General features: G+C 46.5%; 3 pseudogenes; 1 reads left to right on the top strand and 2 right to left on the bottom strand.

Annotated features, from left to right (window-relative positions):
- Positions 1-5,250: 5,250 nt before the first annotated feature.
- LOC142255529 (U2 spliceosomal RNA) lies at positions 5,251-5,457 on the bottom strand (annotated as a pseudogene).
- A 44,056-nt stretch (positions 5,458-49,513) lies between these two features.
- On the bottom strand, positions 49,514-49,720 carry LOC142255452 (U2 spliceosomal RNA; annotated as a pseudogene).
- A 12,260-nt stretch (positions 49,721-61,980) lies between these two features.
- On the top strand, positions 61,981-62,187 carry LOC142255451 (U2 spliceosomal RNA; annotated as a pseudogene).
- Positions 62,188-72,089: the final 9,902 nt, after the last annotated feature.

Below are 72,089 nucleotides of genomic sequence, written 5' to 3'. Positions count from 1 at the left end.
CTATGGGACCGTTTTGCTGTACTTGGATGATGTGATTGTGTACTCACAGACGTATGAAGCCCACCTGGAGCACCTAGCCGAGGTGTTCGCGTCCCTTGCCAAGTATGGGATGAAGTTGAAGCCCTCAAAGTGTCATCTGCTGAAACCCAGAGTGCAGTACCTAGGACATGTGGTTGGTGCGGAAGGTGTCGCCCCCAACCCCGGCCATTCACTGAGAAGGTGCACGTCTACCAACAACGGGTGAACCTGGATCCGCTGCCCCGACAGGACTGGCAGGAAGCTCAGGACCAGGCACCTGCTGTCCGCCTGGTCAAGACTCTAGTGGAACAGGGTTCTGCTGGGATAGACCCTGCTGCCCCTGCCGAAGCCCAACGTCTGTGGCAAGAACGGACCCGGCTATACCTACACCAGGGGAAGTTGTATCGCGAGCTGATTAATCCAAAGACTCACGAGAAGATCCGCCAGCTGGTGATTCCCCAGGCTAAAGTGCCCACCGTCCTGCAAGCATACCATGATGGTGCAGTGCACTTCGGGTGGAAGAAGCTAGAGATGTTGTTAAGAGAGCGGTTCTATTGGAGTGGAATGCGGGAATCTGTGGAGGCCTGGTGCCGAGAATGTGGCCCTTGCGCATTGAGAAGGAAGGACGAGGCCAGCCAGAAGGCACCCCTACACCCGATCATTACACACCAACCGCTGGAGCTGGTTGCCCTTGACCATGTAAAGCTCACCCCCAGCCGAAGTGGGTACACCTACGCTCTGACCATCGTAGACCACTACTCGAGGTTCCTGGTGGTTGTCCCAGTTAAGGACTTAACCGGCCGCACCGCTGCTAAGGCTTTCCAGGCTTATTTCTGTTGACCGCATTGGTACCCGGAGAGGGTGCTTACCGACCAGGGTCCGGCCTTTGAAGCAGAGGTATTCCAGGAATTCTGCCAGTTGTACGGCTGCAAGAAAATCCGGACCACGCCTTACCACGCCCAAACCAATGGCATTTGTGAAAAGATGAACCACTTGGTCCTGGGCCTCCTCAAGACGTTACCACTGGAAGAGCGGAACCTGTGGCTGGAGAAGCTACCTGACCTGTCAATATGTACAACAACATCCCTTCCAGCTCTACGAAATGCACTCCAGCATACCTGATGAGAGCTCGTCCCGGCCGGCAACCAGTGGATCTGGAAATGGGCTTGGAAGCTTCAGAAGCACTCCTGTCGACAGCTGAATGGGACACTCGGCGGAGGACACAGTACCGACAGGTCCAGGAGTATGTTGAAAAGAACTTGTGCCGGAGTCGGGGACAACAGGAGCAGTGCTTCAACAAGAAGGCGCCTGCCGGTTCCTTCCAACCTGGGGATGTAGTGCTGAAACGGAAAAGAAGGGCCCACAAGCTGGATGATCAATGGGAAAAAACCCCGTATGTAGTCCAGCCCACAGGATGGGAGAATGGGAAGGCCTACCAGATCAGCCGTGACCAGGGGGGGACTTTGGCCACGGTTTCCCGAGACCACCTGAAGAAGTGCCCACCAGCATTGAGAGTAGCGGATGAGGCTCCAGTTCCCAGTCCAGTGGAGAAGGAAAAAGAGGTAATCCACACCATGATGGGTGATTTTCCAGCAGACTGGCCTACACAGAACGGTGCGGTGATCCTTCCAGTGATACTGTTCCCACAACCCGTGGATGAAGAAATGATGGAAACGGTTAACCGCGAGCCAGTGCCCAGGGATGTACCTGTACCCAGCTCCCCTACGCCTCCGCCTGCCCCACATGATAGCAGGGAGGAGGAACTGACTGTTCCCTCTGCCCCACTGCCTGTCACCACTGACACCGGACCCCGAAGGTCCACTCGCTCCAACCTAGGTAGACCCCCACTTAGGTACAGGGAAACTACTCTTTAAAAGGGGGGGGCTTTATGTGTTGAGTGTACCAGTTTGAAAGTTTTAAATGATAAGTAAAGATGATCAACCTCTATAAATCACTTGTAAGGCTACATCTGGAATATGGGAACCAGTTTTGGGCTCCACATTTTAAAAAGGACATTCAGAAGTTAGAGTCAGTTCAAAGGTGGGCAACTAGACTACTACAAGGAATGGAAGGCCTCCCATATGATGACAAGTTGAAAAAGTTATTAAGTGATTATTGGCTGCAATGGGGCTTTCTGGCTGGTGCCAGCCTCTCTTCTTAGCACACAGGAACCACAATCCCTACACCATGCTTCAATGGATTCTCTCATCCCAGCCCAGTAAAACTACATATTTTACACAGTCATAAGCAGCCCATGGGCATTCACCTGCATTCAAACCAATAACAGCTCATAGACCAGACAATCCATCTACCACTGGACCAAAGACAGGAAGTTAAATCCACTGCCTGCGGTAACCAACTTAATCCTATAGGCTACTCACACAACAAACCCAACAGAAAGGAAAAAAACATGGCTTCGATTATCCATCCAATGAAAACGCATAACCATTGTGAGCCATTGGACAATGCAATTGGACACATGGTGACATGGTGCACGGCCCAATGAATCAAGTCTTTACTTCATATTCACGGTTTAAGCCCTTGGGTTCTAATGTGCCCAGAGTACATATCCAGAAAGATTCTCTTTCTTTGAGCTAAACACAAGTCAACAATACATTGTAAGCAGATTCTATTACCAGTCCCACACCATTTTGTGACGCATAATCACACAGTGATCCAATTAAGATTCCAAGTCATCGAACATGTCCAAGCCATACGCAGAGGAGGCAATAGAATTAGGAAGCTCAAAGAAAGGGAATCTTTCTGGATATATACTCTGGGCACATTGGAACCCAAAGGCTTAAACCATGAATATGAAGTACAGACTTGATTCATTGGGCCATGCATGGACATAATGGACATAATTCTAATAGGCAGGACAGGTAATAAGGAGCACAAGGGATATGCTAAAATGTGTTGTGTGACAAGACAGACACAGGAAAGGAGATGATAACAGGTGTAGGGACCAACAAGGTGAGACAAGGGGTATCAGGATAGGGTCAAGTAGGTATGAATGTAGTAATGGGGCAGGCATAGAGAATTGTATGCGAATGTGAATTACAATAAGTCACTAAGGAAAGGAATATGTGAGTGTGTGCCTAATGTAAACTAATATTGTACTGGCAAAATTATAGATGGAAAGGGAGAAGGGGAGAGGGGAGAGAGGAGGCTGTAATTGACTACAAGGGTATGAGTTATGAGTGATCATAGGGATAGTGCTACATAAGTGGAAATACCTATGGAGGACCGGATGTGTAAGCGCATACCTTATACAAACCTATAGAGTGCTGATGGGTGAGAGTGTGATGTTAGATATAAGACATCCTATAGTGAATAGTGAGCCGTAATCAAGTGCAACAGGGATATTTCACGTGACTATGGGAACCTGGAAGGTAAAGAAAGGGGAGAAAAAACTGTTAGACAAGGTAATCAGACAAACATGACAAATAAAAAACAAGGAAGAATGGAACTCCATACATACTGGAACCATATATAGTGTGAACACGAAAAAGAACCGGGCGTTAGAAAAAATGTGCACGGCCCAATGAATCAAGTCGGTTCTTCATATTCATGGTTTAAGCCCTTGGGTTCCAACGTGCCCAGAGTATATATCCAGAAAGATTCCCTTTCTTTGAGCTTCCTAATTCTATCGCCTCCTCTGCGTATGGCTGGGACATGTTCGATGACTTGGAATCTTAATTGGGCCACTGTGCGATTATGCGTCACAAAATGGTGTGGGACTGGTAATAGAATCTGCTTACAACGTATTGTTGACTTGTGCTTAGCACAAAGAAAGGGAATCTTTCTGGATATGTACTCTGGACACATTAGAACCCAAGGGCTTAAACCGTGAATATGAAGTACAGACTTGATTCATTGGGCCGTGCACCATGTCACCATGTGTGCAATTGCATTGTCCAATGGCTCACAATGGTTATGCGTTTTCATTGGATGGATAATCGAAGCCATGTTTTTTTCCTTTCTCTTGGGTTTGTTGTGTGAGTAGACTATAGGATTAAGTTAGTTACCGCAGGCAGTGGATTTAGCTTCCTGTCTTTGGTCCAGTGGTAGATTGATTGTTTGGTCTATGAGCTGTTATGGGTTTTAATCCAGGTGAATGCCCATGGGCTGCTTATAACTGTGTGAAATATGTAGTTTTACTGGGCTGGGATGAGAGAATCCATCGAAGCATGGTGTAGGGATTGTGGTTCCTGTGTGCTAAGAAGAAAGGCTGGCACCAGCCAGAAAGCCCCATTACAGCCAATAATCAACCGCTAGCCGCTGGAACTCGTTGCTCTAGATCATGTCAAACTCACACCAAGCAGGAATAGATACATTAGCCCACCATCCCACCCAAAGAGCAACTTCTGCTGCGCAGCTGGCTTTCTAGGCAGCAGCGCTATCGTGATGTCAGCGGGGGACATTGTGACAAGCCAGTGTTCCGTCACTTCATGTTGTGCACTGTTCAAACGGAAAATACATCAACAGGCAGACTACAGAAAAGCTTACTAACAAAGGTTAGAGAGGGGCTTTCTCAGAGGGCTTTTTACAGTTTGTCTATTCCCAATTAGCCGTTTAAGTATGCTTAATGAAAGTACTAATTCTTTCATAGGCCGCCCATTCTTAGTATTTGACGTTCCTTATATTGCGGTATCAGGCTTCGCAGCAGGTTGCAAAACATTCATCACCCATGACTGTCCCCAATTGGGCTCAGAAGCTAAATGTCTATCATGACCTCTCTTTTTGAAAGTCCAAGAGCAAGCAAACTCTTCCTCCAGGAGAGGGAGCCAACAGATCACTAAAGACATCATCATTGCTCAAAGAAAACACCGAAAAACAATGGAAGCTTTAATTGGAGTGGAATCTGATAGACAGCACCTGATGCCAAGTCTGCATCTTCTAACACCTGCAGTCACTGCAGCAGCTGAATCCAATGTGTCCAAAAGGGATCTATTCTATTCAATTGCAAATGATCTAGATAAGACTGAGAATAAGATACTGCACGGGACATAGCAGAGTTGGTCAAGTTGAGTGGAGATGAGTTTGCTATTTGGCACAGCTTTTGCATCAATAAAGCAAGTAAAAGGTGTGAAAGATAAAAAAAAGGGTGAAAGTGTGAAAAGTGAATTGGCCAAATTGAGGTGCATATAAAGTTTTTGCTTTCTTTCAATTCACTAATGGGGCTCATTTGAATCAGGTGAATTGAGTTCTGCTTTTGGAAACTGGGTTAAGAAGGGGTGCACCGGTCCTGGAGGTACTGCAATACCAGGTCAATGCGTGGAGTGGACAGAGCAAGATTTTTTCCATCTCCTTGTTCTAAAAATCCATTTAATATATGGTCCCCAGAGAGGGGACGTATCAGATATTAAACTGATAAGAACAGATTTAATTGTTTTTTTTTTCTGTTTATCAGTAGGACTTCAAAATAACAAAGGTGATCGCCTCCCGTTGCCTGGGAACCGTCCAGGCACAAGAGGGCTATGTGTCACCAGAAGGCGCACACACTTCCTCAAGGCCGGCAGACGTGCAATCCCAGGCACCTTCCAGTACCGACCAAGGTAGCGTCCTCCGAAACTACACTTGATCTTAGCCAAAAGGCCGAGAAGCTATAACCCGAATTGGTTACGGCCTTGAGTGGCACCCTGGCCTATACCGGACACATCTTAGGGAGAGGGAGACAAACCCACGCCTACAGAAGACATTTTGTCACCCAAGCCAACCCTTGAAAAGGCTGTTTTGCAGAGCAAAAACAAGAAGAATGATGCTTTTTGCAGCCGCCGCCCACTGCAATTAATCTGAATAACTCCTCCTCCTCCAAGCACCTCCCCTCCCCCTTGCAGTCTTTCCAATTCATGATACAAAAAGACGGACGGACAGGACAGGACAGGACAGGCTGCCTGACTTTCCGTCACTGCCACCCTTTGCCATCCTTGCCCGTAGAAAGCCCTTTCATCATCCCCAAACCCTAATCTTTTCCCTTCCCTTCCCAGCTGCGTCTCACTCCCTTTCATTAGGAAGTGAGCGCAGCCTTTTCTCCGTTCTGCACATGCGCGACGTTAAACACAAATGCGCAGGCGTGCGTTCCATTAGCCTCACTGCATTCCACTCCCATACAGGAAGTGGGCGCAGCTATTACTACGGTCGCACATAAAAGAACCCACGGCCACCACTGCACACAGCTGACTCCACCACAGGACACCCACTTCTACACCAACGCAGGTAAGACAGGATCGGCACCTCTATGCTCCCGTTACAATCAGGCTCAGTCACCATGTGATAACGCTCTCAACTCTTTAGTTGCAGGCTCCCCTTGCTTCACCTCCACTGGCTGTGCTGCCATTTCCTCTCCCACCTGGAAGGTATACTTTATTCCACTATTTTCCTGTTTCTCTCTTCCCCCTTTTCCCATAACCTACTTTTATCTGCATTTGTGGGGTATCTATATGCTATTTACATCATAGTTTTATTCATTAATATGGAAGGGAAGAGTGCCCATGAGAGTGTTGAACTGCGGAGAGCAAGAGATTAAGCTGCTCCGATTTGCCACCATTGATAAGCTGTTCTCAGTAGATACACATGCTATCCAAACAGCAGCATCCACCATTGCTTCAGCCCACCCATTCAGTGACAGCTCACCAAGTCAGCCAGAGGAGTGGTGTAAGGAATTACACGTAGGCACTGACTCCACACCTTCACATCACAAGAAGGGGGTCTACAGGCTAGTGCAAGAATACGAGCAAGTCTTCAGCAAACATCCGCTAGACTTTTGAAGAATAAAAGGGGTCAAACACTACATCCCCACAAGTGCACACCCACCCATCAAAGAGAGATATAAGCCAAAACTACCTGCACATTACCAGTGTACCAAGGACATGTTGAGCAACATGAAGGAGGCTGGGGTTATCCGTGACAGTTGTAGCCTCTGGGCAGCTCCGTTGGTCCTGTTAAAGAAGAAGGACAGCACCACTCCCCTGTATTGAGGAATAGCTAGCTGCATTGAGAACTGCAAATTATTTTTCTACCCTTGATCTCACTAGTCGCTATTGGCAAGTGTCCGTTGCTGAGGCAGACCGGGAGAAGACCGCCTTTGCCACCCCGATGGGTCTCTGCGAGTTCAAAAGCATGCCCTTCGAGCTGTGCAATTTGCCAGGAACCTTCCAGAGGCTGATGGAATGCTGCTTGGGACACCGAAACTTTGAAACGGTACTGCTATACCTTTATGATGTTATTGTTTATTCTAAAGCAAACAAGATTTTAGGGTGTATAAAAAGGGAGATTAGATCCGGTGATCCCAACGTATTGTTAACCCTCTATAAATCACTTGTAAGGCCACATCTGGAATATGGGGTAAAGTCCTGAGCAGGTTGATAACCATTGGTTTGAGCATGGTAGGGTGTAGTGCGCATCTTCCTGCATCGGTAAAAGCTGCAGAAGTCCTTGAAGATTTCCGCTTCAAAGGCAGTGCCTTGATCTGTGAGGACTCTCTCTGAGTAGCCATGAGGTCTGCATAAGTGTGCTTGGAAGACCTTCGCTGCAGTATGGGCCATTAGATCTTTGACTTGTACCACAACCATAAATCTCGAGTAGTTGTCTACCATCGTAAGTGCATACGTGAGCTCGCCTCGATATTCTGCAACAAAACTCCCTTTTTCGATTTCAGTTTCAGCAAACACTCCTCTTCCTGTAGAAAATATTTATCATTACCTAAGACAGTCATTCTAATGCATGACAATATTAAGGCAATTTAGTTAAAACTTGTTTTAACTCACCTTTAAGGGGATTGATGTATTTCATGGTCAATCCAGGTTTGTCAGTGATGGCACTGACATAATGTATGGCGTCTTTTTCGGGCGTTATCCTTTGCCTTTTCATTGTGAAAATCCAGTTGCCTATATCAAAGCAAATTCTACTACTTGTAAAGTATGCAGAAAATGAAATGTAGAACATATAACATCAACTGCTTAGGAACGCATCATAGGTTAGTACTTAAAAGGATATTGTCATGTTCTAGTCATAATGCAAGCTGGACATTTTTCATGTTACCCTGTAATCGCCGGCCTGTTCTAATGCTCACAAGCCAAGATATAGGCTCAGCTGCTAAGGCTTCCCTCTGCCTTCTGAATGAAACTTGAATATGTCTGGCTCACTGTGTATATAGCAGGTGCTCAGAAAAAATAAGAGTCAATTCAATAGAAATAGCTCTGGCACACTATAGTGATCAATAACGTAAGAAAAGAACTCTTGGAATGCTGAAAATTCTTTATTTGTGCAAAAGGATAATTCATCCAACGTTTCGACCTTGTTTTTAGGTCTTTATCAAGGATAAAGTTATCTAAGATCATAAAGGGTTACAAAACCATATAAACACGTAATTAGTACATAGTACAACATAACAGTACAATATATTGCTACTTGAGAGTACAATGGGTCAAATAACCATGATGCACATACAAAAAATTTTTCCAAAGCCATAGTGAAAACATTTGTACTGAGGAAAGAAAATTTCCACATGACCTATCTGGAGAAACATTCTGGATCAAACAACCAAAAATAGTCAAGCAGGTAAATACACACCTATATGGATAACAGGATGATATGTGTTCAATTGTATAGCGTCATTGCCATTAAGGTACAAATGGAAAACTTGCAATCCTATATAGTGAAGGAAATGAACACATATCATATCAAAGAACACAGGAACATGGGTGTGAGAAAAACCTCAATGTTTATACTTTGTTCTTTATAATGGTGTGAACATGTATATGTCTCAGTACCTTATGCACTTGAGAATTCTAGTGAGTAGATGATGAAAGCCTATTTCAGAACTGGAATCGGTAAATAATTGTAGGTGGAATCTAAATGAAAAGATGGTACAAGTGTTATCATGACACGTGGGCTATAACACAATGGACCGTGTGACAAAGAAGAAAGGAGAGAAAGAAGAGGAAGAAAATGCAACTACCTGTAACATTACGTGATAGTCACTGGTAAGTATCACTTGACAATTCAAGTGAAAAAGGATTCCTTTATTAAAGGGTTCTCAGTCGCCTCAGGATCATGAAATACTAGGGTAAATGATATGAGAATGGGTAAGAAGCACCACTAAAGGAAATATGAGATGCAGGACATATATCTATAAACCCCTGAACTACATGATAGAAATAAAAAGAAGAAAAAAGAAAAAAAAGAAGAAAGAAGAAGAACACATAGAATGCGGAAAGAGAATGGGTACAACTACCTGAGTTACTGCAGGGAGGCCCCTGGTTGGTATTGTGAGGGTTAGTGGAATTCCTTCACTGAAGGGTTCTCAGTTGCCTCAGGTTCGTGAAAAATGCTATAGACAAATAATGCCCGGAGAAAAGGGGTTCATATACAGCGAATAATGGTAATACAAGGTACATGTGTCACATGTAATAGTATATATATATATATTGTACTAAGATCTACACCAGAAATAGAAAGTAGTCCCTCTGCCTTCTGTCTAGGTGCCCTGAGTTATGTCCTGTAAACTGTCACAGCGACCCAGACACACATGTGTAGTAGGGGAATATCCCTGCTGAGATGCCAGTGCTAGAGCACACGTTTGCTGTGGAGTTGAACGCTATGTGAGCAGTTCTTACCTTCAATGAGCAGAAGTCTCTTTTTTCAGATTTCAATATCTCTGTGGGTATCTGGCAGAAATATGGAATACTCTTTACTGCTAAGACCCTGTACACCACTCCCACTAAAGGGGGCTTTACACGCTGCGACATCGCTAATGCGGAGTCGTTGGGGTCACGGAATTTGTGACGCACATCCGGCCGCATTAGCGATGTTGCTGCGTGTGACACCGATGAGCGATTTTGCATCGTTGCAAAAACGTGCAAAATCGCTCATCGGTGACATGGGTCTCCATTCTCGATTATCGTTACTGCAGCAGTAACGATGTAGTTCGTCGCTCCTGCGGCAGCACACATTGCTCCGTGTGACACCGCAGAAACGAGGAACCTCTCCTTACCTGCCTCAAAGCCGCTATGAGGAAGGAAGGAGGTGGGCGGGATGTTCCGGCCACTCATCTCCGCCCCTCCACTGCTATTGGGCGGTCGCTCAGTGACGTTGCTGTGACGCCGCACGAACCGCCCCCTTAGAAAGGAGGCGGTTCGCCGGTCACAGCGACGTCGCCGGGCAGGTAAGTATGTGTGACTGGTTCTGTTCGGTGTTGTGCAGCATGGGCAGCAATTTGCCCGTGTCGCGCAACAGATGGGGGCGGGTACCCACACTAGCGATATCAGGACCGATATCGCAGTGTGTAAAGTAGCCTTTAGTCACATGACCAAGACTGTATCTGTGTCCCTACAACACACTTGAGACAAATGTGTGTGTGAGCCTGCATTGTGGGGTATATATAATATATTATAGAGCTGGGAAGGATCATTCTAAGCAGTGAGCTGTTCCAGTATTTGTAGGAAAATACCCAGTAGAAGCCTCAAACACAGCACCAATACCTCCCATCAGTATCCCACCACAGTGCCATGTAACCCATGCCCTACACTCCCATCTACACCAATACTATACAGGCACAAACTAGTATATCTGACTAAAAACCCCCAAAATATGAAGAACGGCCTATAGTTGAGTGTGGATATAAAATCTATGTGAGCAGAGCTAGAATAGAAATCACTGATCGCATTGAAGTCATTCTGACCATAAATCACCATGATATCAAGGTGAGGAGTTGTGTGTTACTGCTGGGAGGAAAGGGTTAACAGTGGAATATTAAGGTGCATCTCTGTGTGCAGTGTTACTAGTCAATGTACAAATTGTCTCTCCAGTAAAGGAGACAAACTCTAGCACAGCGCCACCTATTGGAAGTAGCGATCCTAAAAGTCACAAGTGGATTTTCAACAATCCATTGCAATATGACTCAGGATATATAAGCCAGATCAGAATCCCAATTTGCAGACACGGTGTTTCGGGGTGCTTGCCCCTCGTCAGTGCAAAGTATGGGGGTGTCAATGTAGTCATTGTAACAATTCAGTATGAGCTGCTCTTGGTGCCGGGGGAGGGAGATGCTCTCCTGAGCAAGATAGATGGGGAATGAACATGATATCTATATAGTGTAAGGCAGGGGGTCTCAAACTCGGCTGGGTGTATGGGCCGCACAGAGGAAAAAAATAATGTGGGGGGCTGCATTCTTTGCAGGACAAAGTGACATTTTTATTGGTACCATATATATATTTTTTTTTCACACACCTTTGGATGACTGATTTTCAACATTTTTCACTTGTTTATTATAACAAATGTGCACATTCTTTGGTTAAATCTAAAAAAAAAAAATTGATGTTAAAAAAAAGTTATGCCTTATTTTGTTTTTTTTACAGTTTATCCCTTTCTTTTAACTAATAGTGTTACAATTATGACGCTAGCGTTTTGTGAAGGGAATGCTTTGCCTACTTCCGTGACTATGGCCTTCCAGAACTGCTGCATTTTGGCTGACCTCTCCGCCTCGGGAATAAGAGACATAAAGTTCTCCCCTTGTAGCGTGGGTCTAACAGTGTTACCAACCAGTAATGATTGTCGGCCAAGATGTTCTTAACGCGAGGGTCACGAGACAGGCAGCTTACCATAAAGTCATCCATGTGCGCCAGACTCTTAACAGCCATCACTTCAATATCCAGACCAACACGATGACTGAACATGCTGTCCTCCTCCTTCTCCTCCTCCTCCTCCTCATCTACCCTGTCCTCTGGCCAGCCACGCTGAACTGAGCATATGACTGGTATGCATGTCATATCCTCAATTTGGTCGGAGAGTTGCTCCATGTCTTCATCTTCCTCCTCGTCATAGTCCTCCACTGCACGTTGTGATGAGACGAGGCTGGGCTGTGTGTTATCACCCACACCCACTACTGTTTCTTGCTCCAACTCATCGTGTTCCGCCTGCAATGCATCATGTTTGGTTTTGAGCAGAGACCGTTTTAGAAGGCAGAGAAGCGGTATGGTGACGCTAATAATGGCGTCATCGCCGCTCACCATCTTGGTGGAGTCCTCAAAGTTTTGGAGGATGGTACATAGGTCGGACATCCATCTCCACTCCTCAGGTGTTATGTGTGGAGTTTGACCCATTTCCCGATGGCTTAGGTGATGCAGGTACTCAACAACTGCCCTCTTCTGCTCACATATCCTGATCAACATGTGCAGAGTTGAATTCCAATGCGTGGGGACATCACACACCAGTCTGTGAGCCGGAAGATGCAAATGACGCTGAAAGCCGGCAAGGCCGGCTGAAGCAGTAGGTGACTTTCGAAAATGTGCAGACAGGCGGCGAACTTTTACCAGCAGATCAGACAGCTCTGGGTATGAGTTTAGAAACCGCTGAACCACGAGGTTGAGCACATGGGCCACGCATGGAACATGTGTCAGCTGGCCTCGCCTCAAAGCCGCCACCAGGTTCCGGCCATTGTCACACACAACCTTTCCTGGCTTTAGGTTCAGAGGTGTGAGCCAGTGATCTGCATGCTGTTTTAGAGCTGTCCACACCTCTTCTGCATTGTGGGGTTTGTCACCTATGCAGATTAGCTGCAGCACAGCCTGTTGCCGCTTCGCCGAGGCAGTGCTGCAGTGCTTCCAGCTTGGGACTGGTGTGGAGGGTAAAGTGGATGAGGATGCGCAGGAGGAGGAGGAGGCTGAAGAGCATGACATTCCGGAGCTGTAGAGTGTGGGTGAAACCCTGACTGAGGTAGGGCCTGCAAACCTTGGTGTGGGAAGGACTTGTTCCGTTCCTCGCTCAAACTGGGTCCCAGCTGGGCTGGGCTGGGTCCCTACCCGGCTGGGTAGGGCGTTGTGGGGGGTTTGTCTATCTCCGTTTGAGGTGAGTTTGTTTAAGTTAGCCTTTTCTTTGGCGTTTTTTGGAGCCCTGCGGGTTGGGGAGTTGGTATCGCCCAGTAAGGCGTTCCCCGGGGGCTTGGATTGGGGTGACATTATGTCAGTGGAAAACGGAGTTGAATTTTGGATTAGGAAATCGAAAACTGATCAGAGAGGTGTGGGTAGACTAGTCCGTTTGGGGATGGTTGTGGCATCTGATATGTGCCCGTTCAAGTGTCTCGGGAATTTTCAACAGATCCGTCCGAAGGTGGATGGCCCCTTATTACATATATCTTTTTATCGAGATACCAATTTGTGAGTGTTTTTAGGGCATGTTTGAAGTCGTTGGGGTTAGATCCGAAGTCTTTCGGATTGGGGCAGCGACGGAGGCCTCTATATGCGGCCTACCGGAGGAGACAGTTAAGCAGATTGGTAGGTGGAAGTCGCAGCGCTTTAAGTCGTATGTACGTCCCCAGGTGGTTGTTGGCAATTGAGGGGAAAAGGGGGGGGGTATTAGGGTATTAGGGTAGCAATGGGGGGGGTGAGAGTGTGTGTTTTTTGTCAATTTGGTTTGGTGAGGCAATAAAATGGTGTCGTCTGTACATTTTGTATTGCAGAAGCACCCCCCCTTCCTTCCCTGGTCTGGATCCTTGGCCACTCTTATGTGTATTGGGGAGCCCGACGAGCGGACGCGAGATGGAACTGGAGACAGCTAGGTTTTGAGAAGGACCTGGCTCTCGTGCGATGGCTCGGTGTTCGGGGGTTAGGGTGCAGGAGGTGCATAGATACGCCCGGTTGGACAGACCTCCTGACATCTTAGTGTTGCATGCCGGGGGGAATGATTTGGGTGGGCGTCCTTTTCGAATCTTGATAAAGGACATCAAACATGATTTGTTACGGTTATGGGCGTCGTTTCCAGGTCTAACGATAGTCTGGTCAGAGATAGTAGCGAGAAAGAGTTGGCAGAAAGCGCGGTCAGTTGACAGGTTGAACAAGGCGCGGACGAAGGTTAATAGGGCGATCTCGAAGTTTGTTAGTCGGAACGGGGGTATAGCAATACGGCATGTTGAGTTGGAAAGGACGGAAGAGGAATTTTGGTTGGCTGACGGGGTACACCTTAATGCGGTGGGAACTGACTTATGGGCTCTTGGCTTGCAGGGAGGTATTGAGAGGGCCCTTTGCTTGCGGGGGGTCTCAGGCACTTGAAGGGTTTCAAGGTGCCTTCGTTGTGGTGTTGTTTATTGGTGGGTCCTTGAAGTTGGTTTAAAATTGGTTCGGGGATTCATCCGGGTATGGATCCCCTCATTGGCAGAATTGATGGTCCCCTGGTGATTTTGGGGGGGAACCCCGACGGGGTATGTCGGGGCCCCTGGGGGTGTGGTTGGGGTTGACGGAGGATTAACCCTTATAATTTGGTGCTCCTGAGCCAGTGTGGGTAACGGCTGGGAGCAAGTTGAGGTTTTTTATTGCTCGGTTATGGGAATCACCAGGGTTTTGGTAGCTTCAAGGACCTTACCACATTGCAAATTTAATTGGTTATGTATTCTTGTTAATAAAATGGCTGCTATGGCCAAAATTATCCAAAGATAAATTTGTGTCTGTGTAATTACTTTTAAATAAGAAATGGGAATGGAGGTGTGGGGTATGAAAGGAAGACCGGAGTCAACAATTCCAGGGTCAAGCATGTTTATTTGCGTAAGCTTCGTTCCAGGGTAGAAAGGGTAAGAGTGCCTTTCAGAATTCGAAGTGGTCAGACTGTACGGACCACCAAGAACTGCAGGAGAGCTTGAACATCTTCCCATGGATTTGCGACATCCTCCCTCATCAGTTACGTAGGTAAGCAGGTTCTCAGCATTGCAGCCCATTTGTTGTCTTAAGTTAGTTAAGCGGGGTTAACTAACCTGTCAGTTCAGCCTCAGGTCTAAAGCAGAGGCCTGGACTCCACTCCTTACTCCTCACTCCACAACTCTCCTTAAAAACAACTGACTCCTTTTTCCTGCCCCGGGGTCTCCAGACCCCTAGGTGGGCGTTTCCTTCCGTCTGGTCCTGCCCACTGGTGTGCCTGTCTTTCCCTAGGGGAGGTGACTAGGGTTTTCTGGTTGGCTTTGTGTGACTTAGGTGAGGGAAGTTGTTATGCGGGGGCCTATGTGTGACTATCTGCAGTGTCAGGGCGTCACATATGTATGTGTGTATGTCTGCTAAAGGAATCCGCACCGTCATATTTACAAACACAAAATTTTGCAGACACCTCATGTGACTCAGGGAACGTTGTAGACTATGTTTTAACAGGAATATTTAACCTTTACAGTTACTCTCCAAAAAACCTGCCTCCATTAAACTGAATGGAGGTGGGAGCTGCAAGTTATTAATAGCAGCTGTGATTGGTTGCTATAGGAACAAAGGACATTCATAGTATAAGAAGCTTATGTGTGAGATAATATGATGTCAGTGGGGAGACAGATAGAGAGAGACAGACACAGACTGAGAGACAAACAGACAGAGACAGATAGGCATAGACAGACAGGGAAAGAGACAGAGACAAACAGACAGAGGCAGACAGGGAAAGAGACAGACAGAGATAGACAGGGAAAAAAGGCAGACAGACAGAGACAGAGAAAGAGACAGAGGCAGATAGGGAAACAGACAAAGACAAACATACAGAGACAGGCAGGAGAAAAGGCAGACCGACAGGGAAACAGACAGACAGGTGAAGAGACAGACAGAGAGAGACAGACAGATAGAGACAGACAAAGAAATACAGAGATAGACAGGGAAAGAGACAAACGGGGAATGAGTCAGACAGAGAGAGACAAAGAGAGACAGGCAGAGAGAGACAGGGAAAGAGACAGACAGGGGAAGAGACAGACAGAGACAGACAAAGAAATACAGAGACAGACAGGGGAAGAGACAGACAGGGGAAGAGACAGACAGGGGAAGAGACAGACAGACAGGGAAAGAGACAGACCTGGAAAAGAGACAGACCTGGAAAAGAGACAGACAGACATAGAAACAGACAGCCACAAAGAGAGAAAGACAGACAGACACAGAGAGACAGACAGAGATAGAGAGACAGAGAGACATGGATAGAGATAGAGACACACAGAGACAGACAGATGACAGAGACTGGGAGAGAGACAGACAGAAGCATAAATCCCTAACTAAAACTTAACATTTAATGATAGTTTTAAAAGGTAAAAAAACACAAATCATGTAAATAGCATGACTCTCTTCTGTGCATAGAGTCAAAATTTTGTGTTTGTAAATATGACGGTGCGGATTCCTTTAGCAGACATACACACATACATATGTGACGCCCTGACACTGCAGGTAGTCACACATAGGCCCCCGCATAACAACTTCCCTCACCTAAGTCACACAAAGCCAACCAGAAAACCCTAGTCACCTCCCCCAGGGAAAGACAGGCACACCAGTGGGCAGGACCAGACGGAAGGAAACGCCCACCTAAGGGTCTGGAGACCCCGGGGCAGGAAAAAGGAGTCAGTTGTTTTTAAGGAGAGTTGTGGAGTGAGGAGTAAGGAGTGGAGTCCAGGCCTCTGCTTTAGACCTGAGGCTGAACTGACAGGTTAGTTAACCCCGCTTAACTAACTTAAGACAACAAATGGGCTGCAATGCTGAGAACCTGCTTACCTACGTAACTGATGAGGGAGGATGTCGCACATCCATGGGAAGATGTTCAAGCTCTCCTGCAGTTCTTGGTGGTCCGTACAGTCCGACCACTTCGAATTCTGAAAGGCACTCTTACCCTTTCTACCCTGGAACGAAGCTTACGCAAATAAACATGCTTGACCCTGGAATTGTTGACTCCGGTCTTCCTTTCATACCCCACACCTCCATTCCCATTTCTTATTTAAAAGTAATTACACAGACACAAATTTATCTTTGGATAATTTTGGCCATAGCAGCCATTTTATTAACAAGAATACATAACCAATAAAATTTGCAATGTGGTAAGGTCCTTGAAGCTACCAAAACCCTGGTGATTCCCATAACCGAGCAATAAAAAACCTCAACTTGCTCCCAGCCGTTACCCACACTGACTCAGTAGCACCAAATGGTTAGGGTTAATCCTCCGTCAACCCCAACCACACCCCCAGGGGCCCCGACATACCCCGTCGGGGTTCCCCCCCAAAATCACTAGGGGACCATCAATTCTGCCAATGAGGGGATCCATACCCGGATGAATCCCCGAACCAATTTTAAACCAACTTCAAGGACCCACCAATAAACAACACCACAACGAAGGCACCTTGAAACCCTTCAAGTGCCTGAGACCCCCCGCAAGCAAAGGGCCCTCTCAATACCTCCCTGCAAGCCAAGAGCCCATAAGTCAGTTCCCACCGCATTAAGGTGTACCCCGTCAGCCAACCAAAATTCCTCTTCCGTCCTTTCCAACTCAACATGCCGTATTGCTATACCCCCGTTCCGACTAACAAACTTCGAGATCGCCCTATTAACCTTCGCCCGCGCCTTGTTCAACCTGTCAACTGACCGCGCTTTCTGCCAACTCTTTCTCGCTACTATCTCCGACCAGACTATCGTTAGACCTGGAAACGACACCCATAACCGTAACAAATCATGTTTGATGTCCGTTATCAAGATTCGAAAAGGACGCCCACCCAAATCATTCCCCCCGGCATGCAACACTAAGATGTCAGGAGGTCTGTCCAACCGGGCGTATCTATGCACCTCCTGCAACACCCTGTTCCACCCTAACCCCCGAACACCGAGCCATCGCACGAGAGCCAGGTCCTTCTCAAAACCTAGCTGTCTCCCGTTCCATCTCGCGTCCGCTCGTCGGGCTCCCCAATACACATAAGAGTGGCCAAGGATCCAGACCAGGGAAGGAAGGGGGGGTGCTTCTGCAATACAAAATGTACAGACGACACCATTTTATTGCCTCACCAAACCAAATTGACAAAAAACACACACTCTCACCCCCCCCATTGCTACCCTAATACCCCCCCCTTTTCCCCTCAATTGCCAACAACCACCTGGGGACGTACATACGACTTAAAGCGCTGCGACTTCCACCTACCAATCTGCTTAACTGTCTCCTCCGGTAGGCCGCATATAGAGGCCTCCTTCGCTGCCCCAATCCGAAAGACTTCGGATCTAACCCCAACGACTTCAAACATGCCCTAAAAACACTCACAAATTGGTATCTCGATAAAAAGGACCCATCCTCGTGACATAATAAGGGGCCATCCACCTTCGGACGGATCTGTTGAAAATTCCCGAGACACTTGAACGGGCACATATCAGCAATGCGTGGGGACATCACACACCAGTCTGTGAGCCGGAAGATGCAAATGACGCTGAAAGCCGGCAAGGCCGGCTGAAGCAGTAGGTGACTTTCGAAAATGTGCAGACAGGCGGCGAACTTTTACCAGCAGATCAGACAGCTCTGGGTATGAGTTTAGAAACCGCTGAACCACGAGGTTGAGCACATGGGCCACGCATGGAACATGTGTCAGCTGGCCTCGCCTCAAAGCCGCCACCAGGTTCCGGCCATTGTCACACACAACCTTTCCTGGCTTTAGGTTCAGAGGTGTGAGCCAGTGATCTGCATGCTGTTTTAGAGCTGTCCACACCTCTTCTGCATTGTGGGGTTTGTCACCTATGCAGATTAGCTGCAGCACAGCCTGTTGCCGCTTCGCCGAGGCAGTGCTGCAGTGCTTCCAGCTTGGGACTGGTGTGGAGGGTAAAGTACTGATGGGGTGGGTGTCTGTGTGGCCCAATTTTTGGAAAAAAGGGAGACTCCGCTTGGAGTAACCCTTGCTTGCTGTGTTTTTAAAAGAAGCCAAGATGAACAGAGCTGGGATCAGGAAAGACTTTGCTACCTACCCCGGTGTCATCCTGGGGACGGTTAATTATGGCGTATTTTTGAATTTGCTTGATGCAAATCAAAACATCCTGTTTGCAACTAGGGCCCAAGTGCTGCCACTGATGGGGTGGGTGTCTGTGTGGCCCAATTTTTGGAAAAAAGGGAGACTCCGCTTGGAGTAACCCTTGCTTGCTGTGTTTTTAAAATAAGCCAAGATGAACAGAGCTGGGATCAGGAAAGACTTTGCTACCTACCCCGGTGTCATCCTGGGGACGGTTAAGAATAGCGTATTTTTGAATGTGCTTGATGCAAATGTAGCTGTGAAGTGTACAACTGGGGCACAACTGCTGCCACTGAAGGGGTGGGTGTGTGTGGGGCCCAATTTTTGGAAAAAAGGGAGACTCCTCTTGGAGTCACCTTGCGGTGTTTTACATGATTTTAGAATGGCGTGCCATGCCTATATCTGTGTGTCCTCCTCTTTTTCCTTGTCCAGCTGTTTTGTTTTCGCATGAGTATATGTCCTTGTCACTTTCCCATGTGTTTGTGTTGTGTTGTGAGTTGTTTGTCACCTTTTGGACACCTTTGAGGGTGTTTTCTAGGTGTTTTACTGTGTTTGTGATTGCCTGCCATTGTTTCCTATTGGCTCGAGTTCGGTTCGTCGAACGTTCGACGAGCCGAACTCGAACGGGAGCTCCGTTCGGCGAACCGACCTCGAGCCGAACCTGGACCGGTTCGCTCATCTCTACTCCTGGACATACCTACCCCGGTGTCATCCTGGGGACGGTTAAGAATAGCGTATTTTTGAATGTGCTTGATGCAAATGTAGCTGTGAAGTGTACAACTGGGGCACAACTGCTGCCACTGAAGGGGTGGGTGTGTGTGGGGCCCAATTTTTGGAAAAAAGGGAGACTCCGCTTGGAGTAACCCTTGCTTGCTGTGTTTTTAAAAGAAGCCAAGATGAACAGAGCTGGGATCAGGAAAGACTTTGCTACCTACCCCGGTGTCATCCTGGGGACGGTTAATTATGGCGTATTTTTGAATGTGCTTGATGCAAATCAAAACATCCTGTTTGCAACTAGGGCCCAAGTGCTGCCACTGATGGGGTGGGTGTCTGTGTGGCCCAATTTTTGGAAAAAAGGGAGACTCCGCTTGGAGTAACCCTTGCTTGCTGTGTTTTTAAAAGAAGCCAAGATGAACAGAGCTGGGATCAGGAAAGACTTTGCTACCTACCCCGGTGTCATCCTGGGGACGGTTAAGAATAGCGTATTTTTGAATGTGCTTGATGCAAATGTAGCTGTGAAGTGTACAACTGGGGCACAACTGCTGCCACTGAAGGGGTGGGTGTGTGTGGGGCCCAATTTTTGGAAAAAAGGGAGACTCCGCTTGGAGTAACCCTTGCTTGCTGTGTTTTTAAAAGAAGCCAAGATGAACAGAGCTGGGATCAGGAAAGACTTTGCTACCTACCCCGGTGTCATCCTGGGGACGGTTAATTATGGCGTATTTTTGAATGTGCTTGATGCAAATCAAAACATCCTGTTTGCAACTAGGGCCCAAGTGCTGCCACTGATGGGGTGGGTGTCTGTGTGGCCCAATTTTTGGAAAAAAGGGAGACTCCGCTTGGAGTAACCCTTGCTTGCTGTGTTTTTAAAAGAAGCCAAGATGAACAGAGCTGGGATCAGGAAAGACTTTGCTACCTACCCCGGTGTCATCCTGGGGACGGTTAATTATGGCGTATTTTTGAATGTGCTTGATGCAAATCAAAACATCCTGTTTGCAACTAGGGCCCAAGTGCTGCCACTGATGGGGTGGGTGTCTGTGTGGCCCAATTTTTGGAAAAAAGGGAGACTCCGCTTGGAGTAACCCTTGCTTGCTGTGTTTTTAAAAGAAGCCAAGATGAACAGAGCTGGGATCAGGAAAGACTTTGCTACCTACCCCGGTGTCATCCTGGGGACGGTTAAGAATAGCGTATTTTTGAATGTGCTTGATGCAAATGTAGCTGTGAAGTGTACAACTGGGGCACAACTGCTGCCACTGAAGGGGTGGGTGTGTGTGGGGCCCAATTTTTGGAAAAAAGGGAGACTCCGCTTGGAGTAACCCTTGCTTGCTGTGTTTTTAAAAGAAGCCAAGATGAACAGAGCTGGGATCAGGAAAGACTTTGCTACCTACCCCGGTGTCATCCTGGGGACGGTTAATTATGGCGTATTTTTGAATGTGCTTGATGCAAATCAAAACATCCTGTTTGCAACTAGGGCCCAAGTGCTGCCACTGATGGGGTGGGTGTCTGTGTGGCCCAATTTTTGGAAAAAAGGGAGACTCCGCTTGGAGTAACCCTTGCTTGCTGTGTTTTTAAAAGAAGCCAAGATGAACAGAGCTGGGATCAGGAAAGACTTTGCTACCTACCCCGGTGTCATCCTGGGGACGGTTAATTATGGCGTATTTTTGAATGTGCTTGATGCAAATCAAAACATCCTGTTTGCAACTAGGGCCCAAGTGCTGCCACTGATGGGGTGGGTGTCTGTGTGGCCCAATTTTTGGAAAAAAGGGAGACTCCGCTTGGAGTAACCCTTGCTTGCTGTGTTTTTAAAAGAAGCCAAGATGAACAGAGCTGGGATCAGGAAAGACTTTGCTACCTACCCCGGTGTCATCCTGGGGACGGTTAATTATGGCGAATTTTGGAATGTGCTTGATGCAAATCAAAACATCCTGTTTGCAACTAGGGCCCAAGTGCTGCCACTGATGGGGTGGGTGTCTGTGTGGCCCAATTTTTGGAAAAAAGGGAGACTCCGCTTGGAGTAACCCTTGCTTGCTGTGTTTTTAAAAGAAGCCAAGATGAACAAGTCATGGGTCAGCAAAGACTTTATCTACCTACCCCGGTGTCATCCTGGGGACGGATAAGAATGGCGTATTTTTGAATGTGCTTGATGCAAATCAAAACATCCTGTTTGCAACTAGGGCCCAAGTGCTGCCACTGATGGGGTGGGTGTCTGTGTGGCCCAATTTTTGGAAAAAAGGGAGACTCCGCTTGGAGTAACCCTTGCTTGCTGTGTTTTTAAAAGAAGCCAAGATGAACAGAGCTGGGATCAGGAAAGACTTTGCTACCTACCCCGGTGTCATCCTGGGGACGGTTAATTATGGCGTATTTTTGAATGTGCTTGATGCAAATCAAAACATCCTGTTTGCAACTAGGGCCCAAGTGCTGCCACTGATGGGGTGGGTGTCTGTGTGGCCCAATTTTTGGAAAAAAGGGAGACTCCGCTTGGAGTAACCCTTGCTTGCTGTGTTTTTAAAAGAAGCCAAGATGAACAGAGCTGGGATCAGGAAAGACTTTGCTACCTACCCCGGTGTCATCCTGGGGACGGTTAATTATGGCGTATTTTTGAATGTGCTTGATGCAAATCAAAACATCCTGTTTGCAACTAGGGCCCAAGTGCTGCCACTGATGGGGTGGGTGTCTGTGTGGCCCAATTTTTGGAAAAAAGGGAGACTCCGCTTGGAGTAACCCTTGCTTGCTGTGTTTTTAAAAGAAGCCAAGATGAACAAGTCATGGTCAGCAAAAACTTTATCTACCTACCCCGGTGTCATCCTGGGGACGGATAAGAATGGCGTATTTTTGAATGTGCTTGAAGCCAAGATGAACAGAGCTGGGATCAGGAAAGACTTTGCTACCTACCCCGGTGTCATCCTGGGGACGGTTAAGAATAGCGTATTTTTGAATGTGCTTGATGCAAATGTAGCTGTGAAGTGTACAACTGGGGCACAACTGCTGCCACTGAATGGGTGGGTGTGTGTGGGGCCCAATTTTTGGAAAAAAGGGAGACTCCGCTTGGAGTCACCTTGCGGTGTTTTACATGATTTTAGAATGGCGTGCCATGCCTATATCTGTGTGTCCTCCTCTTTTTCCTTGTCCAGCTGTTTTGTTTTCGCATGAGTATATGTCCTTGTCACTTTCCCATGTGTTTGTGTTGTGTTGTGAGTTGTTTGTCACCTTTTGGACACCTTTGAGGGTGTTTTCTAGGTGTTTTACTGTGTTTGTGATTGCCTGCCATTGTTTCCTATTGGCTCGAGTTCGGTTCGTCGAACGTTCGACGAGCCGAACTCGAACGGGAGCTCCGTTCGGCGAACCGACCTCGAGCCGAACCGGGACCGGTTCGCTCATCTCTACTCCTGGACATAGCATTCGAATTACCAGGTCCCTGAAGGCTGAAATGCGTAGTGGCCGGAAATCATGAACAATTACAATGGGCGTATGTGCTGTAGATCCTGCGTCAGTTGTAGCTTGGAACTTTGTCTTTTCACGGATTTGCCCGTCTCTCATGGTGTTGGGCTATTTTCGGATCAAAATGGTGTGTCCCTCCTTGGCCCGTATCATGGGTTATTTCAGGGGCAAATTTAACTCTCTTAGCACTTTTCTCCTTAATTGTGGCCGTTGAATTGTTGGGTCAAGGTCTATCCAACCAGCATATTTGTTGTTTTTCAGACAATTTAGGGCTCGTGCATAGTAATAATAACACAGGTTTCCAAGGGTAAAAATTTTTGAAAGATGTGATTTTTTTCATACTTTTGATCATTGGACTCAGTAAAAATATTGAAAAAATATCATCACGTACAGTTTTTTCACAAACACTGATTCTATAGGTGTTAGGGCCAGGTGGACGGGCAGACCCAGGAGGTGGATCCACTGGGCCGAACACCTTAATGAAGGCAAGGGGTCCGGTAGCCGGAGCACTACGGGTAGCAGGACAGTCCGTGCAAAAGAGTGGAATGGAGAAGTCCCTGGGACCACGGAGTCACTGATGGTAGTCCGGGTGACGGAGCTCAGGTTCGGAGGCCGAGATGTCAGGCAGAGTCCGGAACCGATGGAGCGAGAGGACGGGTCACCACAGGGATCAGAGATGGTACGGACTGACGGGATGGCAGATAGTCAGCGTTCGGGGTTCGGGAATCGGCAGGACCGGATGGCGAGGCAGGAGCGGCTCTAGAAGAGAGATAGGTAAGTATATCACAGAGACACAAGGAGACCTGACTCCTAGCTTAGGAAACACGAAGAACAGGCCCCGCCCACTTGGACATTAAACCCCTTTATACCCTGTACCTGTGTGTTCAATTTCCTGTCAGTGGACGCTGGCCCTTTAAGAGAGGGTCAATGACCGCGCGCGCGCCCTAATGCGCATGCGCGAGGCCCGGGTGCCAGAAGCCAGGGCAGGGAGCGGTGTATAGGAAGCAGGGGAGCCGGCCTGGAGCAGGGCTGCCGACGGGCGCCGGGAGTGGGGACCGGGCCGCCTGGGGACCGCAGGTGGTGGAGGCTGGAGACCGTGGAGCGGGGGATGTCTGCCAGAGGAGCCGGGGAGCGAAGCAGGGAAGCCGGGGAGCGTGGCAGGTGAGCCGGGGGGCAGAGCAGGGGACCCGGAGAGCGTGACAATAGGTTTCCAAAAGGTTAGAATTCTGAAAAGATTCCCTCCATACTTTTCTGAAGATGGTGCTCTAGTGTATTCAAGCGATGTTCCTGTGCTGATGGAAAATGTAACATTAAGTACAATGTGAGCGAGTGGAGACACGTCATTGTTTCATCCAAAAAGTCTGAAAGCTGTGCTACTGCTCAATGGCAGTAAGTATTCTTCAGTGTGTGTAGGGCATGTGTCGCGGGCAGAGGGGCCACGCACGCTACGCTCGGGTTCGGGGACTTCTGCTGCTGCTGCTGCTCGGTGGCTCGAGCGGAGGGCCAGATCCGGGGACTCGAGCAGCGCTCCTCGCCCACGAGTGAAAAGGGGGTGGTTTGTTTGGGGAGATAGTTAGTGACGTCACCCACAGGTCGTGGTGATAATGGGCACCACCACTGCTGGTGACGGGGATCCCGGGAGCGATGGCAGGGAGCAGCTAGGATGTTGGTTCCCCCTCCGTGGGTAGGGGTTGGTGATCCCGGGGCCCGGTGGCGGTACGGGGAGGCTGGATGGCTGGGGTGTACGTACCGAGGGAGCCCGTTTGCCCGCAGGCGCTGGCCCTTGGATCTCTAGCCTATGGCGGTGGCTTTTTATCCTCACGGTGTGGACGGTTGCCTTCTGTCGGGTCTTGGGTGTTAGGGAACCCCTGGGATTCCGGTCACTCTCGGATTTGACCATTGTCGGCGGCTCCTAGCCTGGTCAGGGTCCAATGGCCCTGCCTTTGTGCTTGGTACAGATCCGCTCACCGGTTCAGTTCCCTTCGGGTCACCGCCCGTCCCCGGTCCTACGGTTCAGCTGACTTGTACCACCTCCTGCAGACGGCCACCACCGTCTGCCGACCTTGCTGACAGTGCCTGGGCTCCTACCCAGACACTAACAGTTTCTGTCCTCTCACTTTCCACTACAAAACTAAACTAACTGCTTTTTCCCGCCTCCAGGCCTGTGAACTCCTCGGTGGGTGGGGCCAACCGCCTGGCTCCGCCCCACCTGGTGTGGACATCAGACCCTGGAGGAGGCAACAAGGATTTTGTGTGACTGATGTAGACTATCCAGGGGAGGGGGTGTGTGTGATTTTGTGTTTGTGACTACCTGGCTAGTCCAGGGCGTCACACATGCTATGCACTTGGAAGAAAGCTGTGAGAATTTAGACTTTATTCTCAAGAAACTTAACTACAAGGAGCATGGATGGTCAATATGTGGTGGTCTAAAAATGTTCTCATTGCTTCTTGGGCAGCAAGGAGGATATATTAAATACCCATGCTGTTCTGCCTCATGGCAGCCTGCTAATAGTCATTCATTAAAATTTCTGTTACAACCCCTAGAGGTCATTGTTATTCTTTTGAATTGCTGAGTTTCCCTTTAAGCTAAATGTATTCTGGGTAAGGAATGCCTCCCTGAGCTGAGAAGAAGCCTGCAGCCATTTTCTCTTTGGATTTGTCAGGAAAGGACATGCCGACTTACCTCTCTGTACATTCACCCCTGCCTAGTGTAATCCGGTGAGCAAAGCAAATTACATGTGTTAGTGATAGAATCCTAGATGGAAGAGTGTAGTAAATGCATTGTACATTGTACTTCTACACCTTTAGTGTCATCCCTGTCTTGTTTGTCTAGATAAGATTTCTATGTATTGCAGATGCAGTGACCTTTCACCTACATTCTCGTAAGAACTGCATCTCATGTACTGTTATGCTATGTTAACTCTGTATTAACACTGTACTGACTGTAATCATTTTCTTGTTATAGTTTTTACCCGTATAAAACAGTATCTTGGATATACCGTATTCTGTCTTCAACTGCATCTTGGATATTCCTATATTCACTGTATATTCCATGTATACTGCAATCAAGTTCACGTTACCAGCTAATAAATCAAGGCTATTGAACTCCACAGTCTGTTTATTTGAAATGTGAACTAGGGTTTAGCTGTATGCTAGAGATTCACAGCATTACGTAAAAGAAGGCAGAACACATGCTTTTTGTGTGAATTGGAAAGCCAGGTTAGGACTCTTCACTGGAGCAAAAAAAATTGGCCAACAAGAACATCTTTGTAACCGGGACTCAAGAACATTGTTGCATAAAGCTTAGTTGATCCCACCTAAAGTTCTCTTGCCACCACTCCACTGTAAGCTTGGACTGATGAAGCTGTTTGTGAAAGCGCTACTGAAAGAAGGAGAGATGTTTAAGTACCTGTGTACCAAGTTTCAGGGACTGTCAGAATCAAGTCTGAAGGAAGGTGTGATGCCCTGGCAAAACCAGGTAGTTACAGATAGGCCCCCGCACAACACCTTTCCTCACTTAGGAAACACACAGCCGACCTGAAACCCTAGTCACCTAGGACCCTGAAGCCAGGACCGAAAACAGCGGCCTAGCTAATTAAATGATTGAGGGCAGGATTATAGGTCCTATCCCACCTAAAGTCCCTCAAAGAAGACAACAGCCCACTGATAGGGATAAGGCCACCGCCAGGGCCCTTAGATCCCACGGGCCAGCGCCTGCGGGCACGGCTCCTTAGGCCATATCCAGCCGGGAGCGGACTCCTGAGTTCCAGACCAGGCAGTCCACCATACACAAAAACAAGTGCAGAGTAAAGGACAGCGACCACCAGCCTGGGTGGGGGACCTGAATGCAACCGGCCGGGGCGGCAGGCCACCAGCACCTTTGGTTTACCGAAAGACTCGTGTGATTCATTTACTGTGAGTAACCAAACATCCCCCTGCTTGCTCAGGCGCGCCGGCCCTTGCCATCACCATACCCTGCACAAAGACACTGGGCCCCGGGGCAATCATCCCTACACACGGAGGGGTTAACATCCAGCTGCCACTACATCTCTCCCGGGTATCCCATAACGGCAGCGGTGGTGTCCCACCTCACCACACACCGTTGGTGGCGTCACAAACTTAATACGGCCTAGCCCATACATCTACATTCCTCCTTTTATTCGACATGTCCGCGAGACCCCCGGGTCGAGCCACTCTCTTAGAAGGTCTGGATCCGACCAACGGCGGCTGCTGGCACAGGGGCAGCACAAAAGCATTTTTGTGGGTTCGGATATTCAGAAACCCATGAATGAAGGATGACGTGTTTTAAACAATAATGAAAACTGTTGAAAAAAGGGCTTGGGACTCTTTGAAAGAAGCAATAAATACGTTTCTAGGTAACAACAAAGAATCAAAATTTAAGTCCATCGTGGAGAACATGCTGAAACGTTTCAAAGCCTTGGGTTGTCTAATGAATTTGAAGTTACATTTTTTACATTCCTATTTGGACTACTTGTCTGAAAACCTTGGTGCTGGTGGGAAGAACAAGAAGGTTTTCATCGGAATATCAAGGAGATGGAACGACGATACCAAAGTAAATGAAACGTGAACATGATTGCCGGATGCTTCACAGAGAAGATCCACAGGCCTTCTATAAGAGAAAAGGGGGATCTAGAGAAAAGGAAAAAGTGCAAGAATAAATTTCTAATAAAGTTGCAGAATGACTGTACAATAAATAAATGTATTTTATATATAAAATTGTGAATATTTTTGGTTACAATAAGTATTTTTCTTGTTCATGTCACTTGTATGTAACTTCACACATGGATTGTACAAAATCAATATTTGATGGTTAAAAAAAAATATTTATTTTTTTTTTTAAATCAGGACATTAGAAAACATAATAATCAGTCACTGGATTTGAAGTTTCATAAACCAAAATTTTACATAGCTGTGTAATTTGTCGGGCACCCACCGACAATAGAATAGCGCCAGATTTAGGAAGCTGGCTGAGGTCTGCAAAGTCTGTAGCCAGGTGACAAAATTGTCCAACCTGGGTTTCTTCCTTAAGTAGTCTCTGGTATGATGATATGGTATAATCCTGGCAGCCGGAGTCGAAATCCCTAGATTGCGGTTATGATCTCCAATCGGAATTGGAGCCCCTAGATTGAAGCCATGTAGCCAAGTGATCCTCTAGTTGAAGCCAAAGTCCCTAGACCGAGTCCACAAGGCATCCTGGTTCTGATCCCCTAGCCAGCTCCTAAGAGCTTAGACTAGATCATGCAACATCCATCAACAACCTGGTGACTCCAAGAAGTCCCCTTTTATAGCCATAACCTTCCCTTAGGATATACTGTGCCCTTATCAGATTGGTTGTACAAGGTTGCTTCTCTTATTGGATGGATTTCAAGCTGCATGGATAATGTTCATTTAAATGATGTGGATAGAAAGACTGAAGATATCTACATGTAGTCTGAAATCCATCATGAATCAATACTATTTTACACAGTCATAAGCAGCCCATGGGCATTCACCTGCATTCAAACCAATAACAGCTCATAGACCAGACAATCCATCTACCACTGGACCAAAGACAGGAAGTTAAATCCACTGCCTGCGGTAACCAACTTAATCCTATAGGCTACTCACACAACAAACCCAACAGAAAGGAAAAAAACATGGCTTCGATTATCCATCCAATGAAAACGCATAACCATTGTGAGCCATTGGACAATGCAATTGGACACTTGGTGACATGGTGCACGGCCCAATGAATCAAGTCTTTACTTCATATTCACGGTTTAAGCCCTTGGGTTCTAATATGCCCAGAGTACATATCCAGAAAGATTCTCTTTCTTTGAGCTAAACACAAGTCAACAATACATTGTAAGCAGATTCTATTACCAGTCCCACACCATTTTGTGACGCATAATCACACAGTGATCCAATTAAGATTCCAAGTCATCGAACATGTCCAAGCCATACGCAGAGGAGGCAATAGAATTAGGAAGCTCAAAGAAAGGGAATCTTTCTGGATATATACTCTGGGCACATTGGAACCCAAAGGCTTAAACCATGAATATGAAGTACAGACTTGATTCATTGGGCCATGCATGGACATAATGGACATAATTCTAATAGGCAGGACAGGTAATAAGGAGCACAAGTTATATGCTAAAATGTGTTGTGTGACAAGACAGACACAGGAAAGGACATGATAACAGGTGTAGGGACCAACAAGGTGAGACAAGGGGTATCAGGATAGGGTCAAGTAGGTATGAATGTAGTAATGGGGCAGGCATAGAGAATTGTATGTGAATGTGAATTACAATAAATCACTAAGGAAAGGAATATGTGAGTGTGTGCCTAATGTAAACTAATATTGTACTGGCAAAATTATAGATGGAAAGGGAGAAGGGGAGGGGGGAGAGAGGAGGCTGTAATTGACTACAAGGGTATGAGTTATGAGTGATCATAGGGATAGTGTTACATAAGTGGAAATACCTATGGAGGACCGGATGTGTAAGCGCATACCTTATACAAACCTATAGAGTGCTGATGGGTGAGAGTGTGATGTTAGATATAAGACATCCTATAGTGAATAGTGAGCCGTAATCAAGTGCAACAGGGATATTTCACGTGACTATGGGAACCTGGAAGGTAAAGAAAGGGGAGAAAAAACTGTTAGACAAGGTAATCAGACATAATGTAACCAGTTGATCAGACATGATCACCTGGTTTGAGACCCCCTGCCTTACACTATATAGATATCATGTTTATTCCCCATCTATCTTGCTCAGGAGAGCATCTCCCTCCCCCGGCACCAAGAGCAGCTCATACTGAATTGTTACATTGACTAGTAACACTGCACACAGAAATGCACCTTAATATTCCACTGTTAACCCTTTCCTCCCAGCAGTAACACACAACTCCTCACCTTGATATCATGGTGATTTATGGTCAGAATGACTTCAATGCGATCAGTGATTTCTATTCTAGCTCTGCTCACATAGATTTTATATCCACACTCAACTATAGGCCGTTCTTCATATTTTGGGGGCTTTTAGTCAGATATACTAGTTTGTGCCTGTATAGTATTGGTGTAGATGGGAGTGTAGGGCATGGGTTACATGGCACTGTGGTGGAATACTGATGGGAGGTATTGGTGCTGTGTTTGATGCTTCTACTGGGTATTTTCCTACAAATACTGGAACAGCTCACTGCTTAGAATGATCCTTCCCAGCTCTATAATATATTATATATACCCCACAATGCAGGCTCACACACACATTTGTCTCAAGTGTGTTGTAGGGACACAGATACAGTCTTGGTCATGTGACTAAAGGCTACTTTACACACTGCGATATCGGTCCCGATATCGCTAGTGTGGGTACCTGCCCCCATCTGTTGCGCGACACGGGCAAATCGTTGCCCATGCCGCACAACACCGACCAGACCCGTCACACATACTTACCTGCCCGGCGACGTCGCTGTGTCCGGCGAACCGCCTCCTTTCTAAGGGGGCGGTCCGTGCGGCGTCACAGCGACGTCACTGAGCGACGGCCCAATAGCAGCGGAGGGGCGGAGATGAGTGGCCGGAACATCCCGCCCACCTCCTTCCTTCCTCATAGCGGCTGGGAGGCAGGTAAGGAGAGGTTCCTCGTTTCTGCGGTGTCACACGGAGCGATGTGTGCTACCGCAGGAGCGACGAACTACATCGTTACTGCTGCAGTAACGATAATCGAGAATGGAGACCCATGTCACCGATGAGCGATTTTGCACGTTTTTGCAACGATGCAAAATCGCTCATCGGTATCACACGCAGCAACATCGCTAATGCGGCCGGATGTGCGTCACAAATTCCGTGACCCCAACGACTCCGCATTAGCGATGTCGCAGCGTGTAAAGCCCCCTTTAGTGGGAGTGGTGTACAGGGTCTTAGCAGTAAAGAGTATTCCATATTTCTGCCAGATACCCACAGAGATATTGAAATCTGAAAAAAGAGACTTCTGCTCATTGAAGGTAAGAACTACTCACATAGCGTTCAACTCCACAGCAAACGAGTGCTCTAGCACTGGCATCTCAGCAGGGATATTCCCCTACTACACATGTGTGTCTAGGTCACTGTGACAGTTTACAGGACATAACTCAGGGCACCTAGACAGAAGGCAGAGGGACTACTTTCTATTTCTGGTGTAGAGCATATATATATATTTATACTATTACATGGGACACATGTACCTTGTATTACCATTATTCGCTGTATATGAACCCCTTTTCTCCGGGCATTATTTGTCTATAGCATTTTTCACGAACCTGAGGCAACTGAGAACCCTTCAGTGAAGGAATTCCACTAACCCTCACAATACCTACCAGGGGCCTCCCTGCAGTAACTCAGGTAGTTGTACCCATTCTCTTTCCGCATTCTATGTGTTCTTCTTCTTTCTTCTTTTTTTTCTTTTTTCTTCTTTTTATTTCTATCATGTAGTTCAGGGGTTTATAGATATATGTCCTGCATCTCATATTTCCTTTAGTGGTGCTTCTTACCCATTCTCATATCATTTACCCTAGTATTTCATGATCCTGAGGCGACTGAGAACCCTTTAATAAAGGAATCCTTTTTCACCTGAATTGTCAAGTGATACTTACCAGTGACTATCACGTAATGTTACAGGTAGTTCCATTTTCTTCCTCTTCTTTCTCTCCTTTCTTCTTTGTCACACGGTCCATTATGTTATAGCCCACGTGTCATGATAACACTTGTACCATCTTTTCATTTAGATTCCACCTACAATTATTTACCGATTCCAGTTCTGGAATAGGCTTTCATCATCTACTCACTAGAATTCTCAAGTTCATAAGGTACTGAGACATATACATGTTCACACCATTATAAAGAACAAAGTATAAACATTGAGGTTTTTCTCACACCCATGTTCCTGTGTTCTTTGATATGATATGTGTTCATTTCCTTCACTATATAGGATTGCAAGTTTTCCATTTGTACCTTAATGGCAATGACGCTATACAATTGAACACATATCATCCTGTTATCCATATAGGTGTGTATTTACCTGCTTGACTATTTTTGGTTGTTTGATCCAGAATGTTTCTCCAGATAGGTCATGTGGAAATTTTCTTTCCTCAGTACAAATGTTTTCACTATGGCTTTGGAAAATTTTTTTGTATGTGCATCATGGTCATTTGACCCATTGTACTCTCAAGTAGCAATATATTGTACTGTTATGTTGTACTATGTACTAATTACGTGTTTATATGGTTTTGTAACCCTTTATGATCTTAGATAACTTTATCCTTGATAAAGACCTAAAAACAAGCTCGAAACGTTGGATGAATTATCCTTTTGCACAAATAAAGAATTTTCAGCATTCTAAGAGTTCTTTTCTTACGTTATTGATCACTATAGTGTGCCAGAGCTATTTCTATTGAATTGACTCTTATTTTTTCTGAGCACCTGCTATATACACAGTGAGCCAGACATATTCAATTTTCATTCAGAAGGCAGAGGGAAGCCTTAGCAGCTGAGCCTATATCTTGGCTTGTGAGCATTAGAACAGGCCGGCGATTACAGGGTAACATGAAAAATGTCCAGCTTGCATTATGACTAGAACATGACAATATCCTTTTAAGTACTAACCTATGATGCGTTCCTAAGCAGTTGATGTTATATGTTCTACATTTCATTTTCTGCATACTTTACAAGTAGTAGAATTTGCTTTGATATAGGCAACTGGATTTTCATTTTTTTTCTGTTTATCAGTAGGACTTCAAAATAACAAAGGTGATCGCCTCCCGTTGCCTGGGAACCGTCCAGGCACAAGAGGGCTATGTGTCACCAGAAGGCGCACACACTCCCTCAAGGCCGGCAGACGTGCAATCCCAGGCACCTTCCAGTACCGACCAAGGTAGCGTCCTCCGAAACTACACTTGATCTTAGCCAAAAGGCCGAGAAGCTATAACCCAAATTGGTTACGGCCTTGAGTGGCACCCTGGCCTATACCGGACACATCTTAGGGAGAGGGAGACAAACCCACGCCTGCAGAAGACATTTTGTCACCCAAGCCAAACCCTTGAAAAGGCTGTTTTGCAGAGCAAAAACAAGGAGAATGGTGCTTTTTGCAGCCGCCGCCCACTGCAATGAATCTGAATAACTCCTCCTTTTGGGCACAAGCACCTCCCCTCCCCCTTGCAGTCTTTCCAATTCATGATACAAAAAGACGGACGGACAGGACAGGACAGGACCATCTGCCTGACTTTCCGTCACTGCCACCCTTTGCCATCCTTGCCCGTAGAAAGCCCTTTCATCATCCCCAAACCCTAATCTTTTCCCTTCCCTTCCCAGCTGCGTCTCACTCCCTTTCATTAGGAAGTGAGCGCAGCCTTTTCTCCGTTCTGCACATGCGCGACGTTAAACACAAATGCGCAGGCGTGCGTTCCATTAGCCTCACTGCATTCCACTCCCATACAGGAAGTGGGCACAGCTATTACTACGGTCGCACATAAAAGAACCCACGGCCACCACTGCACATAGCTGACTCCACCACAGGACACCCACTTCTACACCAACGCAGGTAAGACAGGATCGGCACCTCTATGCTCCCGTTACAATCAGGCTCAGTCACCATGTGATAACGCTCTCAACTCTTTAGTTGCAGGCTCCCCTTGCTTCACCTCCACTGGCTGTGCTGCCATTTCCTCTCCCACCTGGAAGGTATACTTTATTCCACTATTTTCCTGTTTCTCTCTTCCCCCTTTTCCCATAACCTACTTTTATCTGCATTTGTGGGGTATCTATATGCTATTTACATCATAGTTTTATTCATTAATATGGAAGGGAAGAGTGCCCATGAGAGTGTTGAACTGCGGAGAGCAAAAGATTAAGCTGCTCCGATTTGCCACCATTGATAAGCTGTTCTCAGTAGATACACATGCTATCCAAACAGCAGCATCCACCATTGCTTCAGCCCACCCATTCAGTGACAGCTCACCAAGTCAGCCAGAGGAGTGGTGTAAGGAATTACACGTAGGCACTGACTCCACACCTTCACATCACAAGAAGGGGGTCTACAGGCTAGTGCAAGAATACGAGCAAGTCTTCAGCAAACATCCGCTAGACTTTTGAAAAATAAAAGGGGTCAAACACTACATCCCCACAAGTGCACACCCACCCATCAAAGAGAGATATAAGCCAAATCTACCTGCACATTACCAGTGTACCAAGGACATGTTGAGCAACATGAAGGAGGCTGGGGTTATCCGTGACAGTTGTAGCCTCTGGGCAGCTCCGTTGGTCCTGTTAAAGAAGAAGGACAGCACCACTCCCCTGTATTGAGGAATAGCTAGCTGCATTGACAACTGCAAATTATTTTTCTACCCTTGATCTCACTAGTCACTATTGGCAAGTGTCCGTTGCTGAGGCAGACCGGGAGAAGACCGCCTTTGCCACCCCGATGGGTCTCTGCGAGTTCAAAAGCATGCCCTTCGAGCTGTGCAATTTGCCAGGAACCTTCCAGAGGCTGATGGAATGCTGCTTGGGACACCGAAACTTTGAAACGGTACTGCTATACCTTTATGATGTTATTGTTTATTCTAACGCAAACAAGATTTTAGGGTGTATAAAAAGGGAGATTAGATCCGATGATCCCAACGTATTGTTACCCCTCTATAAATCACTTGTAAGGCCACATCTGGAATATGGGGTAAAGTCCTGAGCAGGTTGATAACCATTGGTTTGAGCATGGTAGGGTGTAGTACGCATCTTCCTGCATCGGTAAAAGCTGCAGAAGTCCTTGAAGATTTCCGCTTCAAAGGCAGTGCCTTGATCTGTGAGGACTCTCTCTGAGTAGCCATGAGGTCTGCATAAGTGTGCTTGGAAGACCTTCGCTGCAGTATGGGCCATTAGATCTTTGACTTGTACCACAACCATAAATCTCGAGTAGTTGTCTACCATCGTAAGTGCATACGTGAGCTCACCTCGATATTCTGCAACAAAACTCCCTTTTTCGATTTCAGTTTCAGCAAACACTCCTCTTCCTGTAGAAAATATTTATCATTACCTAAGACAGTCATTCTAATGCATGACAATATTAAGGCAATTTAGTTAAAACTTGTTTTAACTCACCTTTAAGGGGATTGATGTATTTCATGGTCAATCCAGGTTTGTCAGTGATGGCACTGACATAATGTATGGCGTCTTTTTCGGGCGTTATCCTTTGCCTTTTCATTGTGAAAATCCAGTTGCCTATATCAAAGCAAATTCTACTACTTGGAAAGTATGCAGAAAATGAAATGTAGAACATATAACATCAACTACTTAGGAACGCATCATAGGTTAGTACTTAAAAGGATATTGTCATGTTCTAGTCATAATGCAAGCTGGACATTTTTCATGTTACCCTGTAATCGCCGGCCTGTTCTAATGCTCACAAGCCAAGATATAGGCTCAGCTGCTAAGGCTTCCCTCTGCCTTCTGAATGAAAATTGAATATGTCTGGCTCACTGTGTATATAGCAGGTGCTCAGAAAAAATAAGAGTCAATTCAATAGAAATAGCTCTGGCACACTATAGTGATCAATAACGTAAGAAAAGAACTCTTAGAATGCTGAAAATTCTTTATTTGTGCAAAAGGATAATTCATCCAACGTTTCGAGCTTGTTTTTAGGTCTTTATCAAGGATAAAGTTATCTAAGATCATAAAGGGTTACAAAACCATATAAACACGTAATTAGTACATAGTACAACATAACAGTACAATATATTGCTACTTGAGAGTACAATGGGTCAAATGACCATGATGCACATACAAAAAAATTTTCCAAAGCCATAGTGAAAACATTTGTACTGAGGAAAGAAAATTTCCACATGACCTATCTGGAGAAACATTCTGGATCAAACAACCAAAAATAGTCAAGCAGGTAAATACACACCTATATGGATAACAGGATGATATGTGTTCAATTGTATAGCGTCATTGCCATTAAGGTACAAATGGAAAACTTGCAATCCTATATAGTGAAGGAAATGAACACATATCATATCAAAGAACACAGGAACATGGGTGTGAGAAAAACCTCAATGTTTATACTTTGTTCTTTATAATGGTGTGAACATGTATATGTCTCAGTACCTTATGAACTTGAGAATTCTAGTGAGTAGATGATGAAAGCCTATTCCAGAACTGGAATCGGTAAATAATTGTAGGTGGAATCTAAATGAAAAGATGGTACAAGTGTTATCATGACACGTGGGCTATAACACAATGGACCGTGTGACAAAGAAGAAAGGAGAGAAAGAAGAGGAAGAAAATGGAACTACCTGTAACATTACGTGATAGTCACTGGTAAGTATCACTTGACAATTCAGGTGAAAAAGGATTCCTTTATTAAAGGGTTCTCAGTCGCCTCAGGATCATGAAATACTAGGGTAAATGATATGAGAATGGGTAAGAAGCACCACTAAAGGAAATATGAGATGCAGGACATATATCTATAAACCCCTGAACTACATGATAGAAATAAAAAGAAGAAAAAAGAAAAAAAAGAAGAAAGAAGAAGAACACATAGAATGCGGAAAGAGAATGGGTACAACTACCTGAGTTACTGCAGGGAGGCCCCTGGTAGGTATTGTGAGGGTTAGTGGAATTCCTTCACTGAAGGGTTCTCAGTTGCCTCAGGTTCGTGAAAAATGCTATAGACAAATAATGCCCGGAGAAAAGGGGTTCATATACAGCGAATAATGGTAATACAAGGTACATGTGTCCCATGTAATAGTATAAATATATATATATTGTACTAAGCTCTACACCAGAAATAGAAAGTAGTCCCTCTGCCTTCTGTCTAGGTGCCCTGAGTTATGTCCTGTAAACTGTCACAGTGACCTAGACACACATGTGTAGTAGGGGAATATCCCTGCTGAGATGCCAGTGCTAGAGCACTCGTTTGCTGTGGAGTTGAACGCTATGTGAGTAGTTCTTACCTTCAATGAGCAGAAGTCTCTTTTTTCAGATTTCAATATCTCTGTGGGTATCTGGCAGAAATATGGAATACTCTTTACTGCTAAGACCCTGTACACCACTCCCACTAAAGGGGGCTTTACACGCTGCGACATCGCTAATGCGGAGTCGTTGGGGTCACGGAATTTGTGACGCACATCCGGCCGCATTAGCGATGTTGCTGCGTGTGATACCGATGAGCGATTTTGCATCGTTGCAAAAACGTGCAAAATCGCTCATCGGTGACATGGGTCTCCATTCTCGATTATCGTTACTGCAGCAGTAACGATGTAGTTCGTCGCTCCTGCGGTAGCACACATCGCTCCGTGTGACACCGCAGAAACGAGGAACCTCTCCTTACCTGCCTCCCAGCCGCTATGAGGAAGGAAGGAGGTGGGCGGGATGTTCCGGCCACTCATCTCCGCCCCTCCGCTGCTATTGGGCCGTCGCTCAGTGACGTCGCTGTGACGCCGCACGGACCGCCCCCTTAGAAAGGAGGCGGTTCGCCGGACACAGCGACGTCGCCGGGCAGGTAAGTATGTGTGACGGGTCTGGTCGGTGTTGTGCGGCATGGGCAACGATTTGCCCGTGTCGCGCAACAGATGGGGGCGGGTACCCACACTAGCGATATCGGGACCGATATCGCAGTGTGTAAAGTAGCCTTTAGTCACATGACCAAGACTGTATCTGTGTCCCTACAACACACTTGAGACAAATGTGTGTGTGAGCCTGCATTGTGGGGTATATATAATATATTATAGAGCTGGGAAGGATCATTCTAAGCAGTGAGCTGTTCCAGTATTTGTAGGAAAATACCCAGTAGAAGCATCAAACACAGCACCAATACCTCCCATCAGTATTCCACCACAGTGCCATGTAACCCATGCCCTACACTCCCATCTACACCAATACTATACAGGCACAAACTAGTATATCTGACTAAAAGCCCCCAAAATATGAAGAACGGCCTATAGTTGAGTGTGGATATAAAATCTATGTGAGCAGAGCTAGAATAGAAATCACTGATCGCATTGAAGTCATTCTGACCATAAATCACCATGATATCAAGGTGAGGAGTTGTGTGTTACTGCTGGGAGGAAAGGGTTAACAGTGGAATATTAAGGTGCATTTCTGTGTGCAGTGTTACTAGTCAATGTAACAATTCAGTATGAGCTGCTCTTGGTGCCGGGGGAGGGAGATGCTCTCCTGAGCAAGATAGATGGGGAATGAACATGATATCTATATAGTGTAAGGCAGGGGGTCTCAAACCAGGTGATCATGTCTGATCAACTGGTTACATTATGTCTGATTACCTTGTCTAACAGTTTTTTCTCCCCTTTCTTTACCTTCCAGGTTCCCATAGTCACGTGAAATATCCCTGTTGCACTTGATTACGGCTCACTATTCACTATAGGATGTCTTATATCTAACATCACACTCTCACCCATCAGCACTCTATAGGTTTGTATAAGGTATGCGCTTACACATCCGGTCCTCCATAGGTATTTCCACTTATGTAACACTATCCCTATGATCACTCATAACTCATACCCTTGTAGTCAATTACAGCCTCCTCTCTCCCCCCTCCCCTTCTCCCTTTCCATCTATAATTTTGCCAGTACAATATTAGTTTACATTAGGCACACACTCACATATTCCTTTCCTTAGTGATTTATTGTAATTCACATTCACATACAATTCTCTATGCCTGCCCCATTACTACATTCATACCTACTTGACCCTATCCTGATACCCCTTGTCTCACCTTGTTGGTCCCTACACCTGTTATCATGTCCTTTCCTGTGTCTGTCTTGTCACACAACACATTTTAGCATATAACTTGTGCTCCTTATTACCTGTCCTGCCTATTAGAATTATGTCCATTATGTCCATGCATGGCCCAATGAATCAAGTCTGTACTTCATATTCATGGTTTAAGCCTTTGGGTTCCAATGTGCCCAGAGTATATATCCAGAAAGATTCCCTTTCTTTGAGCTTCCTAATTCTATTGCCTCCTCTGCGTATGGCTTGGACATGTTCGATGACTTGGAATCTTAATTGGATCACTGTGTGATTATGCGTCACAAAATGGTGTGGGACTGGTAATAGAATCTGCTTACAATGTATTGTTGACTTGTGTTTAGCTCAAAGAAAGAGAATCTTTCTGGATATGTACTCTGGGCATATTAGAACCCAAGGGCTTAAACCGTGAATATGAAGTAAAGACTTGATTCATTGGGCCGTGCACCATGTCACCAAGTGTCCAATTGCATTGTCCAATGGCTCACAATGGTTATGCGTTTTCATTGGATGGATAATCGAAGCCATGTTTTTTTCCTTTCTGTTGGGTTTGTTGTGTGAGTAGCCTATAGGATTAAGTTGGTTACCGCAGGCAGTGGATTTAACTTCCTGTCTTTGGTCCAGTGGTAGATGGATTGTCTGGTCTATGAGCTGTTATTGGTTTGAATGCAGGTGAATGCCCATGGGCTGCTTATGACTGTGTAAAATAGTATTGATTCATGATGGATTTCAGACTACATGTAGATATCTTCAGTCTTTCTATCCACATCATTTAAATGAACATTATCCATGCAGCTTGAAATCCATCCAATAAGAGAAGCAACCTTGTACAACCAATCTGATAAGGGCACAGTATATCCTAAGGGAAGGTTATGGCGGATGCAGGAAGATGCGCACTACACCCTACCATGCTCAAACCAATGGTTATCAACCTGCTCAGGACTTTACCCCATATTCCAGATGTGGCCTTACAAGTGATTTATAGAGGGTTAACAATACGTTGGGATCACCGGATCTAATCTCCCTTTTTATACACCCTAAAATCTTGTTTGCTTTAGAATAAACAATAACATCATAAAGGTATAAGATGACGCCATTATTAGCGTCACCATACCGCTACTCTGCCTTCTAAAACGGTCTCTGCTCAAAACCAAACATGATGCATTGCAGGCGGAGCGCGATGAGTTGCAGCAAGAAACAATAGTGGGTGTGGGTGATAACACACAGCCCAGCCTCGTCTCATCACAACGTGCAGTGGAGGACTATGACGAGGAGGAGGATGAAGACATGGAGCAAATCTCCGGCCAAATTGAGGATATGACATGCACACCAGTCATATCCTCGGTTCAGCGTGGCTGGCCAGAGGACAGGGTAGATGAGGAGGAGGAGGAGGAGGAGGAGGACAGCATGTTCAGTCAACGTGTTGGTCAGGCTACTGAAGTCCTGGCTGTTAAGAGTCTGGCGCACATGGCTGACTTTATGGTAAGCTGGCTGTCTCGTGACCCTCGCTTTAAGAACATCTTGGCCGACAATCATTACTGGTTGGTAACACTGTTAGACCCACGCTACAAGGAGAACTTTATGTCTCTTATTCCCGAGGCGGAGAGGTCAACCAAAATGCAGCAGTTCCGGAAGGCCATAGTCACGGAAGTAGGCAAAGCATTCCCCTCACAAAACGCTAGCGGCATAGGTCAGGAATCAGTGGACAACCAAGGCGTACAGCCGAGAGAGGCACAAGTCCAATCCGCCAGAGGTAGGGGAACAGTCTTTAAGATGTGGGACAGTTTTCTCAGCCCCTCACGTACCACAGCCCCTGAGGTGCGGGGTAGTGCCACAAGAAATCCTAAGTTTGCCCAGATGCTCAAGGAGTACCTTGCAGATCGAACAACTGTACTCCGACATTCCTCTGTGCCTTACAATTATTGGGTATCCAAGGTGGACACGTGGCATGAATTGGCTCTCTACGCCTTGGAAGTCCTGGCCTGCCCTGCCGCTAGCGTTTTGTCAGAGCGTGTTTTTAGTGCCGCAGGTGGAATCATTACAGATAAACGCACCCGCCTGTCAACTGAAAATGCTGACAGGCTGACTCTGATCAAGATGAACAAGGGTTGGATTGGGCCAGACTTCACCACACCACCAGCAAATGAGAGCGGAATTTAAAGTTTGTAACGGGAATTTGCCATGTACCTCCAGTCACCCATGGGTACACACTTCTGGACTTTGGATAATCGCTGGACTGCTCCTCCTTCTCCTCATGCGCCACCATGATGACCGTTACAAGAGTTAGGCCTTTGTTTCAGGTATACCCCCAGTGGTAAATTTTTTCGCCCATTCTTTGCAGAATGGACATTACAACGACAGGAGACCCGCTCCTTTGCAATGGGAACAATGTTTTGAGGCCCTCATGCACGTCTCTATGCAGGGACAACGTGGAGCCTCCCAATTTTTGGCTGCCCTGCCAAAGGGCTATACTATAATACACCCACTTCCTGACAATGGACACTTAATGTTTTGAGGCCCTCATGCACGTCTCTATCCAGGGACAACGTGGAGCCTCCCAATTTTTGGCTGCCCTGCCAAAGGGCTATACTACAAAAGACCCACTTCCTGACAATGGACACTTAATGTTTTGAGGCCCTCATGCACGTCTCTATCCAGGGACAACGTGGAGCCTCCCAATTTTTGGCTGCCCTGCCTAAGGGCTATACTATAATACACCCACTTCCTGACAATGGACACTTAATGTTTTGAGGCCCTCATGCACGTCTCTATCCAGGGACAACGTGGAGCCTCCCAATTTTTGGCTGCCCTGCCAAAGGGCTATACTACAAAAGACCCACTTCCTGACAATGGACACTTAATGTTTTGAGGCCCTCATGCACGTCTCTATCCAGGGACAACGTGGAGCCTCCCAATTTTTGGCTGCCCTGCCTAAGGGCTATACTATAATACACCCACTTCCTGACAATGGACACTTAATGTTTTGAGGCCCTCATGCACGTCTCTATCCAGGGACAACGTGGAGCCTCCCAATTTTTGGCTGCCCTGCCAAAGGGCTATACTATAATACACCCACTTCCTGACAATGGACACTTAATGTTTTGAGGCCCTCATGCACGTCTCTATCCAGGGACAACGTGGAGCCTCCCAATTTTTGGCTGCCCTGCCAAAGGGCTATACTACAAAAGACCCACTTCCTTCCAATGGGCACTTCAGGTTTACAGGCCCTCATGCACGTCTCTATCCAGGGACAACGTGGAGCCTCCCAATTTTTGGCTGCCCTGCCTAAGGGCTATACTATAATACACCCACTTCCTGACAATGGACACTTAATGTTTTGAGGCCCTCATGCATGTCTCTATCCAGGGACAACGTGGAGCCTCCCAATTTTTGGCTGCCCTGCCAAAGGGCTATACTACAAAAGACCCACTTCCTTCCAATGGGCACTTCAGGTTTACAGGCCCTCATGCACGTCTCTATCCAGGGACAACGTGGAGCCTCCCAATTTTTGGCTGCCCTGCCAAAGGGCTATACTACAAAAGACCCACTTCCTTCCAATGGGCACTTCAGGTTTACAGGCCCTCATGCACGTCTCTATCCAGGGACAACGTGGAGCCTCCCAATTTTTGGCTGCCCTGCCTAAGGGCTATACTATAATACACCCACTTCCTGACACTGGACACTTAATGTTTTGAGGCCCTCATGCACGTCTCTATCCAGGGACAACGTGGAGCCTCCCAATTTTTGGCTGCCCTGCCTAAGGGCTATACTACAATAGACCCACTTCCTTACAATGGGCACTTCAGGTTTACAGGCCATCATGCACGTCTGTATGCAGGGGCATTGGTGAACCTCACAATTTTGGACTGCCCTGGCAAAGGAAAATACTACAAAGACTCAGTTCCTCAAAATGGGCACATTAGACTCAGAGGCCTTTATGTACGTCTCTTCTCAGGGACATCGGAGTGCCACACAATGTTTTACGTAAAATCTTTCATGTATTGATCTCAAAAAGTAACATACATTAGCTCTATCTCACTATTGGGTATGTGCCCTTAACATTTCCGCTATGAAAAATCATTTTGGTGTCATTTTGGAAGGTTTTCTGGTGAGTCCGTAAAAATGGCGTAAAACGTGGACAAAATTATTCACAGCTGTGACTTTTGAGTGATAAATGCTTCAAGGGGTCTTCCCCATGCTGTTGCCATGTCATTTGAGCACTCTTCGGAGACTTTTGTGCCATTTTTAGGGTTTCTACATGCTGCCGGTGGTCATTTCACAAAAATACTCGGGTCTCCCATAGGATAACATTGGGCTCGGTGCTCGGGCCGAGTACACGAGTATCTTGGGAGGCTCGGCCCGAGCTTCGAGCACCCGAGCTTTTTAGTACTCGCTCATCACTACTAATAAACCTAAAAAATAAAAATAAATTGAATAAAAATCATGAATGTTGTGTTATAACAGGAAATTCGGTGTAAGAATGAATATCCGGGATGAGAGTTCAGCGAATGAGTTATAGAAATTGTTACAAAAAGGAGTGTGTACGGTTTATGCGTAAATTTTCAGAATGCGTACATGAAAATTATATGTATGTGAGAATGTCCCCCATGCTTTGTAAAAAGTTATTTATGAAAATGTAAATAAAATATATAAAAATGCCTAATTATTTATAATTTATGAGAAAGATATATATGTATGGAAGAATGTTATAAGGTGTCCAAGAACCATAAAGAAAAAGGGTGCATATATAATGTTAGAGGTCTAGAGTTCCACCAGGCTATATCACCCCTAAAGAAATAGAAAGAAGACCTTACTACCTGTGTACCCCAAAAAAAGCTATATTTCTTAGCCAGGATTATGGTGGAGATATGCACAAGTGAAATAAGAATATAAAGTAATACAATAAGATTATAAAACCAATATGTGTGCATTCATGCACCACCCGGTACGCTACCCTTACCAAATTGTTCACTCTAGATCCCCACACGATCCATGAAGCCGTTCCCCCGGTCACACCGCCTGCTGCCGGTTCCCACTCATCCCTGGGGGAGTTAGGCGAGTGGTATCGAGAGCTACATGTCGGCACTGATGATACCCCCATACACCACAAGGAAGGGGTATACCGGGTGGTACAGGAGTATGAGCGGGTTTTTAGCAAGCACCCTCTAGATTTTGGGCAGATTAAAGGGGTTCAACACCACATCCCTACCGGTACACACTCCCCTATTAAAGAGAGATACAGGCCTATTCCCCCTGCGCACTACCAATGCGCCAAAGACATGTTGAGGAACATGAAGGAGGCAGAGGTTATTAGGGACAGCTGTAGTCCCTGGGCCGCTCCGTTGGTGCTGGTTAAGAAGAAGGATGGCACCATGCGGATGTGAGTGGATTACCGGAAGATTAACCAGATAACGCATAAGGATGCTTACCCTCTGCCCCGCATCAAAGAGTCCCTGGCCTCGCTGAGAACCGCTAACTACTTCTCCACCCTTGACCTCACCAGCGGGTACTGGCAGGTGGCCGTGGCACCGGAGGACCGAGAGAAGACTGCCTATGGGACCGTTTTGCTGTACTTGGATGATGTGATTGTGTACTCACAGACGTATGAAGCCCACCTGGAGCACCTAGCCGAGGTGTTCGCGTCCCTTGCCAAGTATGGGATGAAGTTGAAGCCCTCAAAGTGTCATCTGCTGAAACCCAGAGTGCAGTACCTAGGACATGTGGTTGGTGCGGAAGGTGTCGCCCCCAACCCCGGCCATTCACTGAGAAGGTGCACGTCTACCAACAACGGGTGAACCTGGATCCGCTGCCCCGACAGGACTGGCAGGAAGCTCAGGACCAGGCACCTGCTGTCCGCCTGGTCAAGACTCTAGTGGAACAGGGTTCTGCTGGGATAGACCCTGCTGCCCCTGCCGAAGCCCAACGTCTGTGGCAAGAACGGACCCGGCTATACCTACACCAGGGGAAGTTGTATCGCGAGCTGATTAATCCAAAGACTCACGAGAAGATCCGCCAGCTGGTGATTCCCCAGGCTAAAGTGCCCACCGTCCTGCAAGCATACCATGATGGTGCAGTGCACTTCGGGTGGAAGAAGCTAGAGATGTTGTTAAGAGAGCGGTTCTATTGGAGTGGAATGCGGGAATCTGTGGAGGCCTGGTGCCGAGAATGTGGCCCTTGCGCATTGAGAAGGAAGGACGAGGCCAGCCAGAAGGCACCCCTACACCCGATCATTACACACCAACCGCTGGAGCTGGTTGCCCTTGACCATGTAAAGCTCACCCCCAGCCGAAGTGGGTACACCTACGCTCTGACCATCGTAGACCACTACTCGAGGTTCCTGGTGGTTGTCCCAGTTAAGGACTTAACCGGCCGCACCGCTGCTAAGGCTTTCCAGGCTTATTTCTGTTGACCGCATTGGTACCCGGAGAGGGTGCTTACCGACCAGGGTCCGGCCTTTGAAGCAGAGGTATTCCAGGAATTCTGCCAGTTGTACGGCTGCAAGAAAATCCGGACCACGCCTTACCACGCCCAAACCAATGGCATTTGTGAAAAGATGAACCACTTGGTCCTGGGCCTCCTCAAGACGTTACCACTGGAAGAGCGGAACCTGTGGCTGGAGAAGCTACCTGACCTGGTCGATATGTACAACAACATCCCTTCCAGCTCTACGAAATGCACTCCAGCATACCTGATGAGAGCTCGTCCCGGCCGGCAACCAGTGGATCTGGAAATGGGCTTGGAAGCTTCAGAAGCACTCCTGTCGACAGCTGAATGGGACACTCGGCGGAGGACACAGTACCGACAGGTCCAGGAGTATGTTGAAAAGAACTTGTGCCGGAGTCGGGGACAACAGGAGCAGTGCTTCAACAAGAAGGCGCCTGCCGGTTCCTTCCAACCTGGGGATGTAGTGCTGAAACGGAAAAGAAGGGCCCACAAGCTGGATGATCAATGGGAAAAAACCCCGTATGTAGTCCAGCCCACAGGATGGGAGAATGGGAAGGCCTACCAGATCAGCCGTGACCAGGGGGGGACTTTGGCCACGGTTTCCCGAGACCACCTGAAGAAGTGCCCACCAGCATTGAGAGTAGCGGATGAGGCTCCAGTTCCCAGTCCAGTGGAGAAGGAAAAAGAGGTAATCCACACCATGATGGGTGATTTTCCAGCAGACTGGCCTACACAGAACGGTGCGGTGATCCTTCCAGTGATACTGTTCCCACAACCCGTGGATGAAGAAATGATGGAAACGGTTAACCGCGAGCCAGTGCCCAGGGATGTACCTGTACCCAGCTCCCCTACGCCTCCGCCTGCCCCACATGATAGCAGGGAGGAGGAACTGACTGTTCCCTCTGCCCCACTGCCTGTCACCACTGACACCGGACCCCGAAGGTCCACTCGCTCCAACCTAGGTAGACCCCCACTTAGGTACAGGGAAACTACTCTTTAAAAGGGGGGGGCTTTATGTGTTGAGTGTACCAGTTTGAAAGTTTTAAATGATAAGTAAAGATGATCAACCTCTATAAATCACTTGTAAGGCTACATCTGGAATATGGGAACCAGTTTTGGGCTCCACATTTTAAAAAGGACATTCAGAAGTTAGAGTCAGTTCAAAGGTGGGCAACTAGACTACTACAAGGAATGGAAGGCCTCCCATATGATGACAAGTTGAAAAAGTTATTAAGTGATTATTGGCTGCAATGGGGCTTTCTGGCTGGTGCCAGCCTCTCTTCTTAGCACACAGGAACCACAATCCCTACACCATGCTTCAATGGATTCTCTCATCCCAGCCCAGTAAAACTACATATTTTACACAGTCATAAGCAGCCCATGGGCATTCACCTGCATTCAAACCAATAACAGCTCATAGACCAGACAATCCATCTACCACTGGACCAAAGACAGGAAGTTAAATCCACTGCCTGCGGTAACCAACTTAATCCTATAGGCTACTCACACAACAAACCCAACAGAAAGGAAAAAAACATGGCTTCGATTATCCATCCAATGAAAACGCATAACCATTGTGAGCCATTGGACAATGCAATTGGACACATGGTGACATGGTGCACGGCCCAATGAATCAAGTCTTTACTTCATATTCACGGTTTAAGCCCTTGGGTTCTAATGTGCCCAGAGTACATATCCAGAAAGATTCTCTTTCTTTGAGCTAAACACAAGTCAACAATACATTGTAAGCAGATTCTATTACCAGTCCCACACCATTTTGTGACGCATAATCACACAGTGATCCAATTAAGATTCCAAGTCATCGAACATGTCCAAGCCATACGCAGAGGAGGCAATAGAATTAGGAAGCTCAAAGAAAGGGAATCTTTCTGGATATATACTCTGGGCACATTGGAACCCAAAGGCTTAAACCATGAATATGAAGTACAGACTTGATTCATTGGGCCATGCATGGACATAATGGACATAATTCTAATAGGCAGGACAGGTAATAAGGAGCACAAGGGATATGCTAAAATGTGTTGTGTGACAAGACAGACACAGGAAAGGAGATGATAACAGGTGTAGGGACCAACAAGGTGAGACAAGGGGTATCAGGATAGGGTCAAGTAGGTATGAATGTAGTAATGGGGCAGGCATAGAGAATTGTATGCGAATGTGAATTACAATAAGTCACTAAGGAAAGGAATATGTGAGTGTGTGCCTAATGTAAACTAATATTGTACTGGCAAAATTATAGATGGAAAGGGAGAAGGGGAGAGGGGAGAGAGGAGGCTGTAATTGACTACAAGGGTATGAGTTATGAGTGATCATAGGGATAGTGCTACATAAGTGGAAATACCTATGGAGGACCGGATGTGTAAGCGCATACCTTATACAAACCTATAGAGTGCTGATGGGTGAGAGTGTGATGTTAGATATAAGACATCCTATAGTGAATAGTGAGCCGTAATCAAGTGCAACAGGGATATTTCACGTGACTATGGGAACCTGGAAGGTAAAGAAAGGGGAGAAAAAACTGTTAGACAAGGTAATCAGACAAACATGACAAATAAAAAACAAGGAAGAATGGAACTCCATACATACTGGAACCATATATAGTGTGAACACGAAAAAGAACCGGGCGTTAGAAAAAATGTGCACGGCCCAATGAATCAAGTCGGTTCTTCATATTCATGGTTTAAGCCCTTGGGTTCCAACGTGCCCAGAGTATATATCCAGAAAGATTCCCTTTCTTTGAGCTTCCTAATTCTATCGCCTCCTCTGCGTATGGCTGGGACATGTTCGATGACTTGGAATCTTAATTGGGCCACTGTGCGATTATGCGTCACAAAATGGTGTGGGACTGGTAATAGAATCTGCTTACAACGTATTGTTGACTTGTGCTTAGCACAAAGAAAGGGAATCTTTCTGGATATGTACTCTGGACACATTAGAACCCAAGGGCTTAAACCGTGAATATGAAGTACAGACTTGATTCATTGGGCCGTGCACCATGTCACCATGTGTGCAATTGCATTGTCCAATGGCTCACAATGGTTATGCGTTTTCATTGGATGGATAATCGAAGCCATGTTTTTTTCCTTTCTCTTGGGTTTGTTGTGTGAGTAGACTATAGGATTAAGTTAGTTACCGCAGGCAGTGGATTTAGCTTCCTGTCTTTGGTCCAGTGGTAGATTGATTGTTTGGTCTATGAGCTGTTATGGGTTTTAATCCAGGTGAATGCCCATGGGCTGCTTATAACTGTGTGAAATATGTAGTTTTACTGGGCTGGGATGAGAGAATCCATCGAAGCATGGTGTAGGGATTGTGGTTCCTGTGTGCTAAGAAGAAAGGCTGGCACCAGCCAGAAAGCCCCATTACAGCCAATAATCAACCGCTAGCCGCTGGAACTCGTTGCTCTAGATCATGTCAAACACACACCAAGCAGGAATAGATACATTAGCCCACCATCCCACCCAAAGAGCAACTTCTGCTGCGCAGCTGGCTTTCTAGGCAGCAGCGCTATCGTGATGTCAGCGGGGGACATTGTGACAAGCCAGTGTTCCGTCACTTCATGTTGTGCACTGTTCAAACGGAAAATACATCAACAGGCAGACTACAGAAAAGCTTACTAACAAAGGTTAGAGAGGGGCTTTCTCAGAGGGCTTTTTACAGTTTGTCTATTCCCAATTAGCCGTTTAAGTATGCTTAATGAAAGTACTAATTCTTTCATAGGCCGCCCATTCTTAGTATTTGACGTTCCTTATATTGCGGTATCAGGCTTCGCAGCAGGTTGCAAAACATTCATCACCCATGACTGTCCCCAATTGGGCTCAGAAGCTAAATGTCTATCATGACCTCTCTTTTTGAAAGTCCAAGAGCAAGCAAACTCTTCCTCCAGGAGAGGGAGCCAACAGATCACTAAAGACATCATCATTGCTCAAAGAAAACACCGAAAAACAATGGAAGCTTTAATTGGAGTGGAATCTGATAGACAGCACCTGATGCCAAGTCTGCATCTTCTAACACCTGCAGTCACTGCAGCAGCTGAATCCAATGTGTCCAAAAGGGATCTATTCTATTCAATTGCAAATGATCTAGATAAGACTGAGAATAAGATACTGCACGGGACATAGCAGAGTTGGTCAAGTTGAGTGGAGATGAGTTTGCTATTTGGCACAGCTTTTGCATCAATAAAGCAAGTAAAAGGTGTGAAAGATAAAAAAATGGGTGAAAGTGTGAAAAGTGAATTGGCCAAATTGAGGTGCATATAAAGTTTTTGCTTTCTTTCAATTCACTAATGGGGCTCATTTGAATCAGGTGAATTGAGTTCTGCTTTTGGAAACTGGGTTAAGAAGGGGTGCACCGGTCCTGGAGGTACTGCAATACCAGGTCAATGCGTGGAGTGGACAGAGCAAGATTTTTTCCATCTCCTTGTTCTAAAAATCCATTTAATATATGGTCCCCAGAGAGGGGACGTATCAGATATTAAACTGATAAGAACAGATTTAATTTTTTTTTTTTTCTGTTTATCAGTAGGACTTCAAAATAACAAAGGTGATCGCCTCCCGTTGCCTGGGAACCGTCCAGGCACAAGAGGGCTATGTGTCACCAGAAGGCGCACACACTTCCTCAAGGCCGGCAGACGTGCAATCCCAGGCACCTTCCAGTACCGACCAAGGTAGCGTCCTCCGAAACTACACTTGATCTTAGCCAAAAGGCCGAGAAGCTATAACCCGAATTGGTTACGGCCTTGAGTGGCACCCTGGCCTATACCGGACACATCTTAGGGAGAGGGAGACAAACCCACGCCTACAGAAGACATTTTGTCACCCAAGCCAACCCTTGAAAAGGCTGTTTTGCAGAGCAAAAACAAGAAGAATGATGCTTTTTGCAGCCGCCGCCCACTGCAATTAATCTGAATAACTCCTCCTCCTCCAAGCACCTCCCCTCCCCCTTGCAGTCTTTCCAATTCATGATACAAAAAGACGGACGGGCAGGACAGGACAGGACAGGCTGCCTGACTTTCCGTCACTGCCACCCTTTGCCATCCTTGCCCGTAGAAAGCCCTTTCATCATCCCCAAACCCTAATCTTTTCCCTTCCCTTCCCAGCTGCGTCTTACTCCCTTTCATTAGGAAGTGAGCGCAGCCTTTTCTCCGTTCTGCACATGCGCGACGTTAAACACAAATGCGCAGGCGTGCGTTCCATTAGCCTCACTGCATTCCACTCCCATACAGGAAGTGGGCGCAGCTATTACTACGGTCGCACATAAAAGAACCCACGGCCACCACTGCACACAGCTGACTCCACCACAGGACACCCACTTCTACACCAACGCAGGTAAGACAGGATCGGCACCTCTATGCTCCCGTTACAATCAGGCTCAGTCACCATGTGATAACGCTCTCAACTCTTTAGTTGCAGGCTCCCCTTGCTTCACCTCCACTGGCTGTGCTGCCATTTCCTCTCCCACCTGGAAGGTATACTTTATTCCACTATTTTCCTGTTTCTCTCTTCCCCCTTTTCCCATAACCTACTTTTATCTGCATTTGTGGGGTATCTATATGCTATTTACATCATAGTTTTATTCATTAATATGGAAGGGAAGAGTGCCCATGAGAGTGTTGAACTGCGGAGAGCAAGAGATTAAGCTGCTCCGATTTGCCAGATACACATGCTATCCAAACAGCAGCATCCACCATTGCTTCAGCCCACCCATTCAGTGACAGCTCACCAAGTCAGCCAGAGGAGTGGTGTAAGGAATTACACGTAGGCACTGACTCCACACCTTCACATCACAAGAAGGGGGTCTACAGGCTAGTGCAAGAATACGAGCAAGTCTTCAGCAAACATCCGCTAGACTTTTGAAGAATAAAAGGGGTCAAACACTACATCCCCACAAGTGCACACCCACCCATCAAAGAGAGATATAAGCCAAAACTACCTGCACATTACCAGTGTACCAAGGACATGTTGAGCAACATGAAGGAGGCTGGGGTTATCCGTGACAGTTGTAGCCTCTGGGCAGCTCCGTTGGTCCTGTTAAAGAAGAAGGACAGCACCACTCCCCTGTATTGAGGAATAGCTAGCTGCATTGAGAACTGCAAATTATTTTTCTACCCTTGATCTCACTAGTCGCTATTGGCAAGTGTCCGTTGCTGAGGCAGACCGGGAGAAGACCGCCTTTGCCACCCCGATGGGTCTCTGCGAGTTCAAAAGCATGCCCTTCGAGCTGTGCAATTTGCCAGGAACCTTCCAGAGGCTGATGGAATGCTGCTTGGGACACCGAAACTTTGAAACGGTACTGCTATACCTTTATGATGTTATTGTTTATTCTAAAGCAAACAAGATTTTAGGGTGTATAAAAAGGGAGATTAGATCCGGTGATCCCAACGTATTGTTAACCCTCTATAAATCACTTGTAAGGCCACATCTGGAATATGGGGTAAAGTCCTGAGCAGGTTGATAACCATTGGTTTGAGCATGGTAGGGTGTAGTGCGCATCTTCCTGCATCGGTAAAAGCTGCAGAAGTCCTTGAAGATTTCCGCTTCAAAGGCAGTGCCTTGATCTGTGAGGACTCTCTCTGAGTAGCCATGAGGTCTGCATAAGTGTGCTTGGAAGACCTTCGCTGCAGTATGGGCCATTAGATCTTTGACTTGTACCACAACCATAAATCTCGAGTAGTTGTCTACCATCGTAAGTGCATACGTGAGCTCGCCTCGATATTCTGCAACAAAACTCCCTTTTTCGATTTCAGTTTCAGCAAACACTCCTCTTCCTGTAGAAAATATTTATCATTACCTAAGACAGTCATTCTAATGCATGACAATATTAAGGCAATTTAGTTAAAACTTGTTTTAACTCACCTTTAAGGGGATTGATGTATTTCATGGTCAATCCAGGTTTGTCAGTGATGGCACTGACATAATGTATGGCGTCTTTTTCGGGCGTTATCCTTTGCCTTTTCATTGTGAAAATCCAGTTGCCTATATCAAAGCAAATTCTACTACTTGTAAAGTATGCAGAAAATGAAATGTAGAACATATAACATCAACTGCTTAGGAACGCATCATAGGTTAGTACTTAAAAGGATATTGTCATGTTCTAGTCATAATGCAAGCTGGACATTTTTCATGTTACCCTGTAATCGCCGGCCTGTTCTAATGCTCACAAGCCAAGATATAGGCTCAGCTGCTAAGGCTTCCCTCTGCCTTCTGAATGAAACTTGAATATGTCTGGCTCACTGTGTATATAGCAGGTGCTCAGAAAAAATAAGAGTCAATTCAATAGAAATAGCTCTGGCACACTATAGTGATCAATAACGTAAGAAAAGAACTCTTGGAATGCTGAAAATTCTTTATTTGTGCAAAAGGATAATTCATCTAACGTTTCGACCTTGTTTTTAGGTCTTTATCAAGGATAAAGTTATCTAAGATCATAAAGGGTTACAAAACCATATAAACACGTAATTAGTACATAGTACAACATAACAGTACAATATATTGCTACTTGAGAGTACAATGGGTCAAATGACCATGATGCACATACAAAAAATTTTTCCAAAGCCATAGTGAAAACATTTGTACTGAGGAAAGAAAATTTCCACATGACCTATCTGGAGAAACATTCTGGATTAAACAACCAAAAATAGTCAAGCAGGTAAATACACACCTATATGGATAACAGGATGATATGTGTTCAATTGTATAGCGTCATTGCCATTAAGGTACAAATGGAAAACTTGCAATCCTATATAGTGAAGGAAATGAACACATATATCAAAGAACACAGGAACATGGGTGTGAGAAAAACCTCAATGTTTATACTTTGTTCTTTATAATGGTGTGAACATGTATATGTCTCAGTACCTTATGCACTTGAGAATTCTAGTGAGTAGATCATGAAAGCCTATTTCAGAACTGGAATCGGTAAATAATTGTAGGTGGAATCTAAATGAAAAGATGGTACAAGTGTTATCATGACACGTGGGCTATAACACAATGGACCGTGTGACAAAGAAGAAAGGAGAGAAAGAAGAGGAAGAAAATGCAACTACCTGTAACATTACGTGATAGTCACTGGTAAGTATCACTTGACAATTCAAGTGAAAAAGGATTCCTTTATTAAAGGGTTCTCAGTCGCCTCATGATCATGAAATACTAGGGTAAATGATATGAGAATGGGTAAGAAGCACCACTAAAGGAAATATGAGATGCAGGACATATATCTATAAACCCCTGAACTACATGATAGAAATAAAAAGAAGAAAAAAGAAAAAAAAGAAGAAAGAAGAAGAACACATAGAATGCGGAAAGAGAATGGGTACAACTACCTGAGTTACTGCAGGGAGGCCCCTGGTTGGTATTGTGAGGGTTAGTGGAATTCCTTCACTGAAGGGTTCTCAGTTGCCTCAGGTTCGTGAAAAATGCTATAGACAAATAATGCCCGGAGAAAAGGGGTTCATATACAGCGAATAATGGTAATACAAGGTACATGTGTCACATGTAATAGTATATATATATATATTGTACTAAGCTCTACACCAGAAATAGAAAGTAGTCCCTCTGCCTTCTGTCTAGGTGCCCTGAGTTATGTCCTGTAAACTGTCACAGGGACCCAGACACACATGTGTAGTAGGGGAATATCCCTGCTGAGATGCCAGTGCTAGAGCACTCGTTTGCTGTGGAGTTGAACGCTATGTGAGCAGTTCTTTCCTTCAATGAGCAGAAGTCTCTTTTTTCAGATTTCAATATCTCTGTGGGTATCTGGCAGAAATATGGAATACTCTTTACTGCTAAGACCCTGTACACCACTCCCACTAAAGGGGGCTTTACACGCTGCGACATCGCTAATGCGGAGTCGTTGGGGTCACGGAATTTGTGACGCACATCCGGCCGCATTAGCGATGTTGCTGCGTGTGACACCGATGAGCGATTTTGCATCGTTGCAAAAACGTGCAAAATCGCTCATCGGTGACATGGGTCTCCATTCTCGATTATCGTTACTGCAGCAGTAACGATGTAGTTCGTCGCTCCTGCGGCAGCACACATCGCTCCGTGTGACACCGCAGAAACGAGGAACCTCTCCTTACCTGCCTCCCAGCCGCTATGAGGAAGGAAGGAGGTGGGCGGGATGTTCCGGCCACTCATCTCCGCCCCTCCGCTGCTATTGGGCGGTCGCTCAGTGACGTCGCTGTGACGCCGCACGGACCGCCCCCTTAGAAAGGAGGCGGTTCGCCGGTCACAGCGACGTCGCCGGGCAGGTAAGTATGTGTGACGGGTCTGGTCGGTGTTGTGCAGCATGGGCAGCGATTTGCCCGTGTCGCGCAACAGATGGGGGCGGGTATCCACACTAGCGATATCGGGACCGATATCGCAGTGTGTAAAGTAGCCTTTAATAAACTGTGTAAAGGATTTTAAGTAAAAATCCACAATAAACCAGCGCTAGATGGGTTTTTATAATTTTATTAATAGACCACAAATAAAAAAATTTTTGCTATCCTTGTTTCAAGACAGAGTATTTGATAATATACAATACACTGATTATTACTAAAACCAAGGACCACATAAAACAAGGACCACATAAAATAAAAAATGAAAGTAATGAGAATAAAATTCTTTTGTATAACCAATTAACTTCGAGGTGATACAATATTCACATTGATTTAGTTTTACCAGTCTAATGTAATGCCCCGGCCGGTGGCATATATTTTGTTTGGTTAATAATTTAGACTTATACAATGAAAGATGTACTATACCACCCCTGGCTAACTTACAAGTTTTAAGTTGTACAATATAAGTTTGCGACGTTATATTCGCCCCCAGGGCCTGGGGGAATAAACCTCACAACAACTTGACCGCAAAAAACACCCCGGATTTCTCCGTTGATTAGGCTGGAACCGCTATGTACAGGATTGACCTGTTAGACTTCCAGAGCGGACGTTTTGAGGCCAGTGGCCGCGACTAGTGCTGGCTCTGGGGGAGATGTATGGTTACCGACATCCCTCTTTACAGAGCCTTTATAACACTTCACAAGGCCACAAACCAGCCGGTCCCGTATTCTCCCAAATGTACTTTCGAAATCAAGCAGTACGAAGCCACTGAAAGCACCAAGATGTTGGCTGCGGACAACAATAAGATCAGCGGTAACTACTCAGCCTCTCCAGCGGGCAGTCCAGACCGTATCCAGTGTCAGCTGACTGATTCCACACAGGAGGAAGTTGCTTGGCAGGTTAGCACCACACAAGGCTCCGATCCGCTTCCAAACGAGCAATGCAGAACCGCTGGAGGTACCAATGTATCCTGGTTGCAGACAAAGGAAATGTCAGCGGTAACCTCTCAACCTCTCCAGCAGGCAATCCGTACCGTGTCCAGTGGAAGCCGGTTGATTCCACACGAGGGAGAGATTACTTGGCAGGTTATCACCGCACAGGTGAGGTAGGCAAAAACAGAGTCCTGATCCGACGCGCGTTTCGGGGGCGTGTAACGGCCCCCTTCCTCAAGGATAACTCAGCTGTTGCCTAGAGCACTATTTATGCATACATTTAATTGGTTATAATTTGCATAAAATTAAACAATGTTTAAATTCAACCAACATTCAATGACCACTACATATATCAATTTGTGAAAGACCGTTCATAATAGCCATATAATATAATTATGTGCAAAGGTTTTTCTAAAGGTTTTTCTAAAAAGACCTATATATAGCCTTGCTTGTATCATCATATACTGGGAAGACAATGTGTATATATGCATATGCTTTTTTTCAACAATAAATTTAACAAAAGGACATCATAAAGGTGTAATATAAATTTGCTATAATATGAAAAGCCCCTTATATCTACATCAACCTTGGGCAAGTGAAGCACCAATTTTAATATATATTATGCATATATACACATATATCTCCATGACAATCGCTTTTTTTTTTTTTTTTTTTTCCTTCTCTCCGTATTATTATCAGTACCTATTACTCCTCTACCTATAAAAATATAAATTAATTAAAAGCAAACAGTTCTATATCATTATTGAGTCCATATGGTTTCAAGGTGTTCAATTCAAAAATCCATTGGCTTTCTGCTCGTGACATTTTTTTAATGAAATCGCCACCTCTCCAATCCTTAGTTATTTTTTGTACGCCCCATACTTGGGATCCTTTAAAGGACCCTCCATGTTTTAACACATAATGTCTGGATAGGGGGTGCTTAGTACATTTATTTTTAACACTTCTAATGTGCTCACCCACCCTTTTCCATAGGGGTCTAATAGTTCTCCCAATGTATTTTTTCTGACAGGGACATTGAATGCAATATACTACTCCCTTTGATTGACATGTAATAAATTCTCTAATCATGACTTCTGACTGCCCCTGTAAGAAGGATTTCCGTGAAATATTTTTTGTATTCTTACATACTATACAGCTTTTGCATGGAAAAAAACCTTTCAGGCCAAATAATCCTCCCTTATTAGGTGCTGTAAGATTACGTATGGTGGGTGCCACTAAATTGCCAATATTGTTTGCCTTCCTATATATGAATATAACGTCGCAAACTTATATTGTACAACTTAAAACTTGTAAGTTAGCCAGGGGTGGTATAGTACATCTTTCATTGTATAAGTCTAAATTATTAACCAAACAAAATATATGCCACCGGCCGGGGCATTACATTAGACTGGTAAAACTAAATCAATGTGAATATTGTATCACCTCGTAGTTAATTGGTTATACAAAAGAATTTTATTCTCATTACTTTCATTTTTTATTTTATGTGGTCCTTGTTTTATGTGGTCCTTGGTTTTAGTAATAATCAGTGTATTGTATATTATCAAATACTCTGTCTTGAAACAAGGATAGCAAAAAATTTTTTATTTGTGGTCTATTAATAAAATTATAAAAACCCATCTAGCGCTGGTTTATTGTGGATTTTTACTTAAAATCCTTTACACAGTTTATTAAAGGCTACTTTACACACTGCGATATCGGTCCCGATATCGCTAGTGTGGATACCCGCCCCCATCTGTTGCGCGACACGGGCAAATCGCTGCCCATGCTGCACAACACCGACCAGACCCGTCACACATACTTACCTGCCCGGCGACGTCGCTGTGACCGGCGAACCGCCTCCTTTCTAAGGGGGCGGTCCATGCGGCGTCACAGCGACGTCACTGAGCGACCGCCCAATAGCAGCGGAGGGGCGGAGATGAGTGGCCGGAACATCCCGCCCACCTCCTTCCTTCCTCATAGCGGCTGGGAGGCAGGTAAGGAGAGGTTCCTCGTTTCTGCGGTGTCACACGGAGCGATGTGTGCTGCCGCAGGAGCGACGAACTACATCGTTACTGCTGCAGTAACGATAATCGAGAATGGAGACCCATGTCACCGATGAGCGATTTTGCACGTTTTTGCAGCGATGCAAAATCGCTCATCGGTGTCACACGCAGCAACATCGCTAATGCGGCCGGATGTGCGTCACAAATTCCGTGACCCCAACGACTCCGCATTAGCGATGTCGCAGCGTGTAAAGCCCCCTTTAGTGGGAGTGGTGTACAGGGTCTTAGCAGTAAAGAGTATTCCATATTTCTGCCAGATACCCACAGAGATATTGAAATCTGAAAAAAGAGACTTCTGCTCATTGAAGGTAAGAACTGCTCACATAGCGTTCAACTCCACAGCAAACGAGTGCTCTAGCACTGGCATCTCAGCAGGGATATTCCCCTACTACACATGTGTGTCTGGGTCCCTGTGACAGTTTACAGGACATAACTCAGGGCACCTAGACAGAAGGCAGAGGGACTACTTTCTATTTCTGGTGTAGAGCTTAGTACAATATATATATATATACTATTACATGTGACACATGTACCTTGTATTACCATTATTCGCTGTATATGAACCCCTTTTCTCCGGGCATTATTTGTCTATAGCATTTTTCACGAACCTGAGGCAACTGAGAACCCTTCAGTGAAGGAATTCCACTAACCCTCACAATACCAACCAGGGGCCTCCCTGCAGTAACTCAGGTAGTTGTACCCATTCTCTTTCCGCATTCTATGTGTTCTTCTTCTTTCTTCTTTTTTTTCTTTTTTCTTCTTTTTATTTCTATCATGTAGTTCAGGGGTTTATAGATATATGTCCTGCATCTCATATTTCCTTTAGTGGTGCTTCTTACCCATTCTCATATCATTTACCCTAGTATTTCATGATCCTGAGGCGACTGAGAACCCTTTAATAAAGGAATCCTTTTTCACTTGAATTGTCAAGTGATACTTACCAGTGACTATCACGTAATGTTACAGGTAGTTGCATTTTCTTCCTCTTCTTTCTCTCCTTTCTTCTTTGTCACACGGTCCATTGTGTTATAGCCCACGTGTCATGATAACACTTGTACCATCTTTTCATTTAGATTCCACCTACAATTATTTACCGATTCCAGTTCTGAAATAGGCTTTCATGATCTACTCACTAGAATTCTCAAGTGCATAAGGTACTGAGACATATACATGTTCACACCATTATAAAGAACAAAGTATAAACATTGAGGTTTTTCTCACACCCATGTTCCTGTGTTCTTTGATATGATATGTGTTCATTTCCTTCACTATATAGGATTGCAAGTTTTCCATTTGTACCTTAATGGCAATGACGCTATACAATTGAACACATATCATCCTGTTATCCATATAGGTGTGTATTTACCTGCTTGACTATTTTTGGTTGTTTGATCCAGAATGTTTCTCCAGATAGGTCATGTGGAAATTTTCTTTCCTCAGTACAAATGTTTTCACTATGGCTTTGGAAAAATTTTTTGTATGTGCATCATGGTCATTTGACCCATTGTACTCTCAAGTAGCAATATATTGTACTGTTATGTTGTACTATGTACTAATTACGTGTTTATATGGTTTTGTAACCCTTTATGATCTTAGATAACTTTATCCTTGATAAAGACCTAAAAACAAGGTCGAAACGTTGGATGAATTATCCTTTTGCACAAATAAAGAATTTTCAGCATTCCAAGAGTTCTTTTCTTACGTTATTGATCACTATAGTGTGCCAGAGCTATTTCTATTGAATTGACTCTTATTTTTTCTGAGCACCTGCTATATACACAGTGAGCCAGACATATTCAAGTTTCATTCAGAAGGCAGAGGGAAGCCTTAGCAGCTGAGCCTATATCTTGGCTTGTGAGCATTAGAACAGGCCGGCGATTACAGGGTAACATGAAAAATGTCCAGCTTGCATTATGACTAGAACATGACAATATCCTTTTAAGTACTAACCTATGATGCGTTCCTAAGCAGTTGATGTTATATGTTCTACATTTCATTTTCTGCATACTTTACAAGTAGTAGAATTTGCTTTGATATAGGCAACTGGATTTTCACAATGAAAAGGCAAAGGATAACGCCCGAAAAAGACGCCATACATTATGTCAGTGCCATCACTGACAAACCTGGATTGACCATGAAATACATCAATCCCCTTAAAGGTGAGTTAAAACAAGTTTTAACTAAATTGCCTTAATATTGTCATGCATTAGAATGACTGTCTTAGGTAATGATAAATATTTTCTACAGGAAGAGGAGTGTTTGCTGAAACTGAAATCGAAAAAGGGAGTTTTGTTGCAGAATATCGAGGCGAGCTCACGTATGCACTTACGATGGTAGACAACTACTCGAGATTTATGGTTGTGGTACAAGTCAAAGATCTAATGGCCCATACTGCAGCGAAGGTCTTCCAAGCACACTTATGCAGACCTCATGGCTACTCAGAGAGAGTCCTCACAGATCAAGGCACAGCCTTTGAAGCGGAAATCTTCAAGGACTTCTGCAGCTTTTACCGATGCAGGAAGATGCGCACTACACCCTACCATGCTCAAACCAATGGTTATCAACCTGCTCAGGACTTTACCCCATATTCCAGATGTGGCCTTACAAGTGATTTATAGAGGGGTAACAATACGTTGGGATCACCGGATCTAATCTCCCTTTTTATACACCCTAAAATCTTGTTTGCTTTAGAATAAACAATAACATCATAAAGGTATAGCAGTACCGTTTCAAAGTTTCGGTGTCCCAAGCAGCATTCCATCAGCCTCTGGAAGGTTCCTGGCAAATTGCACAGCTCGAAGGGCATGCTTTTGAACTCGCAGAGACCCATCGGGGTGGCAAAGGCGGTCTTCTCCCGGTCTGCCTCAGCAACGGACACTTGCCAATAGCGACTAGTGAGATCAAGGGTAGAAAAATAATTTGCAGTTCTCAATGCAGCTAGCTATTCCTCAATACAGGGGAGTGGTGCTGTCCTTCTTCTTTAACAGGACCAACGGAGCTGCCCAGAGGCTACAACTGTCACGGATAATCCCAGCCTCCTTCATGTTGCTCAACATGTCCTTGGTACACTGGTAATGTGCAGGTAGTTTTGGCTTATATCTCTCTTTGATGGGTGGGTGTGCACTTGTGGGGATGTAGTGTTTGACCCCTTTTATTCTTCAAAAGTCTAGCGGATGTTTGCTGAAGACTTGCTCGTATTCTTGCACTAGCCTGTAGACCCCCTTCTTGTGATGTGAAGGTGTGGAGTCAGTGCCTACGTGTAATTCCTTACACCACTCCTATGGCTGACTTGGTGAGCTGTCACTGAATGGGTGGGCTGAAGCAATGGTGGATGCTGCTGTTTGGATAGCATGTGTATCTACTGAGAACAGCTTATCAATGGTGGCAAATCGGAGCAGCTTAATTTCTTGCTCTCCGCAGTTCAACACTCTCATGGGCACTCTTCCCTTCCATATTAATGAATAAAACTATGATGTAAATAGCATATAGATACCCCACAAATGCAGATAAAAGTAGGTTATGGGAAAAGGGGGAAGAGAGAAACAGGAAAATAGTGGAATAAAGTATACCTTCCAGGTGGGAGAGGAAATGGCAGCACAGCCAGTGGAGGTGAAGCAAGGGGAGCCTGCAACTAAAGAGTTGAGAGCGTTATCACATGGTGACTGAGCCTGATTGTAACGGGAGCATAGAGGTGCCGATCCTGTCTTACCTGCGTTGGTGTAGAAGTGGGTGTCCTGTGGTGGAGTCAGCTATGTGCAGTGGTGGCCGTGGGTTCTTTTATGTGCGACCGTAGTAATAGCTGCGCCCACTTCCTGTATGGGAGTGGAATGCAGTGAGGGTAATGGAACGCACGCCTGCGCATTTGTGTTTAACGTCGCGCATGTGCAGAACGGAGAAAAGGCTGCGCTCACTTCCTAATGAAAGGGAGTGAGACGCATCTGGGAAGGGAAGGGAAAAGATTAGGGTTTGGGGATGATGAAAGGGCTTTCTACGGACAAGGATGGCAAAGGGTGGCAGTGACGGAAAGTCAGGCAGCCTGTCCTGTCCTGTCCTGTCCGTCCGTCTTTTTGTATCATGAATTGGAAAGACTGCAAGGGGGAGGGGAGGTGCTTGTGTCCAAAAGGAGGAGTTATTCAGATTCATTGCAGTGGGCGGCGGCTGCAAAAAGCACCATTCTTCTTGTTTTTGCTCTGCAAAACAGCCTTTTCAAGGGTTGGCTTGGGTGACAAAATGTCTTCTGTAGGCGTGGGTTTGTCTCCCTCTCCCTAAGATGTGTCCGGTATAGGCCAGGGTGCCACTCAAGGCCGTAACCAATTCGGGTTATAGCTTCTCGGCCTTTTGGCTAAGATCAAGTGTAGTTTCGGAGGACGCTACCTTGGTCGGTACTGGAAGGTGCCTGGGATTGCACGTCTGCCGGCCTTGAGGAAGTGTGTGCGCCTTCTGGTGACACATAGCCCTCTTGTGCCTGGACGGTTCCCAGGCAACGGGAGGCGATCACCTTTGTTATTTTGAAGTCCTACTGATAAACAGAAAAAAAAAAAAATTAAATCTGTTCTTATCAGTTTAATATCTGATACGTCCCCTCTCTGGGGACCATATATTAAATGGATTTTTAGAACAAGGAGATGGAAAAAATCTTGCTCTGTCCACTCCACGCATTGACCTGGTATTGCAGTACCTCCAGGACCGGTGCACCCCTTCTTAACCCAGTTTCCAAAAGCAGAACTCAATTCACCTGATTCAAATGAGCCCCATTAGTGAATTGAAAGAAAGCAAAAACTTTATATGCACCTCAATTTGGCCAATTCACTTTTCACACTTTCACCCTTTTTTTTATCTTTCACACCTTTTACTTGCTTTATTGATGCAAAAAGCTGTGCCAAATAGCAAACTCATCTCCACTCAACTTGACCAACTCTGCTATGTCCCGTGCAGTATCTTATTCTCAGTCTTATCTAGATCATTTGCAATTGAATAGAATAGATCCCTTTTGGCTGCTTATGACTGTGTAAAATATGTAGTTTTACTGGGCTGGGATGAGAGAATCCATTGAAGCATGGTGTAGGGATTGTGGTTCCTGTGTGCTAAGAAGAGAGGCTGGCACCAGCCAGAAAGCCCCATTGCAGCCAATAATCACTTAATAACTTTTTCAACTTGTCATCATATGGGAGGCCTTCCATTCCTTGTAGTAGTCTAGTTGCCCACCTTTGAACTGACTCTAACTTCTGAATGTCCTTTTTAAAATGTGGAGCCCAAAACTGGTTCCCATATTCCAGATGTAGCCTTACAAGTGATTTATAGAGGTGTAACAATACGTTGGGATCACGGGATCTAATCTCCCTTTTTATACACCCTAAAATCTTGTCCCAAGCAGCATTCCATCAGCCTCTGGAAGGTTCCTGGCGCATTGCACAGCTCGAAGGGCATGCTTTTGAACTCGCAGAGACCCATAGGGGTGGCGAAGGCGGTCTTCTCCCGGTCTGCCTCAGCAACGGACACTTGCCAATAGTGACTAGTGAGATCAAGGGTAGAAAAATAATTTGCAGTTCTCAATGCAGCTAGCAATTCCTCAATACGGGGAGTGGTGCCGTCCTTCTTTTTTAACAGGATCAACAGAGCTGCCCAAAGGCTACAACTGTCACGGATAACCCCAGCCGCCTTCATGTTGCTCAACATGTCCTTGGTACACTGGCAATGTGAAGGTGGTATTGGCTTATAGCTCTCTTTGATGGGTGGGTGTGCACCTGTGGGGATGTGGTGTTGGACCCCTTTTATTCCCCCAAAATCTAGCGGGCTTCCCACCGGTAACCCGCTCCCCAGCTTGGATGGATGCTGAGGGAGCCCCTTTTGCCCGCAGGCTCTGGCCCTGGGAACTGTAGCCTTGGCGGTGACTGTGCTTCCCTCTACGGTGTGAGCTGTTGCCTTCAATCGGGTCTTGACTGCTGGGAAACCCTGGAGGTTCCTGTCGCTAACGGATTTGACCGGTTTTACGGCGACTCCTAGCCTGGTCGGGGTCCGTAGGCCCTGCCGGATGGTGCTGGCTTCTCTTCACTCCCCGATCTGGTACCGGCGGGCCACCGCCCATCCCCGGTCCGTACGGTTCACTCCAATCAGCCTCTCCTGCAGAAGGTCACCACCGTCTGCCAACCTTGCTGAGTGCCCGGGCCACACACCCGGACACGGTCAGTCTCCTCTCCTCTTCACTTCTCTAACTCCAAAACTGATCTCTAATCTGACTCCTTTTCCCGCCTCCAGGACTGTGAACTCCTCGGTGGGTGGGATCAACCGCCTGGCCCACCCCCTGGTGTGGACATCAGCCCCTGGAGGAAGGCAACTAGGATTTGTGTTTAGCTTCGGTGTGCCTAGCCGGAGTGTAGAGTGTGTTGGTGTAGTACCTGTGACGACCTGGCTTGTCCAGGGCGCCACATTCCCCTATAGCAAAATGCAGACCGTCCGCGGGCTGCCCGTCCATCACCGGTTTTATTTTCACAATGAAAAAGAATAAAACGGTAAAACATGTAAAAGCATCATAAACATTTTACAACGGTACAGCTTCCGCTCTTCTCCCACCCAAACAACCTGGCCCTGATGCTGCCCCTAAGAAGCGGGCAGCACCCCTTGACCCCAGTCCAGCACCAAGTTGCCCGAGCGGGTTCTGTCTCTTTCAGGGGGCCCACGTCCAAGGGGACCCCTGAACCCCCGGAGGATCGCCACCGGTTACGGTAGTGGCGGGCCTAGGCCATCCCTTTCCTCCAGGCCCATCCTCCCAAATCAGCCTCTCCTGGTCGGTAAGCACCCTCTCCGGGTACCAATGCGGTCAACAGAAATAAGCCTGGAAAGCCTTAGCAGCGGTGCGGCCGGTTAAGTCCTTAACTGGGACAACCACCAGGAACCTCGAGTAGTGGTCTACGATGGTCAGAGCGTAGGTGTACCCACTTCGGCTGGGGGTGAGCTTTACATGGTCAAGGGCAACCAGCTCCAGCGGTTGGTGTGTAATGATCGGGTGTAGGGGTGCCTTCTGGCTGGCCTCGTCCTTCCTTCTCAATGCGCAAGGGCCACATTCTCGGCACCAGGCCTCCACAGATTCCCGCATTCCACTCCAATAGAACCGCTCTCTTAACAACATCTCTAGCTTCTTCCACCCGAAGTGCACTGCACCATCATGGTATGCTTGCAGGACGGTGGGCACGTTAGCCTGGGGAATCACCAGCTGGCGGATCTTCTCGTGAGTCTTTGGATTAATCAGCTCGCGATACAACTTCCCCTGGTGTAGGTATAGCCGGGTCCGTTCTTGCCACAGATGTTGGGCTTCGGCAGGGGCAGCAGGGTCTATCCCAGCAGAACCCTGTTCCACTAGAGTCTTGACCAGGCGGACAGCAGGTGCCTGGTCCTGAGCTTCCTGCCAGTCCTGTCGGGGCAGCGGATCCAGGTTCACCCGTTGTTGGTAGACGTGCACCTTCTCAGTGAATGGCCGGTGAAATGCAGGCAACTCGATCTCTTCGAGGTCATCATCCTCTGGCCCCTCTTCCGACAGGTGGGGCATCCGGGAGAGTGCATTGGCATTGACGTTGGTACGGCCGGCCCGGTACTTGATGGTGAAATCGTAGTTGGCTAACCTGGTCACCCACCGCTGCTCCAACGCGCCCAGCTTGGCCATATCTAGATGGGTCAGCAGGTTATTGTCTGTGTACGCGGTGAACTTGGCTGCTGCCAGGTAATGGCGGAACCGCTCGGTGATAGCCCACACCAGTGCCAAGAGCTCAAGCTTGAAGGAGATGTAGTTCTCAGGGTTCCTCTCAGTCGGTCGGAGTTTTCGGCTAGCATAAGCTATTACCTTTTCCCTTCTGTCTTGGACCTGGGATAGAACAGCCCCCAAGCCCACATTGCTGGCGTCGGTGTAGAGGATGAATGGGCGGCTGTAGTCAGGGTACGCTAGGATTTCCTCTCCGGTCAGGGCTGTTCTCAGCTGGCGGAAGGATTCCTCATGCTTTTCTTCCCACACCAATGGGGCTACTAGGGATCTACCACCCTTGGTCTGTCCTACGAGGAGGTCTTGCATGGGGGCAGCCATCTTTGTGTACCCCTTAATGAAGCGACGGTAATATCCCACCAGGCCCAGAAACTGCCTCACTTCCCTCACTGTGGTCGGTCTCGGCCAGTCTTGGATGGCGGTGATCTTCTCGGGGTTGGGGGCGACACCTTCCGCACCAACCACATGTCCTAGGTACTGCACTCTGGGTTTCAGCAGATGACACTTTGAGGGCTTCAACTTCATCCCATACTTGGCAAGGGACGCGAACACCTCGGCTAGGTGCTCCAGGTGGGCTTCATACGTCTGTGAGTACACAATCACATCATCCAAGTACAGCAAAACGGTCCCATAGGCAGTCTTCTCTCGGTCTTCCGGTGCCACGGCCACCTGCCAGTACCCGCTGGTGAGGTCAAGGGTGGAGAAGTAGTTAGCGGTTCTCAGCGAGGCCAGGGACTCTTTGATGCGGGGCAGAGGGTAAGCATCCTTATGCGTTATCTGGTTAATCTTCCGGTAATCCACACACATCCGCATGGTGCCATCCTTCTTCTTAACCAGCACCAACGGAGCGGCCCAGGGACTACAGCTGTCCCTAATAACCCCTGCCTCCTTCATGTTCCTCAATATGTCTTTGGCGCATTGGTAGTGCGCAGGGGGAATAGGCCTGTATCTCTCTTTAATAGGGGAGTGTGTACCGGTAGGGATGTGGTGTTGAACCCCTTTAATCTGCCCAAAATCTAGAGGGTGCTTGCTAAAAACCCGCTCATACTCCTGTACCACCCGGTATACCCCTTCCTTGTGGTGTATGGGGGTATCATCAGTGCCGACATGTAGCTCTCGATACCACTCGCCTAACTCCCCCAGGGATGAGTGGGAACCGGCAGCAGGCGGTGTGACCGGGGGAACGGCTTCATGGATCGTGTGGGGATCTAGAGTGAGCAATTTGGCAAGGGTAGCGTACCGGGTGGTGCATGAATGCACACATATTGGTTTTATAATCTTATTGTATTACTTTATATTCTTATTTCACTTGTGCATATCTCCACCATAATCCTGGCTAAGAAATATAGCTTTTTTTGGGGTACACAGGTAGTAAGGTCTTCTTTCTATTTCTTTAGGGGTGATATAGCCTGGTGGAACTCTAGACCTCTAACATTATATATGCACCCTTTTTCTTTATGGTTCTTGGACACCTTATAACATTCTTCCATACATATATATCTTTCTCATAAATTATAAATAATTAGGCATTTTTATATATTTTATTTACATTTTCATAAATAACTTTTTACAAAGCATGGGGGACATTCTCACATACATATAATTTTCATGTACGCATTCTGAAAATTTACGCATAAACCGTACACACTCCTTTTTGTAACAATTTCTATAACTCATTCGCTGAACTCTCATCCCGGATATTCATTCTTACACCGAATTTCCTGTTATAACACAACATTCATGATTTTTATTCAATTTATTTTTATTTTTTAGGTTTATTAGTAGTGATGAGCGAGTACTAAAAAGCTCGGGTGCTCGAAGCTCGGGCCGAGCCTCCCAAGATACTCGTGTACTCGGCCCGAGCACCGAGCCCAATGTTATCCTATGGGAGACCCGAGTATTTTTGTGAAATGACCACTGGCAGCATGTAGAAACCCTAAAAATGGCACAAAAGTCTCCGAAGAGTGCTCAAATGACATGGCAACAGCATGGGGAAGACCCCTTGAAGCATTTATCACTCAAAAGTCACAGCTTTGAATAATTTTGTCCGCGTTTTACGCCATTTTTACGGACTCACCAGAAAACCTTCCAAAATGACACCAAAATGATTTTTCATAGCGGAAATGTTAAGGGCACATACCCAATAGTGAGATAGAGCTAATGTATGTTACTTTTTGAGATCAATACATGAAAGATTTTACGTAAAACATTGTGTGGCACTCCGATGTCCCTGAGAAGAGACGTACATAAAGGCCTCTGAGTCTAATGTGCCCATTTTGAGGAACTGAGTCTTTGTAGTATTTTCCTTTGCCAGGGCAGTCCAAAATTGTGAGGTTCACCAATGCCCCTGCATACAGACGTGCATGATGGCCTGTAAACCTGAAGTGCCCATTGTAAGGAAGTGGGTCTATTGTAGTATAGCCCTTAGGCAGGGCAGCCAAAAATTGGGAGGCTCCACGTTGTCCCTGGATAGAGACGTGCATGAGGGCCTCAAAACATTAAGTGTCCAGTGTCAGGAAGTGGGTGTATTATAGTATAGCCCTTAGGCAGGGCAGCCAAAAATTGGGAGGCTCCACGTTGTCCCTGGATAGAGACGTGCATGAGGGCCTGTAAACCTGAAGTGCCCATTGGAAGGAAGTGGGTCTTTTGTAGTATAGCCCTTTGGCAGGGCAGCCAAAAATTGGGAGGCTCCACGTTGTCCCTGGATAGAGACGTGCATGAGGGCCTGTAAACCTGAAGTGCCCATTGGAAGGAAGTGGGTCTTTTGTAGTATAGCCCTTTGGCAGGGCAGCCAAAAATTGGGAGGCTCCACGTTGTCCCTGGATAGAGACATGCATGAGGGCCTCAAAACATTAAGTGTCCATTGTCAGGAAGTGGGTGTATTATAGTATAGCCCTTAGGCAGGGCAGCCAAAAATTGGGAGGCTCCACGTTGTCCCTGGATAGAGACGTGCATGAGGGCCTGTAAACCTGAAGTGCCCATTGGAAGGAAGTGGGTCTTTTGTAGTATAGCCCTTTGGCAGGGCAGCCAAAAATTGGGAGGCTCCACGTTGTCCCTGGATAGAGACGTGCATGAGGGCCTCAAAACATTAAGTGTCCATTGTCAGGAAGTGGGTGTATTATAGTATAGCCCTTTGGCAGGGCAGCCAAAAATTGGGAGGCTCCACGTTGTCCCTGGATAGAGACGTGCATGAGGGCCTCAAAACATTAAGTGTCCATTGTCAGGAAGTGGGTGTATTATAGTATAGCCCTTAGGCAGGGCAGCCAAAAATTGGGAGGCTCCACGTTGTCCCTGGATAGAGACGTGCATGAGGGCCTCAAAACATTAAGTGTCCATTGTCAGGAAGTGGGTCTTTTGTAGTATAGCCCTTTGGCAGGGCAGCCAAAAATTGGGAGGCTCCACGTTGTCCCTGGATAGAGATGTGCATGAGGGCCTCAAAACATTAAGTGTCCATTGTCAGGAAGTGGGTGTATTATAGTATAGCCCTTTGGCAGGGCAGCCAAAAATTGGGAGGCTCCACGTTGTCCCTGCATAGAGACGTGCATGAGGGCCTCAAAACATTGTTCCCATTGCAAAGGAGCGGGTCTCCTGTCGTTGTAATGTCCATTCTGCAAAGAATGGGCGAAAAAATTTACCACTGGGGGTATACCTGAAACAAAGGCCTAACTCTTGTAACGGTCATCATGGTGGCGCATGAGGAGAAGGAGGAGCAGTCCAGCGATTATCCAAAGTCCAGAAGTGTGTACCCATGGGTGACTGGAGGTACATGGCAAATTCCCGTTACAAACTTTAAATTCCGCTCTCATTTGCTGGTGGTGTGGTGAAGTCTGGCCCAATCCAACCCTTGTTCATCTTGATCAGAGTCAGCCTGTCAGCATTTTCAGTTGACAGGCGGGTGCGTTTATCTGTAATGATTCCACCTGCGGCACTAAAAACACGCTCTGACAAAACGCTAGCGGCAGGGCAGGCCAGGACTTCCAAGGCGTAGAGAGCCAATTCATGCCACGTGTCCACCTTGGATACCCAATAATTGTAAGGCACAGAGGAATGTCGGAGTACAGTTGTTCGATCTGCAAGGTACTCCTTGAGCATCTGGGCAAACTTAGGATTTCTTGTGGCACTACCCCGCACCTCAGGGGCTGTGGTACGTGAGGGGCTGAGAAAACTGTCCCACATCTTAAAGACTGTTCCCCTACCTCTGGCGGATTGGACTTGTGCCTCTCTCGGCTGTACGCCTTGGTTGTCCACTGATTCCTGACCTATGCCGCTAGCGTTTTGTGAGGGGAATGCTTTGCCTACTTCCGTGACTATGGCCTTCCGGAACTGCTGCATTTTGGTTGACCTCTCCGCCTCGGGAATAAGAGACATAAAGTTCTCCTTGTAGCGTGGGTCTAACAGTGTTACCAACCAGTAATGATTGTCGGCCAAGATGTTCTTAACGCGAGGGTCACGAGACAGGCAGCTTACCATAAAGTCAGCCATGTGCGCCAGACTCTTAACAGCCAGGACTTCAGTAGCCTGACCAACACGTTGACTGAACATGCTGTCCTCCTCCTCCTCCTCCTCCTCCTCATCTACCCTGTCCTCTGGCCAGCCACGCTGAACCGAGGATATGACTGGTGTGCATGTCATATCCTCAATTTGGCCGGAGATTTGCTCCATGTCTTCATCCTCCTCCTCGTCATAGTCCTCCACTGCACGTTGTGATGAGACGAGGCTGGGCTGTGTGTTATCACCCACACCCACTACTGTTTCTTGCTGCAACTCATCGCGCTCCGCCTGCAATGCATCATGTTTGGTTTTGAGCAGAGACCGTTTTAGAAGGCAGAGTAGCGGTATGGTGACGCTAATAATGGCGTCATCACCACTCACCATCTTGGTGGAGTCCTCAAAGTTTTGGAGGATGGTACATAGGTCGGACATCCATCTCCACTCCTCAGGTGTTATGTGTGGAGTTTGACCCATTTCCCGACGGCTTAGGTGATGCAGGTACTCAACAACTGCCCTCTTCTGCTCACATATCCTGACCAACATGTGCAGAGTTGAATTCCAACGCGTGGGGACATCACACACCAGTCTGTGAGCCGGAAGATGCAAACTGCGCTGAAAGCCGGCAAGGCCGGCTGAAGCAGTAGGTGACTTTCGAAAATGTGCAGACAGGCGGCGAACTTTTACCAGCAGATCAGACAGCTCTGGGTATGACTTTAGAAACCGCTGAACCACGAGGTTGAGCACATGGGCCACGCATGGAACATGTGTCAGCTGGCCTCGCCTCAAAGCCGCCACCAGGTTCCGGCCATTGTCACACACGACCTTTCCTGGCTTTAGGTTCAGAGGTGTGAGCCAGTGATCTGCCTGCTGTTTCAGAGCTGTCCACAGCTCTTCTGCATTGTGGGGTTTGTCACCTATGCAGATTAGCTTCAGCACAGCCTGTTGCCGCTTCGCCGAGGCAGTGCTGCAGTGCTTCCAGCTTGGGACTGGTGTGGAGGGTACAGTGGATGAGGATGCGCAGGAGGAGGAGGAGGCTGAAGAGCATGACATTCCGGAGCTGTAGAGTGTGGGTGAAACACTGACTGAGGTAGGGCCTGCAAACCTTGGTGTGGGAAGGACGTGTTCCATCCCTCGCTCAGACTGGGTCCCAGCTTCCACAATATTAACCCAGTGTGCCGTCAACGAGATGTAGCGGCCTTGCCCACAAGCACTTGTCCACGTGTCTGTGGTTAGGTGGACTTTGGGTGAAACAGCGTTGTTCAGGGCACGTGTGATGTTTTGTGACACGTGGTTATGCAACGCGGGGACGGCACACCGGGAGAAATAGTGGCGGCTGGGGACCGAGTAACGTGGGACAGCTGCCGCCATCAGGTCGCGGAATGCTTCTGTCTCCACCAGCCTAAAAGGCAACATTTCCAGCGCAAGCAGTCGCGAAATGTTAGCATTTAGAACTGTGGCATGTGGGGTGTTGGCAGTGTATTTGCGCCTGCGTTCAAAGGTTTGCTGAATGGATAACTGAACGCTGCGCTGGGACAAGGACGTGCTTGATGATGGTGTTATTTCTGAGTAGGCAACTGCAGGTGCAGGACCGGAGGAGGCTTGTTCGCAGGCAGCATGGACAGGGGATTGGCTCGCATGCACAACCAGCGAAGACGTAGCAGTGACATTAGCAAGCACTGCTCCTCGACTCTGTTGTACTTCCCACAAAGTCGGGTGCTTGGCTGACATGTGCCTGATCATGCTGGTGGTGGTCAGGCTGCTAGTTTTGGTACCCCTGCTGATGCTGGCATGGCAGGTGTTGCAAATGACCTTTTTAGAATCATCTGGATCCAACTTAAAAAACTGCCAGACTCGGGAAGACCTAACATTTGTACAGGCACCTTGTGTCGTGTTGTTGTTCCGGGGAACGGTTGCCTGACTTCTGCCTGGAGCCACCACCCTGCTTCTTACTGCCTGTTGGGATGCTACGCCTCCCTCCCCGTGTGCACTGCTGTCCTCGCTCTGCATATCCTCCTGCCAGGTTGGGTCAGTTACTGGATCATCCACCACGTCGTCTTCCTCTTCCGCACCCTGCTCCTCCTCCTGACTTCCTGACAATTGTGTCTCATCATCGTCCACCCCTTGTTGAGACACGTTGCCAACTTCGTGAGAACGTGGCTGCTCAAATATTTGGCCATCTGTACATACGATCTCCTCATGACCCACTTCAACATGAGCTGGCGAGAGGCCAGAATGTGCGAATGGAAACGTGAACAGCTCTTCCGAGTGTCCAAGTGTGGGATCATTAATGTCCGAGGACGTGTACTCAGCCTTGTGGTAGGAAGGAGGATCAGGTTCTGAAATGTGCGGTGCAGTATCACG

This window comes from Anomaloglossus baeobatrachus, chromosome 10 (genome assembly GCF_048569485.1).
Source record: "Anomaloglossus baeobatrachus isolate aAnoBae1 chromosome 10, aAnoBae1.hap1, whole genome shotgun sequence".
NCBI lineage: Eukaryota > Metazoa > Chordata > Amphibia > Anura > Aromobatidae > Anomaloglossus > Anomaloglossus baeobatrachus.
Note: the sequence above shows the minus strand (reverse complement) of the source record. Positions and strands in the feature narration are given on the sequence as shown.